At 40.1% G+C, this 63,206-nt stretch overlaps 2 protein-coding genes across 4 annotated transcripts; one reads left to right on the top strand and one right to left on the bottom strand.

Annotated features, from left to right (window-relative positions):
* Nucleotides 1-7,596: 7,596 nt before the first annotated feature.
* Nucleotides 7,597-12,764, bottom strand: SNX20 (sorting nexin 20). Its single transcript, XM_074158132.1, has 3 exons — nt 12,602-12,764; nt 10,820-10,971; nt 7,597-8,265 (listed from the first exon to the last, which is right to left on the bottom strand). The coding sequence occupies exons 1-3, from the start codon at nt 12,762-12,764 to the stop codon at nt 7,597-7,599; spliced, it is 984 nt and encodes a 327-aa protein (XP_074014233.1).
* Nucleotides 12,765-24,971: 12,207 nt separating this feature from the next.
* Nucleotides 24,972-48,336, top strand: CYLD (CYLD lysine 63 deubiquitinase). 3 transcript variants are annotated; one of them, XM_074157839.1, is made up of 16 exons: nt 24,972-25,632; nt 26,634-26,936; nt 27,823-27,928; nt 28,984-29,082; nt 30,203-30,319; nt 31,908-32,287; nt 33,777-33,942; nt 34,769-34,910; nt 35,424-35,546; nt 36,848-36,939; nt 38,049-38,115; nt 40,982-41,114; nt 41,593-41,701; nt 42,785-42,903; nt 43,533-43,749; nt 45,228-48,336. In XM_074157839.1, exons 1-16 carry the CDS (start codon nt 25,126-25,128, stop codon nt 45,410-45,412), a joined length of 2,865 nt encoding a protein of 954 aa, XP_074013940.1. In that variant the 5' UTR covers nt 24,972-25,125; the 3' UTR covers nt 45,413-48,336. The 3 variants fall into 3 exon arrangements, with proteins under 3 accessions (XP_074013940.1, XP_074013941.1, XP_074013939.1); XM_074157840.1 differs by having other exon boundaries at nt 25,126-25,632; nt 31,917-32,287; XM_074157838.1 differs by having other exon boundaries at nt 25,126-25,632; nt 27,823-27,937.
* Nucleotides 48,337-63,206: the final 14,870 nt, after the last annotated feature.

Below are 63,206 nucleotides of genomic sequence, written 5' to 3'. Positions count from 1 at the left end.
GCTGCTGGACTGCCCAGTTCCCTCATGCTGTTTCCCAAGCACATTTAAAAGCTGGCAGCCTCTGCAGAAACCTTTGGGGGGAAAAAAAAAAATCTTGATGCAGGGAGAGGCTGCTTGCAAGCTCTGGTCTGCAGCTGGCACTCAGTGGGGGGAGAAGCCAGCCTCCAAATCCAGGCCATCCCAGCAACTTGATAGAAATCATTAGCACAACTCAGGGAACTGTAGGGCCAGATCTGCCATGTTTTCCAGGGGCTGCTTCCAAAAACACTTCTGTGTTTTGTTACTGAAAGCACAGAAATGCTGAAAATACTGAAATGCCAGGAGATGACTGGCAACTACAGCCCAGGTTTAGTCATTGTGTCTTCCTCTTTGGTGTTATCACCAAATGTTCAAAATCAAATGCACGTATGTATAGTCTTTGGGGTATATTTATGCCTTTACATACTTAAATTAATGGAGCTTTAAAAATATTTTATAGTAGTTGGACTCAGAACAGGATCAGTTCTCATTTTCACACTTGGGAGTGCGACTATCTAAAATGAAGTCAATAACTTTCCCCGGTACCGTTCTGAAGGCATTATGGGTCCATTTATTTTTACTTCCCTCCCCCCATTATTTGATAGTTCTTTTAAGAGTTGTGAGTTTTACTTGGTTCCTTTTGATCAGAAGGAAAAGGTACTGTAGGAACTGAGACGCTGCAGTGGCTCTGGCTTTGAACTCACCAGGTCTAAAAGCCTGCAAGAACATTTTCTCTTCCAGCTTTCTAGCCTGCTTGTAGAGCTGGCTGATAAAGGGCTATGTTAAATTGTCCTGAAGGACAGCTAGAAAGCTAGGCGCTACAGTCTGAAGTCACAATGGAATTGATATATATATATATTTAGTTTAATAGTATTAAAATTTAAATGTTAGACTTTAGAGTAGATTTAAAAAAAATAATAATTTTCAAGTCATTAAATCCTTTTTGTTAGAAAACCAGAAAGTTTATTTTCCATTCACTTCAGTTTGCGGGGGTCCTGCGCTCCTGCAAATGCTGCAGCTCCATCTAGTGGCACTGCGACACTTCTCAGGGCAGAGGCAAATTTTTAGAAATGGTACTGAAGAAAATATTAGGATTTAAATTCTGTATTTTCAGTAAAATTTTTCAAGATTTCCTTTCGGTTATCTACTCTAGCGCTGTCTGAAATGAAGCAATATTTAAATTACACTAATTTAGGGAGATCAGTATATGAAAGTCCAGCCAGTCTATTTCTCTTCAGCATGATTCCTACCTGAGAAATCACAGCCCTACAGATGAATTCCTATTTCTAATAAAAGAAGGTAGTATATTTAAAACTATGCATGTATATATAACCATGTGGTACTTGTAAAAGTAGCTTTGATGTGAATTTCTTAAAAGACTTGGCAAACGTTTATTAAGCATCAAAACGTTCAAATTTGTTTGCTCTATCCACGCATCAATCCATCTGTCCCTCCTCCCATCCATTGTGAATAGAGGTTGTGTGTGTTTATATAGACAATAGGCCTTATTCTGCTCTCAATTACATTATAACTTAATTTATTTTGCTGTAGTTGCTCTCAACTCTCACTGGTCTGACATGAAAATTAGTGTCTTGTGTATCTGTATATAGAGCAAATATATACTCACAAAGTGTGATGAACATATGTTGTAATGTGATCTTAATGTAAATACGTTGGTTCTTTGGGGTTCTCACCTCATCCAGATGGGAATTGACATTCAGTATTTTACACCATTACAACTGTGTTTAGTTTTTCAACATATCTTGCTCCTGCCTTTGATCTAATCAGAAAATAAGCATTCTTGATTTGATTTGCTCAGCTGCTGTCTGAGCCACAAAACCTAGATTTCATCTTGTGTCCTGAACTGTGTCCCATGCTGCTTGTACAAATCTGTTGAATTCAATAAATGTATTTAGCCTTATTAAGATTCAGGAAAGCAAATATTATCCTCCAGTGATGCAGCAGATAACAGGAGTTAATAACAAGTATGTGATAAAGATCACAGGATTCCCTGTAAACAAGATGCTGCATTGCACAGAGAGTATCTTGTCTGCATATGTTTCATAAGTAACTAGGCATCCTCATGGGCTTCTTTAGTTATTTTAGAAAGTTGTGTAAACAGTATTATCTACTTAATGCCCCAAATGATATAATAATTGATATGGAAATGGGACAAAGCTCAATAGATCGTAATACAACTCTCCATGGACTCTTGGAGATGATCTGCCCAGATTTTATTTAAATTTTCTTCTAGCTTGTATGTATGCCGCCTGTGGTTGATAGACATGCTAGGCAGATGTTGATTGGATAGTATTTTCTTTTTCTGACCTTTTTTTCTGGAAAAACTTTAAATGTGAATTTATACGTGGATTGTTATCTGTTACAAGTATACTTCAGATGTGTCAATGACAATGTGAAGAGTAAGATCATGCCGAAAAGCTCTGATGCGTTGTGTGCAGTTGTTGAGAAAAGTGGGTAATAACAGATTGCTTGCATATATGGTACTCTCCAGTGGCTGCGTGATTCTTCTTGTTTAGACTACAAGAGCAGTGGAAAGAAATACCGGAATTCTAAGAAATGCTTAAAACTGGAAAAATGTATTTGAAAATATTTTTCTGTTCCTTCCTGTGGAAAATGATATTGAAGCCTTGAGATTTTTTTTTCTTATTCTAAAAATCTCTTACGCAAGACTTGCTGCTTTGTTATTTTTATAAAGTAGTGGTTAAAATATTTTCCCTATTCAACCACTTATTAGTTCTTCAAATATATTAATTAGTCAGACTTACTCAACTGTTTTCTCTTCCACAGACGTGGAATTCTTCACATGCAATTGTCTCAGGTGTACGGTATCAGGCAAAAAATGAGCTGTGTTGTGGTTGTCTGTGCAAGAGGAACTTCAGAAAATGCAGCTGTGACATGTCTCTGTTTTGCGAAGATGTGATGCCAGTGGTGCTCAACTATTTCTCCAGACAGTTAGTGTGGGCTCCAGACCACTGTAGTAGACTTTGGGAAAAATCACTTCTCTTATTTGTACCACAATTCCCCTAGCTGTAAAATGGGGAAAATGATACATTAGACTGTTCTGATAAAAATATAAGTAAAACATAGCTTTATAGAGGAGAGCAAAGCAATATTGCTATTCAAAAGAAAACTGAGATTTGATTAGACTTGGTGAAGGTCACTCAGTGGGCTTGTGAAGTTGCCAAGCGCAGAGCTTGGGTCTCCAGACATTCTGTCTGTTGACTCCAGCTGCCTTCCAGGTACAGAGTGGCTGATGAATGTTAATAATGCAAACAGGACAAATGCCAGCAACTGCTCATTTCCATTTATTTTGTTAAACCAAAGACATTTTTTGTAGAAAGCACACGTCGTTTTGGGAGACAGGAAATGGATGAAATGGATTTATTTATAAAACAGGCTTTTATCACTCAAATATTATACAGGGATGAAGAGTGAAAGTAAAATGGCTGTCTGGAAGCCAGAATCACCTGCTTGCTTAATTTATGTTCCGTTCTTGCATATGTGGTAGTGCCAGAGTTTTCTTCTTCCAAAGTAGCTTCGCTGATGCAGTGCTGTGCCCTTTTGCCGTCCCTGGAAAGGTGGGATGTGGGACCGCATGCAAACCCCAGGGAGAGTGCGCAAGGATTTTAGTCATCATTTCTCCAACGGCTTCTTGACAAGAGTTAGGGAAGGTCAATAGATAAGCAAGACAAGTAGGTGTGGATGAAAATGTTCACTATTTCCTTTTCGAGCCATTCTTAAAACATTGTTCAGAGAAAAAACAAGATGTGGTGGCAGGTGGAGAGCACCCATTTAATTTTTATACTTGTTATGAAAAAGCCAGGACCTATTCAATTCATGAATGAGGGCTTTGCAGCCCCTACTGTATCCCTGCACTGGGCAATGTTAGTGGGCAAAGAGACTGATCTTCTCCGATGCCCTGCAGGAAATCAGCCCTACCTGGCTACACATTTTAACTGTGAAAGATAAAGTTGCATGTACAGGCAGAGGAAACCGGTCCTTGCAGGCTGTCATTCCAAGTGGAACACAGTAAGGCCAGTATGGGAGTAGAAATGCCATCACCTCTTAGTTTAGTAGCATGTAACTGCTGAATACTCACTTTGCTGTAAAAATCAAGTGAAAGAGAATATACAGAAGTTGACTTTTGAAACGTGAGTAAATGAGAGCAGAATTCTTTTGGCAGGTCCAACCAGTCTCTGAGAGTACACAGTTAAGAAATCAGAACTGGCCGGTTGCCTATGGAGCTGATGGGCCAGCACAGTCTCGCTACAGTCCAGCACAATAAATAGATAATATTGCCATTTCTCTAGTGTATAAGGAAAGTAACACCTGATTCTAAAATAAGACTGCATTAGTAAGAAACTATGCAATCAACAATAAGCACACAGGTTTGGCAACTTACTGTCAACTTATAAGTTCTCTTCCATTTCAAGAAATAAAATAGGCTTGTACAAATCAAAATTGCCTCCATCCCAATGCATGGTTCTAAGCTAAATGTCAGAGTTAACATACTTGGTCAAGTTTCACAGCTTTTCTGTTCAGTAAGTACTGAAAACCTGAACGAGGAAACTTTACTGGAGAAGTACCGGTTGAGGAAATAGGGACACAGAGGTTAAGTTACTTGTGCAAAGTTCAGACCAAGTCTCTGGCAGAGCTCCAGGTGAAATCCAGGCCCCGTGGGTCCCCATTTATTGCCATCACCATACTAGCTTTCTCTTTCAAGGGACTTTCCATGTTATCTTTGAAGAGATTAATAAATCTGAAGGTCACAGGCTCTGCATTTGTAGGAAGGCAACATGTACGTGATTTGCTTGGGGGAGGTTGAATTGTTGGGAGAGATTTTAATTTTGTTGTATTGTAATAGTAATGAAATCACAAACTGCTTTTATGAATGCTACACTTGACCCTTTGTTAGGTCCTGGTCCGATTGTTGGTCTGGGAGGGGACCCTTTGATGACACATGCTATAGGCTCTGTGGATTCATACATGAAGTGGCTTGACTGGAAGTCTCAATGCAGCAGATATTGAAATCTGCCCTTTGAGTGAGGGAGATGATATGTTCTCCCCAGGTAGCTCTGAAGACATTGTGGATGACTGGGTGCCAGAGATGCCCTGCTGAAAAGGCTCTCTATCAAAGTAGTTCAGTGTAGGGGGAATTATCCAACATATTGTTCTTTCTTCACACCATTCCTGTATTTATTTAGTTCATTTCCCCCCATAATACAAGGAGACTGACCTCTGCCTTCTGGTGCACAGGGACAAAGTGACATATTCTAGGACTGTTTTGCTGACAAAACTCTGCTACTACATTATATGTAAAAGCATCCTCAGAAGAAGTTTGGCTTATACCAACAAAACAGTGGGGCATTTTGGCACTGTTTATTTTAGTGCCTTTTGAATTCTGTAAATTTTTCTTTTAGCCAAATAGCACCTCCTCATATTCCTGATGTGCACTGCCATGCCAACAAAGCTTTGGATCAGTTAATCCTTCAGAGATGGAAAGTTATAGTACTACCATGAGTAAAGGTTAAGTAAGATCTCTCCGGTGTGCTGCTTTCCTGGTACTTATCCTTGCTAGACAGCATGTACTTATGGACTCTCTAATCTTGTGGTCAGCTGTAGGTGTGGGTCTGCAGACATGATTAGCTACTCGCTTACAGTCCCACAGGAACCTGAGGAGAATCCAAGGCAGCTGAGCCTCGGATGCCGTACACAATGAGGGGAGGGAGCAAAAGGGGGAAAATTATTTTTCCCTATTCTGTTGGTCTTTCACCAAAAACTGCTGAGGAGATAGAGCAACATGATGGCCATGCTTCCTTTCTGCCTGAACTCCAAGTCACCCGAGTGTGGTGCAGACCTCAAACATGCTTTTTCCTTCACCCTTTTGTTACCGATTCAGACATGATCCTCTAAGTAGGTGTTACTTTTGATCCATTTTAACTGTCCTTCAGTATGGTATGTTGTGGGAAGATTAGTCCTTAGGTCTCTTAATTAATTACTCTTAATTCTCTTACTTCTGGTATAACTAGAAAAAATAGTAATTGTCAAGTAACAAATAATCCACAAATTTTGAGTTTAATTCCTAGCTGTTAATAGCTACTTACAATATTATCTTTCCACCATAGACACTCCCATTATCCTGTATTTTTTCTAAGCCATCCTGGTAACAACGCACAGCAATGTTTTTCAGGTTCAATGCACTTGCAATTATGTAATTCTTTTATGTGTCTGGGAGGTAAGTTAATACAGTTATTCCTAATTTATAGACAGTGTCATTGTGATGCATGTAGTATCCATGCCTGTAGTACAGGCCTGAAAGTACTCCATGGACTATGCTCAGCAGAGAATAATGACCCATGCTAGCATGACATGCTAATTACAAAATTTATGAGAATTAATTTACCAGATTATTAAAATAACTGTATGGGAGAGGTAATAGAGTTGAGGGAAGTTACAGAAGCAGGTAAATAGAGACTTCTTCAGCTTGTAGGAAGCTTTCATAGGAGTGTTAGGGCCAAGACAAGCTTAGTATTAGTATATGTGGGTTGGATCCCTGAAAAAATTAGCTGTAATATCTCAGTGCCACCAAGATGATATTTGCATGGTGTACCAGGCTGTAAAACTAAGGCAACGCCCAATTGACATAAACTTCTGAAAGGCAACAGGGAAGCACGTGCCTAACACAGACTGTCTGTTAACCATGTGTCTCCCAGCTTGATAATCAGAATTAAATGCTAGCATTATATTAGCCAGATGTTCTCTTCAGCAGCACTCTTCTGCGGTTCCTATTCATTATGTATATAGTGCACGTGGTATGAATTTTCTAGCCCGGTCAGAACTGTACTTAAAGATCACCCCAAACAAGAATGTGCCTTCAATGCAAGTCATAAAACTGTATCAGCTACAAAAGGGAAATGAAGCATATTCCCTCATCTCTGATGGAATGATCATTGCTTGTATTTTTTGCTCTTAACAAAGTTGATTGTAAACCTCCCCCCCAGGTCCTCCCACCCACAGCAGTTGACTTCAGTGAGAACAGGACCAATCCCATCATTCTCAGAAATGGCAAGTGTTGTTTGACCAGGTTTCAGCTGGAGAAGTGAAAAACTACATTCAGAGTCTGAAGGTGCATCCCTTAGATTGAACCGACAGAAGATATTTCTCTTCTTGAAAAGAAGTAGTTTCCATATGAGCAAGCAATGGCGCTGTTTCTGCAGGTTCATTACTGCTTTATCAATTGTATTTTCCTATTCTGACTTCTCACACAAAATAGGCTATTTTCAAAGTAAGCAAATCATAAATGATTTTTTGTTGCAAATTTCTTTCCAAAAGCCTTAATAAGCTTAGGTGCTCCTTATATCTGTAGCGTAGATATAGTATTTTCCAACATAAATGGTAATGTCCCTTTTGAACATGAAAGACACTTGATTTACTTTTTTCTATTAATGTAAAGTTATGTTAGCCAAACAGGTAATTTCCGGTTCTTACTGTTTCAAGAGTTTGTGTTCAGGAAAAGGAGCTTACAGCTTTGCTCTTTAATGAAACTGTTTCTTGTGTTCACTGTACATACTCCCGAACTGCAAGTTCTTTCAGGGTAAAAACCCGTATGGGATCTTTTTTTGCCTTCCACTCTTCCAGTTTTTCTTGCAAAGACAGAAAATCCTTGCCAAGTTCATATGCCAAAGTGATCATTGTTTCTAACAGTGGAATATAATACCTGTAGCTGGTATGCACATGAAGGCGTGACAGAGCTTTTTCTCCATATTCAAAGGCACTTGCTGGGTTTTCCAGGTCCTTGTGGCACACCACGATGGCGCAGAGAGTAGGGACGATTGCGACGGGGTTGCCTCTCGTTAGCCTTTCCTGCAGACCAATGACTTCTAAAAGGATTTCCAAAGCTTTGGTGTAATGGCCGCCCCGCAGGCAACCATATGCTTCCTGAAGCTCCCGTCTTGTTAAAAAGTCAATAAATTTTTTTGATCTTCGGATATATTTCATAGAGTATAGAAGTCTCAGGTAGTCCTTGAAGGCTAATTTTCTCTCATTGATTATTTCGTCTGTGAAGTTCCCTGTTAGAGTTTTTTTGGGAAAGGTCACATCTTCCATTTCTTCACTAAACTCCTCCAGCAAATTTCTGTGCAGTTTCTCAAAATCTGAATAACGCCGTTCAATCACAGACTTGTTGCTGTCAAAACTCCCTGTTTGCAAAATGATGATTTTATACATCTAAACACAATAAAACAGAAAAACAACTGTGAGAAGGACCATTATATCCCCAGTGCAGTCAGATTTTGTCTGTTATTTCTTTGAAAATACTTTGTCCTTGTATATTCCACCATCTGAAACCTTCCTGCACCAATTTTATGTGTGTAATCTTGTATACTCCTGTGGTTTATAGCAATGCTGCTAAATCAGTTGCTGCCTGAGATTATGGTGCATGGTCAGTGTAAGCCTGATCTTTGAAATCTGCAGCCATCAAATTAATAATTCCCACTGTTTCGGGACTTTTGTCACCAGACTTAGCCTTAGCATGTAAATAAATTGTAGACAAACGATACGCTAACAGATCCCATCCTGCGAGGTGCTGGGAATGGTCAACTAGCAGCAGACTGAAGCACGTAAAATCACTTCGAAAGCATTTCTATAGCTGTACTTTGTTTATAACAGCCATGGCTGCTGCAATCAATCATCTTCAGTGAACTGAATGATTTCCCAGACTTAATATTGAACGTAGTCTATTTTACATTGGTCGTAATGCTCAGAAATGTTGTTTGTATCAGACATTTCTAGGGATTTGGGGGTGTTATTAATGCTGTGAAAGAAGAGGGAGTATTTGGCAGTAATACTTGGTGTGTGCAAAAATAAGATGGAGGAACTCCAAACCCTTCTTTCCCCTCTAAATCATTGTCCTGTAATTCAAACTTACTTGGCATATAAATAATGCAAAAAATGTGACATTTCTACAAAAATCTGTTTGCTATCCAAAAATCCCTCACTAACAGCTAACAGCAACGCTGTTCCACATTAACAGTACTCAAGAGTATGTCTTCCTCAGCTCTTCACTAGCCTCAAAATGACTATAATAAATGTGATATTAGAAAAATAGCTGCAAAATAAAATTGTGTATTATGTGTTGTACAAATAGATTCTCTTCTGGTCCTGATCCAAGCATAGTGATGTTGAGGAAGGGCCAAATCCCTACTGTGCGTAAACCAGTGGAGCTCCACTGAGGCCAGCTTAACTGTGTCACTGTACACCAGCTAAGGACACGGACTGGTGACCTCGCTGGCTTTTGGATGATGACTGTGTTCACGTTCAACTTCACCCTGTTCCCATTGAATCATACAGGAAACAGAGCAATTCTACTAATGCCAGTTGTTTTATTTGCTGCTGTTGAAGGGTGCAAACCCGTACTAGCACTACTGTCTGTCTGATTATATTCTCTGTTTTTCCTTACAAAGAAATCCTCTCTTTTAATCTTTGTAAATGATCTTTACAGGCGCTCCTTGAAAGGTTTCTAAATTTGAGCTGACTTCTCTGATCTCTTATCATTTGTAAGCACGGTGACATTTTCCCATACTTTGTCCTGCTCCCTGCTGAAAAGCGTATATGTGCCTGCTGCATATCCAAAACAATCATAAGAGCAATTTTTTAAGCTATCATTTTATCAAGGGCAGCTAAGTGAATAATTTACGAGTACTTGGGGTTTTTTTTGTGGAGTGTGCATGAAAAAGGCAAGAAATACCATTTAATTATACTATCATTCAAATTGGCTCAATTTTGTTGTAATGTAAATCTTTTTGCCTAGGTGTGTAACTTATGACTAAGTTTAACTACCTGCACGTACACTGAATGATACTCGTGTTCTCATACAGTTATACTAAAATAATTTTTAACCATTAAACAAGCTGGATGCTATTGAGCGTATGCAAGAATGGCAGCATCTAAGTAGGTGTGTATAACATGCAACAGGATCTTAGGACAGTCTCCAGAACATTTACCTGCTTCAAATTCTGCTGCATCACCCAGTATCAGCAATACGAGTGTGATTCTTAGCATTTTTCACCTACAGATCTCAGAGGCTGTGGCAAACAAGGAATCTGAATTTCACAGGAGTACTGAAAGAGACTTGCTCTAGATCAGTCCTCCTGAAGGCCAGGAGCAGAATCACAAATAAAAACCAAATGTCAGTGAGTAAAGATACAAAAATCCAACCCATTCTGTTCTTCCTGTCCCTCGCACTTACGTTTCACCTTAAAAATATGACAGAAATATGCCATCTAATGGAGCTCTAAGTAGGGAAGGGGAACAGTCCCAAGCAATCTAGCTGGGGGATGTCTTAGACATGGTCAACGTCAGAGAATTTTGCACTTGTGCTAACCTAAATCTCTGATGGGGAAGTTATACAAATGCAATGCAGCTGCTACAGCAGGCTAGCTCAGTGGAAGTGTAACTGTATTTTTATACTTGTGTGGATTTCCTTAATTTCGACAAGCCTCTGGGTATTAAGGATACTCAAGGATACAATTTACTTCATATCATATATTTTCTACTGCTGGATATTTTGTGAATTGATTGTCCGAGGGATTTTTTTAGGGGCAGATTCCACCAGCTATGCCCATACAATCAGTGAGAACGGGTTCTACTCGATGTGATCATGTGTTGAAAAACTTGGCCCTCGGTCAGGCTTTCACGTAGTGAGGCATGCTGTGTGCTGTGCGGACCCCTGTAGAGTGAATAAAAATTAATGATCTTCTTACATATTCATTTCTTAGCTTACCACGTATTTAGATAAGTGGTGCTCTACAATTCTGGTTGATGGGATTTCAAAAAGGAGTTTGACTTGTCTGCACTGGCGCTTTTCGTTCCTCCAATATTCCTGAAGCTCCTTAGTGGTCATTGAAGAGTTGGGACTTAGGGATGCACTGGAATCTAAAAAAAATATATTTAATATTTCAGACTGTAATCTTTACATTTGGAAAGGAAACTCTTATGCATTTATTGTGAAAGGAGACCCTAGAATTTCTGTTGCTGTAACAGGAAGACCTAAAGACTAATAAAATAAGAAATAGCAATGCTAATAAAGAGAGGTACAGATTCTTTGAGAAAAGCTATTGTGGTCTGAAATTTTGAAAGACAAATCGGCTACAGAATACAAAGTTATAGAAATAAATACTGACAAGAAGTATTGTATGTCTAGGTTGTAACCTCAGGCACAGTTTGAGCAGGAGGTATGCTTCACCAACCCAAAAATAGCCCTGAGAAATGCGGACTCAGTCTTCTGAATCAGAAGCTGCTTTGTTGCTAAAATGAGGAGATAGTAAAATGCAGCTCCTAATTCAGACGTATATTCAAATACTGACCCTATTCAAATATTGGGTTTGTGCAGTAACAGGTGAAAGCTGAGAAAACATGAATATACTAACCTTAAAGGAGAAACTCAGATAACCAGCTCAGCTGAAGGAGGAATTCTCACATCCTCTTTTTCTTTTGTAGCTGAACTGTGGCATCAGTTCAGCTACAAAAATTTTATATACCTCCCTCCCTTCCTCTCTCTCTTCCCCCACACCCACACCAACATATATACATATGCATATATAAAAATGTAGGACAGCTGCTTGAAGAGTTTGCTTACAGGGGAATGATGCAGCTTTTCGAAAGGGTGATTTCTGTCTTTGAAATCTACTGACAACAGTTTTCATCAGGTGGCATATAGGCTAGCAAAGTGGATAAAAGAAATGGAATATTTGTATTTCAGTGGGCACACCAGTCCTAGTTTCCAATCAATAATGTCTCTGTCAATGCAGTCAGCTGAAATCAGTCCGCAATGTATCTAACATTCAGACAATGGAGGTGAATGACTGCAAATAAAGGGGAAGATAACGGCTTGAGGCAGAAATAGAATTGTAAAGACACCGTAGTACTCCTTCAGTGGCCCCACTTTTACATGTTCTTAATCATTTGGCCATACAGTTTCAATTATCAAGGCTTTTGGGGTTTGGCTCAATCTCTACAAAGCATGTATTTCCTAAGAGGGGTGGTGTTTATGACATCTTTGCAGGCTGAAAATCTTGATGAGATTATATATATTTTGGATTATGTATAACATTTTATTTAATAACAGATGACAGCAATCCTAGGCATAGTAAAAGTTCAATGTTGCCTCTTCATAAGGCATGTGAGAGACTACTGCTGGAGATTAGCTCCAGTCTTGGTGATACTGCCAAGAAGTTCAGATTTTGTCATGTACAGAAAAAGCACTCCTGAGACAGGCCATCTGATGATCGCTGTTTTGGTCCCCGGTGTGCCTAAAATGTATTCCAGATTTAATTTACACAAGGGATTTAAAAGGAAAACTCTCTGTGTGTAAATACATACAAGGATGTGCATCTGTTTCACTATTGCTATGTTATTACTACAAGTTTAATCAAGGCTTAATTTCACTGGAGTATAGCAGTGTAAATCTGGACTACTGCTGCAATAAATAAAGCAAAGTTTGTTATATAAAAGATAGACGGCATAAATAGCTACATGAAAAATAAAATTAAAGGATAGCATCTACCTTGCAGGTCATCTTTTTCTGAGTTTTCCTTTCTCTCTTGACGTGAAATTTCAGCTTTGGGTTGATTTTGTTCTCCATCAGAGGGGCTTGTAGAAAATGTAGTAATCCTGCTTACAGCTTCCAACAGTTCTCTTTCTGCTGTGCAGTGTGCGTCTTGGTCCATTGCAAGCTATCACTGAAAGATTACAAAAAATATGATATTTCTTAGTAGCGTGCCTCTAAAGCATCCAGTCTGGTAATCCTTTTTATTGACTTATTCATTGTTCTCTGTGAACTTGTATGAGGGCAACTGTAGTTTTATAAAAACTAAAGTAATAAACAGAAATATCTACATAGCTATCAGTGAAGAACCATTCCTATTACCGTTACCACTGAAAGTGTTTGGAGATCTTTTTGGCAGATTAAAATCAAACGTGAAAACTATAAGAAGTTATGTTGTATAAGATTAGGTGGGGACTCCATTCTCCATTCTTATCTACGAGAATTTTGTCATAAACTTCAGTGAGGGCAGATTTTTTTCTCCTTGTATTTTGCCCTCAAGCTTGCAAGTAAGAGTTCAGATAAACTAAAATCTTGGAGATAATTAGTATAACTAGCAGCCTGGCTCTCTTATACTGCTAGAATTTACTGTTCTTAAGACTCCAAAGCTTGCCATCTGTTTTTAATCGCAACCTGTAGGGCAAAATAGGACGATATCTAGAATAGTATAATACTTTTGGCATATTTCACAGTTTGAAATTCTCCCCAGAGACTTGTTTCTGTACTGTGAGAACAAAACAACTGAATCTGACAATGGCTAGGTGGGAGGAGAACCGAGTTTTCTAATTATTATAGAGAAGCATTCTCCTTTTACTTGTCTTTTTAACCTATATGCTCTGCTTGTAGTAGATCTGTTCTGCTAGGCCTACTATCTTACCACATACTGATAAAATGCCCAACACAGTATACTCCTGTTCCATAGACCAGATTGGCCATTCTGACGCATAAATGTCTCCCCAGGATGTTTTGTTTTTTTTTTTTTTTAAAAAAATCCCTTCCCATTAAACCATTGTGTTATACTAGCAGTTGAAAAAGTTCTAAGAGCTTCCTAACAACTTTGCCAGGGCGCTGTGTTCTGTCAGTTATCATGAGAGAAGTGTTGCTTACAATTCAGCCAACAGGTGAAAATCACAAAATGGAACCACCTACTTTTAAAAAAACCAAGTCTCCCTGCTACAAATGTAAAAATAACGCCCAAGCAGTGGTTCTTAAGTAATGAGAGGGTTTAGGAACAGGGATGTTACTACATATCATTTTGCCTCTGCTCCTCTACCAGGCAGTTACGCAATGCAGAGGTGAGGAAACTTCTTCAGCAGACCTGGTGATTTCTGGCAAACTGCAAGGCTATAAAAAGAAAAGCAATTACTTTCCCCACGGGAAATAATGGAAGCACAAACCAGTTTCCTCTAACAGAAACCCCTCCTTTGCCTGGCTTGGTTGAGCAAGTACACACGTGTTGTCATCCTCCTTTATAAGAGCATCAGGGAAGCCCTTGTTTTTGGACTTTGGACTAGGAGGTGAAAGTTCTCACTGTTCTTCTAGTCCTCCTTAAGTCATGAGTTGGTATAACCTTATAAACAAAAATGTATTTCTATTCCAAATATATATCTTTTTATATATAACTTTATATACATAAAATATGTATATATGTGTGTGTATATATAAAAATACTTCTTTAAAACATGACTTACCAGAGAAACACAACACTTATAAACAGAAGAATGCAGAAGTGAACATTATGATACACAAGTCTTCTGCCTTGAAAGCTATCTGTACTTCATCTAAAGTCTCATTTTCACAGCTAAAAATCATTGTAAGCTCTTTTAACTAAGCTACTGGGTTTTTTTACATATTAAAAAAATCCAAAACCATACAAAACTGCTGCAACAAATTACACAATTTTACTTCGAAGAGACACTCATCCTGTTCCGTTTCAGGGTAAATGCCACTCCAACTGCTTCACTGAGCTATAAGTGACACTAGAAACCAAAGTGCACAGAACACTCACCTGCAGACTCCTGAAGAGCTTTTAGTTGTGGTGCACGTGTAGTCTGGACGAAGTCGTGAAAAGCCTGCTTCGCATTTTCAAAACGCAGAGAAAGATGTCTGTGTTCTCTCCCAACAGCCACATTCTGTGTTTTACAAAAAGGAAGGAAGAAGCCTTGATTAAATCAGACTTCCTCATCCAATTGGCTCACTGGTTCAGTGCTGACTGATTACGCATGAAGTTTCCTATCTGCCTCCACCAGCCCTCGCGGTCTCTGCGGGCCAGGCACGGCCTGTGTCCGCCGAGCAGCTCCGCAAAGCCCAGCCTCAGGATTACACGTGCAAACACAAAGTCTGGCAGAGGAGAGGGTTAGACAATAAATACAATTACAAAACCAATGTAAACTTCTCTGCGTGGATTTCTGAAACCACACTTAGCCAAAGAGAGATTAGGAAAAAAGAGCCAAATATGTAAATGTACTTATGTGGAAAAATATGCCCTTTGGGACATCTTTAAAATACAGACTTACCATCCAGTTCAGGAAAGAAAATGCAGATGGTACCACAATAAATAGCATCACTCTATGTAAACTTGCACTTCTGACAGAAATCCCGATTCCGCACAGTGCTTAAACATATGATTGATTTCAAATATCTGCTTAATTAAAGTTCAAAAAGGAGCATTATCATATCTGACATGACTACTAGAGTTGAAATGGGCTTATATGTGTGCCTAAAATTAATCCTGTGCTTAAATTTTTTGTTGAACTGAGGACAAAATGAAGAAGAATGGTGCATTAATCCACATGTCCTTTGGCCCTGATGCTTCCCTTTTCAGTTCACTTCACTTTGGAAATTTGCTTTAAAGCATCAGGATAGCTGTTTCTGGGGTGAATAATATGGATGCTGTCTTTTTTTAGTAATGTAAGTTTCCCCATTGCCAAAGCTCACTCACTGAAAAACCAAGCGATTTTAATGCAGCACAAATGTGGGAGGCAAACATCCAAAGGACCACATGGATCCTGCCCCACACATTCCTTCAGAACAAACAATTTAAAATAATGTAAAACCAGGGCCATAAACTGGCAACGCTTCTCTTCTGCTTTCTTTGCAACATAAAACAATGCCAACTTTAACTTGGACTCAGTCTAAATGTGGAAGTTTTGCCAAAATAGCTGTCAGAATGATGAAAAATCACTCCCATGCAGCTACAGCCATCCTGGCAAAAGCCCTAGTGTAAATGCCATTATATTGGCAGAGTCCTTTAGGCAGTTTAGCATGTTCCATGCGGAAAGCGACTTAAGTTACACCAGAAAAGAAATCTGTGCTTGCCAATACAGCTGTAAGGTGTAGCTATACCAGCCAACCCTTTTAAGTGTAGACAAGGCATGGGTTTCTGGCTCAAGTCTCATTCCTTTAAAGTTAGATTTATGGGTTTGGTTACAATTGTGAGCAAAAACCAAGGGGGATTTCAGTGCTTTTCACTCACGCTGACAGTTCACAGATGTATCTAAGCTTTGAATTCTGAATCTGTTAATTTATGTGTTGCCAAAAGTTTGTGATGCTTAGTGCTATTGTCCTGCTCTTGATAAAGCTAAAAGAAAAGAGGAAAGTATATTTTTCAGCATATTAAGTATGACCTCTACTTTCAATTATTTCAGAATAAGTAGGTCCTAATCAAATTAACATGGATGATAAAAAAAAATTGAAATCTGTTATTATGAGCATGGCTGACTGATATGAAATAATTTATAAATCAGGGGTGTTCTGCAAGAACTCTGCCTGCCTCAGTAGATCCAGCTCTTATGGTCACAGCTGGTTCCTGAACGGGTTCCCCGTGCCCTGGAGCTGTGACACCCACAGCGGGTTTAGCAAGCTGCTCCTCCTCATCCCCCTCCCACGAGCTCGGGTTTGGTCCAGACAGCTCCTGGCCCTTCACTGGGACCCAGCATTGTTAGTCTGACAGCATTTCACTTTCCTAAATGTCTACTTGATTAGCACACTCAAAAAAAGTCTGGAGTATACGGTGGTGTTTGCTAGCAGAATGCATAACTAGTATCTTTCCATTCTCTGCTCCACTTCCAACAGTCAAATACTGCGTAAAGGGTTACACAGTGGAAAAGGGGAATTTTCCCTAATGGCAGCATACCTTTCTGAGAGATGCACAAGTGCACTTACACCATTGATTGATCTGACTATTCGTAAAACTGTGGTAAATTTTAATGGAAAAGGATGTTCTGTCATAGTGGTGGAAAAGGGATCCTCGTGCACTGGCTTCCTTGGAGTTTGCATTCTGTGAAAGCGCTGACTTTGTCTGGCATACATAAAGAGCACACTGTTAAAATGCATCTACCAAGGGATATGGAAAAAAGAGTGCTCTGCAATAACAGAGGAGCAAGGCAAGGTTAAAATCATAACACCGCAGTGCGTAAAAGTGGTTGTTGTAGGAGTTAAGTCCTCCATACCGACGTAAGATGAAAAGACTCATTTTAGGAAGACTAACCTGGAAGTTCATCTAAGACTTGGTAACCAAGATGAGCCAGCCTTGCGATGCCGTGGCAAGGATGCCTGTATGGAAAGACCGTGTTTGGGCTTTTGACAGTTAAAGGACCAAAGGGACTGCTGCAATAGTGTAAAACCTTGCTTTATCCCCTGATTTGGGCAGTTCACATTCTCCCAATCAGACAGATTACATAAACCCAGACAGACACAGTATTCAACCATAGAATACAAAGCAGGTATCAGCTTGAAAAATTGCGAGATAAACCAATGTTATATAGAAACTGCAGTTTACTGCCAGATTTTATTGGCACTTTATTATAGGCACAGCAAGGTCTTATTCTTGTTCAAGAATGTGGGCTGTAATATCCCTATTACAAAATACTCTTCAGCTTCTGCCCTAAGAAATACAGCTTCAGGCAACCTCATAGAGTCTGTGATGCTTTTCCCTCTCAGGCCCCAAACTATGTAACTAAACCTTATTTATTTTACCAAATCATTCATTAGAACTGTAGATAATGAGAAAAAACAAGAGGAGGCAGAAATACCTAACATATTTATCCAAGTCCCCTTTTATCACATAACTAATATTTAGAAAGTGCTGTAATGTTGTCTTTGATGCTTCTACAAGGACCTTTGCCCTCTTTTTGTAATGCAGCTGGATAAATACCTACCATTTCCATGTTTGAAGTAGCAGAAAAATCCAGCTGTTCTGCGTGAATATTCTGCACTTTTGGGGTGCTGCTGTGATAAATGAATACCATAACCCCATCCTGGCACAGCACAAAATTCTCTTCTATGCTATTTATACAATGTTTAATTGTATAGTGTTGTGTCATTTGAAAGTGGAATTTGTTTATCCTACTTTGTTATTAAAAAACACATCTCTTTTAAAGGGAGTGTAGTTTAAAGAAATAATTCGCCGTTTAATGGCAAAGATCTCGTGCTGGTGTTACTGACAGGGTTTTCAACATGGAAGAAACGTAACAGGCCCGTTGTACACTGCCAAAGCCCTGTTCCCACTCTACAACTCCTTTATACTTCTGAGGGAGTATGAAGGAGCTCTAGAGTAAACAAGAGCCCTGGCCCGCCTTTCATCTGCGGGCTGCCGGTGACACAGAGCCCTGCCGCCAGCCCAGCGGGTCGAGGGGGTGTTAACTTGGGTTGCGTTTCACAAGCACTATTCTGTCTGTAGAACGACAGGCTTTTAAGTGGTCCACGTCGGTCAGTTTTCCTGCTGAAATCGTAGAGGGTTAAGTACATAACTACATGGCATAGAGAAATATTTTAAAATATTTGGTGTTGAGTTATTAGGTGTACCCCATGTAGTCATTCTTATCAAGTATTTTGATATTTTATTCTTACAATGTGTCTGTCCCCTTTTCTCCTCAAATATAATTATGGTGTACTTAGGCTAATAGTTATAGTCACGTTCCACCTGTAATTTATTTATACTCAAAATGTAAACATAATGAAATTTGGGAGAACGGGATTTATAGCAAACAGGCTAATGCATTTTGTGGTAGCATAAAAGGCGGCTGTACAGCTGGAGGGAAACGCGGCCGCTGTGTATAGATAGCCACCTTGAGGATCAGCAGGGCATAGCCTGGGCTTGCCGTCACCCCCTCTGCAAAATGAAGGATGAATATGAAGCATAATGAAAATGAAGCATAAATCTTAATATCTTTTCCCTACTATTTATTCCTTAAAAATTAAATACGACTTTAAAATGCAATTTTGCTCATACGTGACTAAATACAATGATCAGTGGGAGCATTCATTCCATCGTAGATGGAATCTCATCGCTTCCTCAGGAGTTCCCAGTAAACTCCTGCAGGTTTCCGATGCTCAGACCGTCTCCTTCCCGCCTGGCACGTACCGGCACTAACAGAAGCCGTGTCGCACCTCCCCAGCCGCCCGCCACAAGCCGTGGTGGGGACCCACTTCACTGCAGAGCTCAGGAGCTGCTCTGGATCTGCCAACTGACTCTCTCTGGGTTCCGTAGACCTACAGGGAACAGCCTTGGCTTTAGCTAATGGTGAACTGCACGTGACAGATGACACAGAAACCTGTTAGAGGAGTGTTAAAGATGCTAAGAAACTAGGAAAGCGTTTATTTGTATGTCAGCTTTACTGTAACTACCTTAGGTACATGACCGTATGCTATTTTTTTTTTTTCAAAGATGCTTCTTTGTAGGGAGTCTATTTCTAGCAGTACCGAATTCCAGAGGTGTTTTTGAAACGCAATTTGGGGCACCAGTTTAGAAAACTACGCGATTTAAAACCCAAAAAAGTAAAAGTAGATGTCGCCTTCTGGAAACGCCGAATGCGTGAGCAGAGCCCGTAAACATAACCCTCCTGTTGAGCAGCCCTTCTATTCTGGAAGAGTTCTATTCTATTTTCTTTCATTATTTAAGGAGTTCAGTATATATAAACCACGCTGACGCTTGGTGGATAAATTGGAACCAGGCCGGAGTCGCGCTCAAAAGCGGGTCGGTTAAAGAGGAGCTTCATTTGGCTTTCATTAAATCAGCTGTTCGGTGGCGTCACTTACACTTCTGGAGAGTGGAAGCATTTCGGAACAGGCTATGGAAGCCAGACCAGGTCTGACTTCCACGAGCGCTCCCCAGGCGGCCCGATTCGTGGCGTCCCTGGGACTTGCCCCGGGGTCACAGCGCGCCGCCCCCCAGCACGGCGGGGCGCTGAACGCGGAGGCGTTTCACTGCCCGCCGGGATGCCGCCCGCCCGCCCGCGGTCCCCGAGCCTCAGCCGCGCTGCGGGCCCGGGGCCGGTCACCGTCCCGGCTCGGCCGGCGGGACCGCCGGGTCGCTCCTGACACCCCGCCCCGGGCGCGCCCCCGCCACACGGGCGCGGGGCCGCGCGTCGCCCAAGGCCCACGGGCGGGACTGCCGCCCACGGAGCCGGACGCAGGCCCGTGCCCTGTCCGGAGACTGCGGGAGCGGCCCCAGCCCGGCCCTGCCGGCTGGGCCCCCGGCGGGAGCGGCACCGGGGACGAGCCCAGCTCCCAAGGAGGAGGCTGGAGGCCCGCAAGCCCCGCCTCTGCCGCCAACGGGGGTATACGCACGCGCCGCCCAATCAGCCCCGCCGTAGCTCCCGACGTTCCGCCTTCATGCTCTGAACAGCCAATCAGCGCCCCCGAGGGAGAGCGTTCAGCCGCCCCGTTTTGACCTCTCCCCCCCTCCCCCCCGTACTCCCCCATTGCGGTTCATACAACCATGATGGAGTGGAAACCCCCCAATTACCTCGTCACCTGGCGGCGCTCTTCGCCAATAGCGCTACGGAGCGGTCGCGCCGGCGCGCTGTGATTGGCTGTGAGAGAGGCCGGGGGACGAGAGGGCGGGCTCGCCGGGGCAGCAGGGAGCGTTTCGCCGTCCGGAGCGTTGGGCTGTGAGGAGGATGGGGGAGCGGGCAGCGGGCCGGGCCGCCGCGTCGGGCGCCGCGGGGCCGTGAGGCGGCGCCGTGAGAGCCCCGCCGGCGGGCGGGGCGCCGAGGCCCGGGGATGAGGAGGTGAGCGGGGGGCCGGACGCTGCCGCGGGACGTTACTCGGCGCCGTCAGGTAGGGGCGAGGCGGCTGCGCGGCCCGGCCTGGCCTCGCCGCCCTAAGCCGCCCTCCCCGGCCGCTTCCACCGCCATCGGCCCCGCGGTGGAGGCGCGGTGGTCGGTGCGGGCCAGGCCGCCCCTGCGGCGGCGGGGCGAGGCCCAGCTGCGGGGCGGGGGGCGGGGGCCGTTGGCTGCCGTTGGGGCTGTGCCGGGGCGCCCAGCCTGGGCTGCGCTGTGCGTTTCCGATCGCTCAGCCTTAAGCCCCGGGAAGCCCCTTGCTCCGACTTAAAAAAAGTATTTCGGGGCTTTCCTTCCCTGTCCTGCGGATAACCGCCCTGAGAGTGGAGAAAATTCTCAAAACTGGTGGGGGGAAATTCTCCAGACCTTAGCCTGGCATCGAGCCTTGTGACTTGCAAGTGCATCATAGGTCACATCTTACCGCGCAGGTGACACACAGGTACAGCACCTGCCGTTAAACACCGATCTGCGCCTCTGCCTTTCGCTGTAGAGAGAGGACTTGTGTTCCGCGTTGACAGAAGGTTGTCTGCAGAGCAGGGATCGCGGTGCAGTGGTGTGTACTTGCCAGATCTCGTAATGTGTGCTGATAGTTGATAATGGGTTTTGTTCTTCCCCTAAAGTAGAATATTTGTATTAAATCTACAACACCCAAGAAAATTTAGTGGAGTTTTTCAGCTGCGTTTTCTTTTAGAAATCATGTTACCAATATGAGCTTATTTGTATCAGACAGTGTTTCAGCTGCTATTTTGAAGAAACGATTTATATTATTTCCACTCCTGGCTTACATTTCAGTCATGTAATTCTGTGTACATTGAGCTGCAAGTAAATTTACTTGCTCCTAGTTTTAACCTTTCCCTTGAAAATTATTTTTGGACGGCTGAAGAACATAACTTTGCATCTCAGCTGTTTAAAACTTGGTATTTAAAGTGAAAGTTCTGTAGGAAACTGTACAATTTATTTTGGCCTCTTCGTTTTACACTCTGAATTAGAGCTACAAACTTGTGTGTTCATGTTGAAACCTGATAGCTGATTCAAGCATCTCTGTATAGTTCATCTAAGTCTACTGCAGGGTAGAAACAAAGTTCTCGTATTTCAGAGCAAACTGTTTTTAGGATGAGATGTCTCTGTAATGACAATAGTGACTCAAGATGGGGAAAAATAGGAAGTTAGGGAAGCTCTGAAGTTAAGGTGTGTTATTATGGCCTACTTCTTAACATTTTTTAATTTTTTTTTTAAAGTATGTGTTGTTGCAGTCATAACTATGTCTTGCATGTTGTTTCCCAAAATCCTTTGACCGTGAAAATAATTCCAGTAGTAGGTGGAGTAGAACAACGCAGTTGAACAGGCTCTGACACTTAAATGTCCGTGGTGATGGTCAAGTACTCTGTGGTATGCACAATTTTATAGTTCCTGGTGTGTTGTGCAGCGTGATGATAAATTGTTGGTAGGCGTAATTTGTTTAGTTCCCAAGTTAATTTTTACTGAGGTCTAATAGTTTATTCTGGCCTTAGTCTGATATGTGTGTGCTGTTTGTTCAGCAAGTATACTTCACTCGCAGAATAATAAATTCCATGAAAAATGGCTGTAAAAAAAATAATCTTAACATCAGTGGTTTACGTACATATATTTCTGATTTATTGCCAGAACTTAATATGCTTTTTAGCAAGCTGTTAAAATACTAACTTACTATGATTATTCTAAAAGAAGGGGGTTTGTTTTTTAGAGCTGTGTATTTTCTTAGTTTCTTTGGTGGGGGACACTGGTGGGAGAGAAGTTTCTAGAGGAAGGCATTTTATATAGTGGTAGTGAACTTTTTTGTAATGGAAAAACTTTTTGGTACTTTATTTGGTGGCTTAATTTCTGTGGATGGTGAGAACTTTGAAAGACTGACCATGCACTATGTAAAGTTATCTTTATATAATCTAACTGCAGCTGTTAACATGTTTTCACACTGAATTCTTCCCTGCTAAACATGTGAAAATTCTGTAATACTGCAGCAACGGACCTGCAAGCGGGTTATAGTTATTAAAAAAATAGATATGATAAATAATTATTTTAATAAAAATTAGAAATTACCTTCATTTAAAGCTCTTGAACAGAGTTGTTAATTATTAATATATTGTTATTATATCTTGTTCATATATTGCTTTCGTACATATTTATTAAAATTAAAATGGATTACTTCTAAAAGTGAAAGAGGGAAAGGTCGTGATCCCTGTAATGTCAGAGATACTTATTTGCAGTGGGGGTTGATTAACTTTGTGGAATGGCTGGCAAAAAAGAAAGTTAAGTGAGCGCATCAGCCTTTGAAAGTTGAGAATGTAAAATGGAGCTATGAAGAACAAGACAGTATCTATTTTTTTCCCAGTGTGTGGAAAAAGTAAGGGGAGGAAACTAGACAGAACTTGGATGGAACTCTATTTTAGTATTGAGTAGACTTACGAAAACTAATGGTCATTTAATCATGTTTCATTTGTGAGGGGGAAGATCCTGTTGTGTTCTTCATCAGTTCCTGTATAAAACATTAATATTTCAACCTGATACTGATAGACTTTTTTGTTAATCATCAACAAACACTAAAGCCCATTTATGTGTATCAAATAAAAATGAAAAAAAAATTAAGTTTTTAACTTGAAAACAGATTGACAGTACAGACTTTATCTCAGTGAGGTCTGGAACTGTCCAGATTCTGTCCCTCAGATGTTAATTACTTTGCAGATGGAAACACTTTAAACCACGTAATTGCTGTGAGCTGCTGCTGCAGCCGTGTCAGAGTGTGATAATGGCGTTGACACCCACGTGTAACATCTGCGAGGACCAGACACGTGTTGTATCCTCTTTGAATGGCTGCGTGTATGAGAGCCTCAGTGGGAGGCTCAGCAAGTCAGCACAGGGATGTGCGAATTCCTCGTGACTGAAAGATGCTATTTTACCTAAATTTTGGGTCCTCTGGGGTTATTATTACTTTTCATTGGGGGAAAGAATTTTGTTGAATACTCTTTTTGTTTAAAAACAGATGATGAAAGTAATTACAGTACTACTGGATTCCATTGCTTTCTGATAGCTTCTGAAGCCGGGATCAATCTGAGTAGGAGAAATAGCAATAGATTTTGTGGTATTTGAATGCCATCAGAGACAAGATCTGGAGAAGGAGGGTAGCTAGGTGAGACACAAGGACAAAGAGTATTTGCTTATTACTTACTGAAGTCCATAAATAATCATTGAGATTCTCCTTTAACTGAGTACTTTAATGGTGGGTTCAGGGATTACTAATAGGAAAATTTGCATGACAATATATTCTTAACTTGTATTCTACCCCTTTCTGTTATGTTTAGAAGAACAAATCCCATTAAGGTACTGCAGAGCTTTCTTCATGTATCCAGTGTCATCCAAACTGTAAACATATATATGCGTATGGATTTTACCTTTGTATCTGCCACTGTGTGCAATGAAGTATTTTCAAACTGTTCTTGTTTAGTTCATTGATTGTGAATTATAATTCTTAGGATGATGTTTGCCACTAAGGTGTTTTCTTCCAGGGTATTTTAATAACTGAAAGTTATATTTTTTCCTACTTTGTTGAAGTGAATTATCTTTCTAAAATAATAAAAAGTCTCCAGGTTTTTCTTCAGAATTGCATGTTGCAATGCTGGCACAGTTTGTTTTTCATACATTGTTTATTGCTTACTGGAATTTTCCATTTCTATTATTTGAAGAAATGGCTGTTATAAATTACTAAGTTTTCCATTTTCTGTTGCTTTATTGCATTGACACAATTTTCTGCTTCACTAAATCAAAGTGTTATGTGGCATGACAGGTGCAGTACAGTTTGTGACAAATAAGTAGTCACTAAGCATGGGAAAAAAATCTTCATAGTGGAAAGCTTCCATGAAATACTGTTTGTGAACTTGAGCAGGCTATTTATTCCTGTTCACCTGAAATTAAGATTTCTTTTTCCTTTCACGTATGTGTGTGTTCTGCATTTCATTACACTTTTTCCATAGCCTCTTGCTTCAAGGAGCTAGAGGAGAGAAAATGCACAGTAGTAACAAGTAGAAATGGGTATGTCTGTGATCAGCAGTACTGTGGCTGCTACGAGACTATGTTTACTCTCTCGGATTTTGCTGAACTATTTTTACTCTGTAGGAGGAGTGGGGCTGGCCACAGTTCTAAATGATTTTCTGTTGTTTTACTTAAGACTAGCTATAGTTCCTCAACTTCATTTCTCCTTTTTTTTTCCCCCCTTTTTTTTTTTTTCTTCATTCTAGGCTTTCTGCTTTGGATTTGGTTCTTTGCAAAATGAATATTGCATTGTTTCACAAAGGTTGGACCCTCCAGTAGAATTCGTCAAGATCAGTGCACATAAATCAACAGCTTATTTTTCTTGAAGACTTCTGCACAGCTTTTAAAGTTTTCATCACAATGAATTCAGGCTTATGGAGTCAAGAAAAAGCAAGTTCATCCTATTGGGAAGAGCGGATCTTTTACTTGCTTCTCCAAGAATGCAGTGTCATAGACAAGCAGACTCAAAAGCTCTTGAAAGTCCCCAAAGGTAGCATTGGGCAGTTTTTTCAAGACCGTTCTTCTGTGGGACACTCCAGAAATATTCCTTGTAAAGGCAAGAAACTGCAGATTGGATTAAAGATTCTGGAACAACCTCATGCCATCCTGTTTGTGGATGAGAAGGATGTTATAGAAATAAATGAAAAACTAGCTGAGTTGCTGTTGGCCATTACTAACTGTGAGGAAAGATACAGTCTGTTTAAAAGCAAAAGCAGGTTAACTAAAGGCATCCAAATAGATATTGGCTCGCCTGTTAGAGTACAGCTGAGATCAGGAGATGATAAATTTCCTGGAGTTGTTCGCTTCAGAGGACCCTTATTGCAGGAAAGGTCCCTAACAGGGATATACTTTGGAGTAGAGTTGCTGGTAAGTTTCTTGCTAAGGGGGAGCACCATACATATTTTATAAGATGCGCTAAAAATCTTGTGTTTAAAGAGGCAGTCATAATAATTTTCTTTTTTGAAGCATTACCACCCCTAAAAATTCTGTAATCAGCAGTCTTTTCATAAGCATTGTTATTAAATACCTGTCGACACACCATATCACATTAGCCTTGTATTCTACATGTTCAGTGATGCTTGTTGAGGTGCATGGGCTGGGAACATACTCTGACTCTTCCAGCCTGGAAAAATTTAATTACTTACATCCCCATTGTGGCAAATATCTGACTCTCAGATTTCTGTGGAGTACTTTGTTTTTCTGTGCATGTGGCAGGATACAATCCACAAATGCAGGATTTTAGGGCTGCTGGTTTTGTAGAGCCCTAAAAGTCAAATGGCAACTAGTTACGATAGAGAATGTTGCTGTTGTGTGCTCCTAGTGAAATATTCTGCAAAATTAATGTCAACCATAAGTTTTTGAATGATTAGATTCAGGAGATTGCCACTCTTGTATTAGAAGTATATTTTTCAAAGTCCTCTTTAAACTTTTCCCAAATTCTTTGCAGTTCCCACTGAGAACCTCAGGGAATATTTGGGCCAAGTGCTTCTGAAAATCAGTTCTCTTTATTTGGCATCTGAGTGGAATTATTGAATGCTTAGCATTATGTCTAGTATGAAGTAGTCTTGTCTTGATCTGCCAAAAATTTGATGATGGAAGTAAGATTTACACCTGAAGAAAACATGCTTCTGTGAGTAAAAAGGCTTCTGCCTGCAGCTACTCTCTAATCTAATGATAACTTACTGTTTATTCCCCTAAGATAGAAAGTCTGTACATTTGCCATGAATTCTGGCAATAGAATTTTCCCAATATACCAAAGCACTGGATTACGTTACTGCTCTTGTAGTAATCTGCTTTTGCACAAAATACATTGCTGCTTTTTTTTTTCCTTTCTTTTTTTCCCCTCCACTTCCTTCTCTGACACTTAGGAAGAAGGTCGCGGTCAGGGCTTTACGGATGGACAGTACCAAGGCAAGCAGCTTTTCAGATGCGATGAGGATTGTGGGGTTTTTGTTGCTTTGGACAAACTGGAGCTGGTGGAAGATGATGACAATGAACTGGAAAGTGACTATGCAGCTCCAGTTGACGCAATGCAGGTAGAACTTCCTCCTCTGGAGATCAACTCCAGGGTTTCTCTGAAGATAGGAGAGAGTATAGAGTATGGGACAGTTATATTCTGTGATGTCTTACCAGGAAACGAAAGTTTAGGATACGTTGTTGGAGTGGACATGGTAAGAAAATAATCTGACTTTAATAACTTTTGCATGTGTGTTATCTAGTAAATGACATGCAATATAGAAGAAGAAACGTTATCCACAAGCTACTTCAGCGGAGGCTGACCTAAAATGGGAAATAAACACTTGTGTTCAAAGATGCCCCTTGGTGGGAATTGTTTTTTGGCATCAGGTAAATGGTATCCTATTTGATGCTAAACGCTTCAGGAGAAATACTCCGGTTACTCTGAGGAGCCTCCACTGAGCTACTTGCAATGTTAGATGTCAGTCTTGAAGTCATAGAGTTGAGTGTTTGTCTTGTGAGACCGGCTTCGTTCTGCCTTTAAAAAAAGTAGTCTGGATGCCTTTTTCTTTGTTAGCTATTTTCAAAAGCTTTTTTTTTTCATGTAACTTTGGTTTGTTTGACTTCATTCCACCTTAAAAATACTGAGTTTTAAGTATAAAAGTTGATCTTTCAAGAAAATGTGAAGCTTGTAATTAAAAATTATTTCTGGCAACTTGAATTTTTTTAAAATGAACAGCTGTTAAATTTTTGGTAGTTAAAGGGTGCTATGGTTTTGTAGGTCAGGTGCTTTCCATTTTCTTGATTGCAGTAGCCGTAGCCTAACAGTGCACTTGGAATTGTTCTAACTTGTTTGAAAACAATGGACTTCAGTAGAGGAATGCTTGTAAAAATAGAAAATATTTCTCAAAAGAACAGTTTAAATTTGTGTTTGTCTTTAAAGACTGTAATGTTTGACAGTTCTAAATGCAAAGCTTGTTACAGGAAAAAGTAGACGTCAAACCTTTCGTTTTCCTAATTTTTACGTTCCAACATATGTGTGTATTTTGTATGATGTAAATCTTCTCTTGGGATACATGTAATGTGGTTTTCTATTTTTAGGATAATCCTATTGGAAACTGGGATGGAAGATATAATGGAATCCAGCTGTGCAGTTTTGCAAGTGTTGAAAGTACACTTCTTTTGCATATCAATGATGTTATTCCAGGTATGCATGGCTTTCTTAACCAGAAGGCAGTCTTTGATAAACATCTCAACCTAGGCACAGTTATATGATTAAAACAATACTGTGGAATTAATATCCTAAATTCACTTGAATTAGTTTAACCTTCTGTGTTACAGTTCTCTTCACTTTCCTTCTCCTTTTGGTTATGGTCTCACTAACAGTAAAGGTTAAATATTGAACAAAATTAATGTCAAATTGTATAGTATTTGCAATACTATACAGTTAGTTCTTATGAATTTGTGGGTGTCTCTAGCGGGAATCTCTTTATTGAATGTTGTTCAGTTTACTCTAGGAGTTTAAATATCTTGGATCAGAAGGCTGTTCTTTCTGTGCTTGAAATGTATTGATAGTGGTATTTATGCATTCTGTGAGTAAATACTTGAAAGTTCATAGCAAGACTGTGGAAAAATTCACTATCCACAGTAATTCACTGAGTAGTATCAACTTGTAACCACTACAGTCCCAATTCCTTTTCTAACGTAGGATATTAATTCCTTTAATAATTAATTTAATAATTCCAACTTTTGGTTGTGCTCTGTCTGAAGACAGGTACTAACGAGTGTGCAGTCTTGTACAGCCTGTAGTCTGTAACCGTTGCCCTCTGTCTTCAAGTTGGCTGACTTTCCTTATGTTTACCTCCTTGTTGGTTTAGTTGAGATGCATGTTTTTGCATGAATTGTCCTCTCCTTTTCCTGGAAAATTAATGGGCACTTCCCCATTTTGGCGTAAAGAGCATTTGTTGTAGATGTGTTGGTAGAAAACAAAGTTTAGAATTTCATGCATCTGTTTCCCTTAATGGAAGCGTGGAGATACATTGAAGAACGTGAAGCCCATCTATTTGAAGTGTTTGAGAAGTAATGGTAGACTTCAGAGTAAAGTGGTTGCTTGCAAAATGTTGGTTCTGTGCCAAAAAAGGTTTTGCCCCACTCAGTTTTAAAACTTACGATGCTAGACCTCGGTTCGGTTATGTTTCAAGTTGAACATAATAAAAGCATTGAGAAGGGAAGCTAATACTCTTTTCATGTATCGCATCTTAGAGACTGTGTCACAGGACAGGAGACCTCCCAAGCTTGCCTATACCTCAAGAGGTGGTGGTGACAAGAGCTTGTTCAATCATAGTAAGCCAAAGGCTACAGGTACGTATGGGAACTGTGGTTTTCTTTACCTTCACAAATTTCTGTTGCTTGGGAAAAAGCGTTGCCTTGCATTTTCTGTCACTCCATTTATTATTGCAGTTACATATCAAGTTAAATTTCTCTGGAGTATTTGTATGGTTTTGTTTAATCATAATAAAGATGGTAGACAGTTTAAGCTAAGACTGCTCAAAATACTTTCACTTTCATGAAAAACAGTTTGACATTTAGCAAAAATTCAAGAGCGTGTTACCTATTTGTCCAGTATAACCAATTCAGGGCTGCGTTCTGTTTTTCTGAAAGTGTGCTGTGTGTTCGGGTTTTTTATATTTTTTTAATAAATACAGTTTGCTATTCTCTTCCTTCTGCAGGCCTAGAAACTACTGAATTTTTAGCCCAGGTACAGATCTACTTAAGAGTGAATATCTTAATTTTGCTATGATTGTAAACTAAAATTGTATTCCTAAAATATAAACTTCTTTTGACTCTGGTTTTGGCCAGCTCTGAAAATCCTCCCAGAGTAAACAAACTGGAAGGGAAATACTTTTTTTTTTTTTTTTTTTAAAAGGCAGAAATCAAAACTCAGTGTCTCTTGAGTTTACTAGTGGCTATTTTGGGTTGTAGAATACTGATGACAATATATTCTGTAAGCTTTCATTCTGCCTGGCGTTGGATGCGGGCAGAGATGGTTTCTTCACTGAAGTAACTGCAGTTACATGTTGGCACAAGTTACAGCTGTGTGGAATTGGATCAGTGATTTATTTGCCTACTCTGAATTTTTTTTGCTTTAAAAACAAAGTATACCTGCTGTACACTGCATCTCAAATACTTTCTTATATTCCTAATTTATAGCAATGAAAAAATTGCACTTGAGGGGTGCTTTCTGCCCCCTACTCAGGTTGGTGACTTCAAATTTCAGCTTGGAAGATGAGGTTGGTTTGGGATAAGCTGCTGCCTTGTTGCAAGCTTAGAACTGTCTTACCTTTGATGGGAGAGTTTGCTGCTTTGTGGAAAGGCAGTTAGGTCTTTTTGAAAGTATTTTAATTTATACTATGAGATCAGAGCGTAGCTATCCTTTTGCAAATAAAGACTAATCTCTTCAGTAAAATGTGTTGTTTTCCAGGATCTACCTCTGAACCTGGAAACAGAAACAGATCTGAAGTCTTCTACACATTAAATGGCTCATCAGTTGACTCTCAGCCTCAAACAAAAACAAAACCCCCATGGTATATTGATGAAGGTAAAGAGAGATGATAGTCTTTCATGTAGGCATACACTTTATTTAATAAACAAAAAAAACCTAGAATGTATTGTTGTTCTTCAAATAAAACAAGTATGAGTTTAAATTTAAAACAGTTGGAATATATTGTCTTAGCGAAAGACATATCATAAAAAGCATCTTGGAACCCCCATGAAAATACATTCTGTCTTAACTGACAGACCTGTTGTTTTATCCTGCATGTAGGAGATTACACTCTTGGCCACGAATGCGCAGCTCTGTGGGAATGCCTGTGTCTTGCAGGGAAAATAAAAGCTGAGGCTTGGAAGGAAGATATGAAGATATTCCTTGTAGCCAAATATCTAGAGTAATTTTATTTTTCCTGTCTTTTTGTAGCTAATGTTACAGATCTAAGGGAACCGTAATATTCTGCCACGCCAGCTAATCAGTCTGGAAGTAGGGGAGGAAAAAAATAATCTCACTAAACATACATGTTTTTTCAGTATTTTTTTAAAGTTACTTGTGTAAAACCTCTTCTGAATTCTTACAAGTATGGGTGCACATACCCAAAGGATCAGTATATCTTGCTTCCAGATCTAATTTTTTTATTTTTCCCTGGTTAAGTTTTCTGAAGTCTGGCTGGCTGGCTTAGTGACTGAAGGGGTAAATACTAAACTAACGTTAATTTAAATTGGTTCTTGGTTGCCTATCAGATATTGTTCCAACAGCTTGGAACTCTGTTTAAAAATTAATTTATTATAATATTTAAAATAAAAAAAGTAAATATTCTATCTACACAGGACTATGTAAGTAAAGGATTGAATCAATTTTTTTTTTTATTTTTGGACTTCATGTTCGGTTAATAAAAGAGCGTGGGGAGAAGAGGTGATGAAGAAGAGGCTTTTGCTCTGTGAATACCAATTTTTTATTAGAGACCGTGTAGAGAGATGAGAGAAGATACAGAACACTCGTGCCATTACATCTAGTTGTGATCTCATTTATCAAGCACTGCATTAGTCATGATTTATTTAAATCCTTTATTCTTTATAGACACTGATAGATTCCTTGTGTTAGAACCAAAGTATATTGTGATAGAGCCAGGGGAGTAAACACTTTTCCATTTGCAAATCATGTCTGCAAGTAATTACTCATCTCTGTATAAGCTGTGAACCAAATCCTTTCCTCGGTCATACTGACCAATGAGTTCTTCCTAGTTTTGCCCATTACAGTCATAGTCCTTGGGGCTGTTAACTTGTATTCAAAGAAAGATTCCAATGTGGGGGGAAAAAGTAAAAAAGTTCTCAGTTTATATCTTCCTGTAGTTTCTGGCTTAAGTCTCCTTTCTGTCTGCCGCTTGTTTCTGTTGGTGGTAGTAAGGGAGGCAGGGCTACAGCAGTGTCTCCTCGGACACTTCTGTCTCTCCAGTGTTGCCAAGTGACAAACATCTTCCTACATGTCCCCAGCTGTTAGTGCTTCCTGCACAGGACACCTCTTAAACCAGATGTGGTTGCAGATCCACTGCATTGGTTGGATGGCTAATGCTTTCCTTTTGTAAGATGGGAAAAATAAACCCCAACATTTACTGATGTTTTGGTTTTGTTTTTAACAGTTGCTGAAGATCCTGCAAAATCTCTTACTGACTCATCTTCTGGATTTGGGCATTCTTCACCACCACTGCAGCCACCTTTAACAAACTCTGTGTCTACAGAAAACAGATTTCACTCCCTCCCTTTTAGCTTGACAAAAGCGTCGACTACTAATGGTAGTATTGGACATAGTCCTCTCTCTTTATCCGTTCAGTCAGTCATTGGTGATGTCAATACTGCGCCTAGCCAGGAGAGTCCATCAGCAGCTGGCCCAGTCGGGAACTCGCATGGTCTCGAAGCAGGTTCCTTGGCTGAAGTTAAAGAAAATCCTCCCTTCTATGGAGTAATCCGCTGGATTGGCCAGCCCCCTGGAGTAAATGAAGTATTAGCTGGACTGGAACTGGTAAATATAAATTGTAGTTCATATCAATATTAATTATGTGTTACTAGTTTTGTTCCTGAGAGTTGGTGCCTGTATACTTTGCAAAAGCAGTCAGTCTGGAGGAATTTGTCCAGACAGGTTGCCGTGTGATCTCCCTGCAACATGGCTCAACTCTTAAATGAGCTCTGGCACCTGTGACTGCCCCAGACCTTACTCTGTTAATAGGCTCCCAGATGTCTTTGTGTCATGATGGGTAATTGAATTTCTAGGACTGGTCACTTTACAGGAGTGCCCTTTGCTTACCTTATGGCGATTTTAATTTAAAAAAAGCCGACCATAATTAAAGGTTCTTTGAAATGCAGATTTGTATAAAATGCCCTGGCTGTTAAGAGTTTTTATTGAATATCAATTTTTTGTTTGTTTTTTGCATACCCGCAAACAGGCAGTGTCAGAGCAATGACTGTCAGAGTCGTAACACTGGTTTTGATAATGGATGGTAATGGTGCTGTTGATTTGACAGTCATGTGCTTTAGGTGTTGCTGTGGACCCTTTGTAAATTCACAGTTGCTGCAAACACAAATTGCTTTTCTGTACAGATGTTTACTCTGTGGCAGCTGCGGCCAAGGTTGGGATTGGCTATCAGTTAAATTAATGGGTAAGCAATGAGGGAGAGGGGGTTCTTTATTTTGGGATAGTTCAATAAATTTCAGATAAAGCAGTGTACAATTACGTAAAACAACAAACATCTTCAGCAAAGTAGGTGAGAATATGACTGGAATTTCAACTGTTACAAAAAATTCTGATGCCTGTGGGGTTTCTGGGTGAAGCTCAAGCTCAGTTTGCCACAGGTGTTCTGAGACTGCATCTTAGGGTGCCTTGTGTTAAACTGGGGTCCTGGACTTGCCCGTCACGCATTTCTGCGCTGAAACCTAGTCATTGTTAGCAAGCAGACAATTGTGTTACCAAAGATAAATAATGATAACTTGTTATTTTTCATATAGTTTATGTTGACTTTCCTTGATGTACGTTTTAGGCGTTGTGAAGCAGGTATTTCTCTTGTGCAGGTCACAGTCACGCTGGAACTATTTGCATTACCTAACGCTCAGTGATTTTAATGGAGTTCTAAAAGGCGCTCGGTAGCGCATGTGTGCTCTTTCTAACTGCAGAAGGAATCTGGAGTGATTAGCTGGCTTAGCTAAGTTGACTAGCTTTAATTCTCGCTCTCCTCTCCCACCTCCCCCAAGATGCTTCTGATGGAATTTTTGTTTTACTTTGGATGGAGTGAAAGTTTAAGGATGAAGAAAAAAAGTGTGGCTCTTAATTTCCTCAGTATTAAATTTAGTTAAAGAACACCGCAGCTGAAGCTTTGTATACTAAAATGCAGGAACGTTGTATATCAAGCTTCAGAGTACCTGAAAGGTGACTTATTACAGATAGATATTTTATCAAATGTCTTACTGCAGAATTGTAGAAATAAGAAAAAAAAGTGAATTCTCACTTGAATTTTCAGGAAGATGAATGTGCAGGTTGTACAGATGGAACGTTTAAAGGAACTCGCTACTTCACTTGTGCTCCAAAGAAAGCTCTTTTTGTTAAACTCAAAAGCTGCAGGCCGGATTCCAGGTTTGCCTCACTACAGCCCGTTTCCAACCAGATAGAACGCTGCAACTCTCTAGGTACTGAGCTTCTGCTTATTACTTACTCATCGTCTGGGAACTGACCTGGGGTTTGCTTTCATTTATTCCTGCATTATGTTCTTTGCATGGAACGCTTGAACATCACAGGTATTTAATTAATACAGGTATTAATTAAATGAGATTAATGAATAGAAGATCAGCCTGTACAGAACATAACGCTTCTATGGATTACTTTCTTGATGCTTTAAAACACGAAAAGGTTCATATATTTAAAGAAATTTCATAAAATTAAGGGATTTTTTGTTACGCTGTACATTTTTTACTTTAGAAGTTGTAGAGTAATCTTGCTGAAAATGGTATTTGTAACTCTAGCTATGTGTGATTGCATTATCAGAAATACAGACAGTTATTTTTCTATAATCTAAATTAATTTTTTTCTAAGTATTAACATGTATTTTTATAGTGGGAGTTAGTGGTTAAAAACTTAATTTTTTTTCTAACTTCAAATATTTTAGATTTCTTGGGTTGTGTTGTATTGCCTGGGACAACAGCAAAGAAAAATGTGTGTGATACTTGTAAGATAGTGTGACCAGGGCATTTGTAATGAGAAGAGAACTTCATTCCTACTGGCTAAAATGAATTCAGTGCTGCAGGCTTTCTGGAGCACTCCGATGTGTCAGTGGAATGTAAGGCCTTGTTCACTCTCTGGAAGACAGTGAGTCCCAGCGATAATAAAATGCTATTCTGGTCCAGGGAAGGAATGCTTACACTAAGGCAGCAACTTAGCTATGAAACATTAATAGGAAAATCTCATGGGGGATAAAATTTGAGGCTTTAAAGTGTCTTTTGAAAAAAAAAATTTCAGCCTTTGGAGGTTACTTAAGTGAAGTGGTAGAAGAAAACACTCCTCCAAAAATGGAAAAAGAAGGTTTAGAGACAATGATTGGAAAGAAGAAAGGTATCCAGGGTCATTACAACTCCTGTTACTTAGACTCCACCTTATTCTGGTAAGTGCCTAATTTGTCTAGTGGCATCCCACGCTAGAAATGCGGAACACGTGATTGTTGTTGTAATGACTGTCTGTATCACTGTGCAGCTTAAAGGTCATGCCTTTGACTCTTCCAACTGGAACAAGCACTGCAGCATTCGCTGCATAACACGAAGTGCTGATCATGTCAGAACTGTACTGGCCCTTATGTATCTATAGTCCTTTTGACTGTAAAGGGTTGAAGGATGAAAGAGTACACAGGCTGGGGGGTGGAGGGAGGGTAATGTAACTTATTTGCAGAATCCTGCCTTAGCAAACAGTTTTTGTGCTCTGATGCAGAAAGATAACTGGGTTAGAGTGGACTTTTACTAATTAGTGTAGCTATGTTGTCCTCTGTCCATAATTCTCTCTTTTTGAGAGTGCTTTAATTCTTCCTGTGGCTTTGCTTGGTTTGTCTTATGTTGCTCAGGCATCTGAGTGGTTATATCTTCCAGCATCAAACCAACCTTCCTTCTCTTTTTTTCCTTTGTAGCCTGTTTTCTTTTAGCTCTGTTTTGGACACTGTGTTACTCAGACCTAAAGAAAAGAATGACGTAGAGTATTATAGTGAGACTCAAGAGCTGTTGCGGACAGAGATTGTGAATCCTCTGAGAATGTAAGTAGAGGTGTAAACTGGTCTCTGGTCTAATATAAATTTTACACTAGATCCTGCTGTATGTGCATTCTTATTGCAAACCTGAAAAGTTTGGCTACCTGCTGCTGCCAGTCTGTTCAGTTGTGGGGTTTTTGAGTATTTTTACTTGTTCTTCATGGTAAATTTAATCAGTGCTAACTGGAAATTTTTTGGCAATAAAATATTTTCACTAGTCTCTATTTGGAAATGCGATTAGCATAAAGCTATTGCAGAATTTGCATAGGTATAAACACAAAAGCATTGATAAAAATAAGCTATATTTGTTCACAGCATTCGTATTTATGTGTTTTTAATGCTGCTGTTCTTGACAAGAAAGTATTTGGGTTATCTTATGTGGAGTTTCACAATTTGATAGATTTGGTGGGGCTTTCAAAGTTTCGTTAATTTTTACATGGGGTCTGCAAGTGGTCAAAATGCATTTATTAACAGAACTTAATGTGAGCTTTGTAATTTCTTAGGCACAATGAACAAAGGAAATATGACAAAGTCTGCATGAAAAGTTATTTGTCTTAATTTTTTAAAAAACATGCAAATAATACTGTTGTAGTTCTGAAATTCTGTGGGCTGTCACTGAGCAATTTATCACAAAGCTTTACTTTTGATTCGTGATATAAGAGGATGGCTTCTGAACCCTTGCTCTTGTAAGGGTGTGTGTCCTTTGCCTGGTGTGTTCCAGGGCTCTGGGGTAGGACACACACCAACTAGCAGAAATCTGAACTGGCTGAGAAGACTCCAAGTCTTACTTCTCCTACCTTTCCACCAGGCTTAAAAGTTTCTTTGCATTTTTTGTAAAGCTTTAGAGGAAAAGATTGAATGCTCAAAACTTCAGCCTCTTACATCAGCAATACAGCTCTGTATCTTTTTCTCAAATCTTGAAATATTTTTTATTAACAACTCCCACAGTGCTGTTGTTACGTGACATTTTGAAAGTGATGTATTAAGCGGTATAAATTAGAGTGAAAACAAATCAAAAGTAGTTGACTGACAAATCAGAAAACAGTTATACTGGTAAGTTAATGTTTAAAAAGAGCTCTTAAAGGTAATGTAAGAACACTGAGCACTGCATAAATTTACACTGCATTTAAAAAAACCTGGAAATCAGATTGAATATGAGGAGTCAATACATAGTTTTGAAGAAATACTGTACACTGTTAAAGGAGGATCTGAGAGCCTGTATTTCAGCATTTAAGACTGGGGTCTTTTTCTGCTTCTCTGACTTGATCACAAACTAGCTAATAGCTTATTAAACCCATTTATCTTAGATATGGATATGTATGTGCTACAAAAATAATGAAACTGAGGAAAATACTTGAAAAAGTTGAGGCTGCATCAGGATTCACTTCAGAGGAAAAAGGTAACTGGGGATATCTTCCTTTCTTTGAGATTTGTAAGAATCATAATATGACGGAACTGAAATACCTTGCTATATAATCATACCAGAACACAGCACACGACTATTTCTGTGTAGCAGTAAAATCTCTGCCAGAGATTTCAGTGACCATTGGGTGGCAAAAAGGTCTTTTCCGCTTGTGCGGGTCTGTGAGGAGCCCTCACTGAACAGTTTCTGCCGTTAACAGTCTTTCACTGACTGGATTTCTTTTCTTGCCTTCCTGTGCCCATGTAACTCCCTTCGAGCAGTTAGGGGAGACCTAAGGCTCTTCCTTAGACGTTAAGACACCGATAAGGCTGGGGTCCTGTCCTCTTTCAAAATGCCACTTTGGTCCCTGAGGAATAATCTTTCCACTACAACATTTCATTGTCACAAAGATTATGTAGTATTTTAAGAAATAAAATGTGTAAATCATGTTATAAAAGTCAGTTCCCAACCTTTTGATCATTTGCTGTGTATAATGATTAATTAGCATTGCATTATGTAGCTGTTCTGTTTTTGTTTGGGAGAACACTACTTTCTTTGTAAATGCTAAATGCTGAAAACCGGTATTTATTGCAGTTAGTGGCAGGAGAGAAATACACCAGAAAACTCCTGGTGTTGGGGGAGAATAGATGTCTGTGAAGCCAGTGTTGGCTGCATTGTTGATTAGACAACTCGGTCTCTAGTTTAGATGAACTTTGTACTATTGTGTGGTTTTTATGTAAGTGTTACTGTCACTCTAGTGTTCTCTGCACTTTCACTGTTTTCTTTTGAAAGCTTTTATTTCTCCTGGAAAAGTTGTGTGGTGCCAAATGATTCCTCTGAAATACAGAGCATCTTTTTGATCTTTACTGGAAAGCTTAGTTACCCTGTTGAGCCTATGTCTTTTGCTAGGGCCATTTGATACCAAAAGAGTAAATAGAGCTGTGTGTCATGAAAATACTCGTGGCTAGTCATAATCTCACTGTGTTAATAAAGCTGTAAAAATGAACCTTTACTGTTTTCCTATTAAAATTCTGAAAACTTACATCAGACTGATTTTGAATGAATCTCTTTTTGCATACTAACGACTTTTTTCCTCCGTCCCCTAGATCCAGAAGAATTTTTGAACATTTTATTTCACCATATTCTAAGAGTCGAGCCACTGTTGAAAATAAGGTGAATCTTTTTTCTTTGTTGAACTCATCTATTTGTGGAGGCTGATGAGGAGAGACTGTCTGCTGCCTTTCAAATTGCTGTAGGTCTTTGACTAGATGACCTTTGACTTTAGATTTGTTATTTCTAATAAGATTCAATATATAATGACAAATTTGACACTATTTCCTACCTTTTCTGGTAGTGGGTTTTGCCTCGCTGGTCTCTTGTTGCAAGGGCTCATGGATATAGTTTCATGCGACCTGGACAAAGCTCCCCTGTCCTGGTGCTGTCTGCTTGAAGCCTTCCTGCCTTCCTGTTAGTTACGCTGCAGAAGGGCTGCTGTAAGAGGACCCTCCAGCACTTCTTCATGTGTCCTAGAGCTTAGAGCTCGTTATTTCTGGGACAAGCTGCAGAGATTGCTGAACTGGCGTTTAAGCCGTGGAAACCGATTTGCATTTCTTCTTTAAGGCTAATGAAAATATTTCAATGGTTTGGCTTGATCAAGTTTGGCTTCTCTTACTTTATCAAAATAAGAGATGGTGGCATTTATGTATGCCTTCATTCCTGACTGTAGCACTACAAGGATTCAGCTGTCGTAACCGAGTCTAACAGAGGTAGGGGTTGTTGACCACGGCTGTCGTTCTGCTGGCTGGCCCCTGATACTCCAGGGTTCCTTGCTGCGTTCTGTGGCAGCAGCAGTGCTGCAAGGCATTTCATATATGTTTTTTCATTCCTTTCCTCATCACAGGAATTGTATTAGTTTATCTGCTGCTTTAGCTCAGTCGTGTGTGAGGTGTGTGTAAGTGCTACGACACTGTAACTAGAGTATCTGCGTGTGGTGTGCTGTAGTTCACTGTGTAGGTGCTGTTTGAGTGTCTTCTGTGAGGCTGTCTTCTGTCGGGAAATCTAGAAGTTTGCAGGGCATATCATGAATTTGAAACTGTGTTCCTGTTTCTGGCTAGGCAAAGGTTTATGTGATCTACTGTTAGGTTAAAAAAAAAAACAACCAAGAAACCAAAGTACGATAACTAGTAACTTCAACACGCGTTGGGTCTATATAGGAAAATGTTTAGAGAATCGCTTGCCATCGTAAGACCCTCATAGTGGTTGTTACTGCCTTGCTTCAATTCTATGAAATACAACCTGCTGAGAAACCCCTGTGGCTAATGTATTATTCTGGTGAAACAGCTGGGGTACAATACTGTAATTATAATAGTAGTATTTATTATTATAATTAGAATAATAGATTTTTGCGTGAGAATGTATTTTTAGTTTTTGGTAGTTACCAGGTGTGCTGCTGTGGCAGAAATCACAGCTGAAAGGAGTGAAGTAAAAAGCAAGAGAAGATGCCCCTTACTCGTATGATGTTTCTGCACTGTCTTCCATATTCCTTTAATCCCTCTTTTGGCCATCAAGGTTTTTGTCACGTCTGTGCTATACAGAGGAGAACAGAATTTACATTCCACCATTCAGCTTTTAGCACTGAAGTTCATGTGTTTTGTGCACCTACCTTAACTCTTCTAAGAGTAATCCAGAGGTCTCTCTTCTTAGAAAGAAGGCTTAAAAATAACAGTAATAACTTTGTGCATCATACTCTTAGAATCCTGTCAACACTGGAGTACTCTAAAACGCAGTGTTGTCTAAAACACTGGCTGGGGTGGGAGGAGTTTATCGTTTATAGCAAATTTGATGAAAGTTCCTGGGAATTTCATTCCAGGAACTTTGACACTAGGATGAAACAGCTCCTACCTAACTTCTTCTGCTATTGGAGGCCAGTTACCCCTACATGCTTTTTCTCCATGATAGCAAAATCCATTTCTGCAATGTGAGCAGAGTCTTCTAGATCCTTTCTTATGTCCTTCCAGAGTAGATTCAATTCCTAATCTGAATTCTCTTCCCAAATATGTCAGTTATGTTTATGTAACAGAAGTACTACCTGAAAACATCAGTACTTAACTTTGACTTTGTTTTGAAACATCTGACCTCAAAACCTACTTAAATAGTTAGCTTAAGCCTTTGTCCCTCTCCCTAATCCATATAAAATTGTGTTGTGGTTTTGTGGTTCTTATTTTTTGTGTGTTTTTTTTTCTGGGGGGTTGAGGGGAGGCTGGTTGGTTTGTGGTGTGTGTTTGTTTTAGTGGTGTGTTTTTGTGGTGTTTTTTTCTTTTTTTTTCCTTTTTTGTGAGGATGAAGATGTTTATCCAGACTGCTTACTATGGCTAGCATTGGCAATTAATGTAGTGGCCGGCTGCCTTAATGTCTGCCCAGGTGTGGGAGGCTTCTTAACAATTAGAGCTGAACAGCTCTTCAATCTGGATTATCCTTTTCAAGAGTTCTCTGTTAACTATATAGCAAGTCTAGCAACACTGGCCATCTACGTGAGACTTCCACGGCAGGAAGCAGTGTAAATATCTCTCTGATTAAAAGGAAATGTTTCATTAAACCCAGTCATTTTTTTTAAGTTCTTATTGGGAATGTCATACTGAAGAGAATTATTGTTGTTCCTTTTGATGCTTTGTTAGTGACACTCTTACTTACCTTTCCAATGAAGGCTGCTTTAGTGTGTTGCGGTTTTTGATGCACGTGCTCAGGAAGTATTTCTCGGTTGGTAGTTCAGTAATGCATAGGCAGATGTTTTTAAAAGATACTCTGAAACCTATACTGCTTTTATTTCTTAAATAAGTTTTTCTACAATCAATTCACTCTTAATACTCGATTTCCTATCATCTAAGGCACTTTGTTGCTGGCTTTTTTTTTTTTAAACAATGTATTTCAATGCAGAGAGGGTGTTGTATAGATTATTTTCTGGTAGATGTTATTTTCCTAGTAAAATGCAGTCATTGGTACAGTAGAGCTTCAGAATCTGTTTTTTTAAATCTGTTTTTAGATCAGCAGGTCAGAAAGTACAAGACTGTTACTTCTATCAAATTTTTATGGACAAAAATGAGAAAGTTGGAGTCCCGACAATTCAGCAGTTACTGGAGTGGTCATTCATCAACAGCAACTTGAAGTTTGCAGAGGTTGGTGACAGCTGTTGCTCTGTTAGAAGGGATGATTCCTAGATATTTGCCTGTTCAGCAGTGGGACAAAAGTAGGACTTGGTGTGGAAAATGCAGACGTGTTGGAAACGGGAGCACTAGGTCAGTAGTACAGGTTGCCTACATTACAGAAATATTTCAGGGTTGACTTCATGACATGAACAGACCGAATTACTAGAACTGCCGCCGGGGAAGCACAGTCCAGTATATTTAGTATCATACTTGTGCGGGACTGGGACTTAAAACATTTGACTGATTTTGATGCCACTTTACTGGGTTTTTTAGACGTACTTTCTCTCAAAGACTTCATTTTGGTTTGCTGACCGTCTTGTTAAGTTTGGAGTCAATAGATTGCAAGTTTAAATAACAGGAATATGTTTATTGTATTAGAAGTATGTCTCTAAATTTAGATAATTATCTATCTCAAGCTCATTACATTATATTCTGGCATTTTATCTAGGCACCCTCTTGCCTGATTATCCAGATGCCACGGTTTGGAAAAGACTTCAAAATGTTCAACAAAATTTTTCCATCCTTGGAATTAAACATAACAGACTTACTTGAAGATAGTAAGTATGTAACATTGTGGTGTGTCATAAAAGAGAGTTGTTGAGCGTGACTAACAGTGAAAGTAAGTACTCCTGGTAGTTCTGAGGTTTTGGTTTTTGTTTTTATTTAATAAATTCAACAAGCTAGTGTGGAATGTCCAGGCTGAGGAAAAAGGAAAGTTTACTGACTACGATGCTTTTTTTTTTTTTTTTCCTTCTCATATCAATTAAAAGCTGTAATTCAAAAGGATGTAGAGAATATAACTTGCTTGATTATTTAATTCTTGAGTACCTCTACAACTAAACTTCTTATTTCAAGATGGTGGTGTTAAAATTGAGTTATTAGCAGCAAAACAATTCATTAACATGGCAGGCAGAAAATCCTAAGAATTAAGTGTAGCACCGAGATTGGTTAACAGGACAATGATGATTAAGTTTCATTAGTCTTCGTCAGTTTGTGCTGCTTGTTTCTAAGCTTTTTGTCATTAGTTAATCAAACTAGAAGAGAACCTGAGATGAGCACGTAAACCTACAGCATGTAGTGCATTTTTCAACTCTAAACCTGTGACTTGCTTAGGACCTAAATTTCTGATACTTGTCATTCACTGACATTTTTTATTGCATTACCTAAAAAAAGACACATGGTTTTAAATTATCTGCTAAAATTTATTAGGATAATAATTGCTGAAACTGTCATGACCTTTTCTTTCATTGTCTTGGCCATCAGCTTAGGCTGTTGGGTTTTTTTCTGGTGTTGACAGACACAGGGGCTAAGCTGGCTGTACCAATACCAATAGAGAGAATGAACTCGATTTAAAAGCCTGTTTTTACTTGTGCATGCAGTTCATAAAACTTAATTTTTATCATCTTCTGTTTTTCAACTTACCACTCTAACCCTTTTTCTCTTATTTCATATTATGTTAAGAGGAAGAAGTTAAATACAGTGGTACGCTTCTGCTTTGATTGACAACCTGGTTTTAGCTTTTTTTAACAAAGTGTTTTTCTCTATTTAAAGTAGTAATCCTCCCTCCTTTCCATACCCCCGTCTTAAAAAACAAAAAAGCCTCCCCAGATTGGAGACTAATATCTTCCTTAAAAATGCAGCTCCCAGGCAGTGCCGTATATGTGGAGGCCTTGCTATGTATGAGTGCAGAGAATGTTACGAAGACACTGATATTTCTGCTGGGAAAATCAAGCAGTTCTGCAAAACGTGCAATACGCAAGTAAGTTGTTGTCTTTGTTATTCTGTGTGGGTTTAACCCAAATGGTACATGCTGTAGTAAGAAGAACGTAGTGAGACTTTCACCAGGAGTAGTGTAACTGTGCCCACCAAGTGTTGCCTTTGGTGACAAACTAGGAACTCGCTTTGCCCTGCGATGTATTCATCAACAGTTTCTTACTGAAAACACGGCAACTGCCAAATCCAGGACTGAATACAGTGAAGTAGTAATCGTGGGCAGCTTGGAATCTGTTTCCTGTCGCCTGTTTTAAATCCTAATTTTACGTACATGCTACCTTGCTTGACTCTCTAAGTTCATGACGTAGAACCATTTAATTTTGAGAGCTGTTTGGTAACTTGCAGGGAGCTGCCATAGTCATGGCTTGTTTTCAAGTCTGAGCACAGTACAAAGTTGTTGCATTAAATCTGACCTTCCCTCTAACCTTAGATTTGCATTTTCTGGGCAATACTGAACTACACTGGTGGGGAAAAATAAATGATATGTTTAGTCTGCTACTGTTACTGCATTTCCTCCTCTGTTCAGCAGTAATGTTGTTCTTAGCTTCGTTTGGCACTGAAAGAAATAATTTTATGGGGTGTTTTTTCTATTCTGATACATCACTTCAATCGTAGGTTCATCTTCATCCCAAGAGACAGAGTCATAAATTCAATCCATTGTCACTACCTAAAGACCTTCCAGACTGGGACTGGCGACACGGCTGCATCCCGTACCAGAAGATGGAGTTGTTTGCTGTTCTCTGCATAGAAACAAGCCACTATGTAGCTTTTGTTAAATATGGGAGGGATGACTCCGCCTGGCTTTTCTTTGACAGCATGGCAGATCGGGATGGTAGGAGATCTCTTATTTATTCTTGTTAATTTTGACTTAATTTTTTTACATATATTACTATTGTAAATTTCAGTGCCTATTTCTTAATGTTTTGGAGATATTAATTATCATTTAACTTGATGTACCCGATGCTGGGACACTAATCTCGACTCAGCCTTACCTCAGTGGATTGATTTCATAGCAGCCACGGATTTGCACAATCTGAATTTCACCTAAATTGGGCACCTTAATAAGCAGATGGTAGAGAAGTAACTGCAGAAGTTTTCTAGTGGGACTCCTTATACATTTTTCTATACTTTGCAAGTTTGGCAGAGAGAATTAATTTTAAATAATCAGTTGCAGGAATACGTTCTTTCAGTCTATATCTAAGTGGATGTACACAATCATCAGATAGTATGAAAGTATTTTTATTGGCTTTTGCTTAACCTACTCAATGTAGGCGTCTTAGAATAAAAAATAGTCACACGTTACACCATTCGTGCAGTTCCTTTGAACCTCTTTAGAGTTCTCAATGGAAAACTGTTACCTGTAATAACGCAGATGTCAGTAAAACAAGTGTTCTCTTAGGTGTTGCTGCATTGAACAGAGTGTGCTTATTTAAACACGGTTTCGTTCTGGTGCCTGAGAAAAACAGCAATAGATGCAAGTGTCAGACTCACAGGAACAGGTCTTTGCATGAAGACTTCTTGAGCCCCTCTGTTACAGTGTGATTTTGGGAGTGGGAGGAGAAGAATCTCGCCTCCTGTTGAAAATGAAACTGCTGCAGGATTAAAGTCTCTTTCTTGCAACAACCCCAGAAGGCAACCCCGCTTTGTTTTGGAGCGCTTGAAATGTGCATGACTCAAGTCTGTAAAGAACCACGTCGTTTCAGGAACATACATCACACGAGATAATCGCTAGATGTATCTCCTGCTGATCTTTGGGGCTTTTGTATCACAAATATTTTTCTTCAGCCAGTGCTGTAACTGAAAAATGTCTGCTGGGGAAGTGTGTCATGGAAGTCCATACTTCTCTTGTTTGAATTTGCTCATTTCTATGTGGAAAATGGCAGCAGCAAACACTGCCTTAGTCTTCCAAGTCAGGTACAGACACCTTTTAGAAATTCATAACTGTTACCAGTTGTCATGTTACTAACAGATTCGGTAGCACTTGAGGTGGAGTGTGTATTCAGGTCCCTCTCCCAAAGTCATACAGAATTTTTAGTGTTAATGGAAACCCAAATTTCTCGGTTTTGTTTGGTGTTGGTGTTTGCTTGTTAGTAAACACTACAAGATACTCTGACACCAAATGTGATTTTTCTTAATGATACACTTCTCATGTACGTTTACCCTGCAGTAGTCCAGAATGGCATATTTAGGTTTTTTTAGAAGGCATTTTCAAGAACTGATGATGCCCTCATAATTGAAGTACGTTATAAAGAGTAAATATATGTAGATGCTATCCTAATCTGTTTCTCCTTCTTTCCTTATGGTTAAAAGGAGGTCAGAATGGCTTTAACATTCCACAAGTTACCCCATGTCCAGAAGTTGGTGAATACCTGAAGATGTCTCTAGAAGAATTACACTCACTGGATTCCAGAAAAATCCAAGGTTGCGCGCGAAGACTACTTTGTGATGCTTACATGTGCATGTACCAGAGTCCAACGATGAGTTTATACAAATGAACAATGTCCTCTGGAAAACTGAAGAAACAGGATAGAGTTATTGACTATTGCATTTGCTGCGTTTTTTGGTTAGTTTTAATGCAACCGTTGCTGGCAATGGATGCGATGAGGAGGAGGAAGTTGACTCAGAGCGAAAGGATTATGTTCCAAAAAATACACGTGGAGTTCTGTAATTGAAGTATTTAAGCATTTTGCACTCTAGGAAGTGTGCTTGTGTGTGTTTGTTTTATAAACAAAGTCAAAGTGAAGTTACTAAAACTTAAAGCTTTAAGTGCATTGATTATACACAGGCTTTTTTAAAATGTCAAAGGTGGAATTATATCAGGAGAAACCTCTTTAGTCCATTGAGAACGTAAAGATTTGGAGTGTTCTTGCTCAGTGTATTTCTATGGACCAAGGATGATGATTCTCTGGTGTTTCTCTACCCTCCCCTCCCAACACTTCTCCCCACCCTTTATCTTTTTAGCATCATAGATTCTCTCTCTCGAGAACAACCTGTTTCGGTAAGATAAATTTTAGACTGTTCATTGCATATTAATTCTGTTCTGTTATCTGTCTACTACATTGTTTTCAGTTCACACATTTGCATCTTCAAAAATTAATGTTCATTTAAAGATCTGAATTCCTGTCTTGTGAAAATCAAGCACACAGATTTGCTATCTGTTAACTTGCAATTTTTGGAGGGGAAAAAGAGGAGAAGAGGGTATTAAGGGGAAGCATAATTGCTGAAATATAAAATTAGCAATGAAAGTTAACAGATGTCTTTTTCTAAGTGTCTATTTTTAAAGAAACAAAGCAGTCTGGAACAGAACAGCAACTATATACAAATGATTCGAGGACAAAACAATAAAAGAGTGGATTGCCTCAGGGAATGGTACTGAAGTGGATTCTAGTCCTTGGTAAAACAAAACTGACTTTTCTGCAGTGTGTTAAGCTACTACCTGGGAATCTGTTGTACATCTGACTCTTCGTTTCAGGATTACTAATGAATATTAAAAATCTCTGCCTGGAAAGAGGAAACTATAAATAAAAGTAGATCAGAGTTTTACTGTATACCAAGTACCTAATGAAACCTGACTTGAAAAGCTGCAAAACCTGTGTTGATGTAAAATACTATACTTTGAAGTCTGTTGGCTCCTGTTTGCAATGAAATACTGTTGTTTTAGTTGCTTTTTAGCTACTTCTGTCTACACCGACTAGCAAACATGCAACTATATATACAGTAAAATCTGGTTGTACAAATTGCATATATGTGAGCTGTACATTTTCAACTCTAAGATGCTTTATATGGAAAACTTCCTTTTTGGGATTAAGTCTATAGAAGGAGAGGTCACAAAATACAACACAGGAAAAGCCACTTTGAAAAAGCCAGTGTTCTAAAGATAACGGAGGCTGATCCCATAGTGTAGAAAATGTGGTTACTTTGTTCTTCTGGGAAGACCTGAAATGTTTCTTTGGGACACACTCTGCCACAGAACAGTACGAGAGAAATTTGAAAATTATTCTCAAAGGACTAATCTGTGTAAAGTGAGGGGTGCTGAGAGTTATCTGCTCCATTAGCTGCTGCATGAAGTGTGCTCTATTTTTTCACACTCAAGAGCGAGGATGTTATTAAAAGCGTCACTGTTGCTTTTACCTGATAGTCTCCTGGCTTCCGTGTTCCCTTGCCTTATTTATCTAGTCTGTGCTCCTTGGCAAAACTATTGCTTTGAATAGCTTCAGTTCTACTACAACCTTTTTTAAAGACCCTCTCTTTCATTTCATTATTACTGAGCTCTTGAATTCTTTCTCTCTGGAAAAATTCCAGTGAGGCTTTAGGTGATGGATTCTATAACCACGTGCCAGTGGAAGGGTTATCGTCCGTTGGCTCTTCCCTGGTTACGCACCATCCCGCTCTGGGACGGCACCTGCGGGTGCTTGGAGGTGGCATCAAAGATGCCACAGAAGCATCTTGTAGGCAGTAGTACCAGGTACAGAGTAGCCCTAGGGCTTGGCTGGGCAGCTGGTACTTATTCCAATGGGCTCGAGAACACTTAGATCCTCTGAGCAGAAAGTGTGATAACCTACCCGTGGCTGCATATTGAAGAGGAAGTCCAGCCCCAGCCTCCAGGTACCTCGAGTGATGTTAAAGGAAGAGGGGGCTTGGGAAAAAAAAAAGAAAAAAGGCAATAATAATACAACAGGCTCTCAACTAGCTCTCAACAAAGTGTGGTACCTTGTTTGATACCTTCACTCCCCTGGCCCCATCGTGACTCTGGGCATGGAAGTAGTTACAGGCATTCCCCCTTATGACCACGGAGCAATAAAGGCTTTACAAAATGAACAAGCACAAACCTATGTACCAATGAGACCAATTTGAATGTCTGGATTTTTTTCTCGTCCACATCCCTAGATTTATTTTGTAGTTTTTCCCAATGCGTTAACTTTCATACATCTTCCACTTGTGTCATCTTTCTCCCTCCCTCTCCCCGTCAGAGGTCTTGCATCGTACCTAAAGTTAGTGTTACCTCTTCCTGCCTGACCGCAGAGAACAGCCGTGGAACTGCTAGTGCCAGATGTGGCCTTGGTCACCATCTTAAAAGTTTTTTAGATGAAAAATCTTGTAGCGAAATATCCACTCTTTCACAACTGCAACTATCCAAGAATCCCTTTTTTTCAGGATACATATTCTAAAATAGATGGGTGTAAACACGCTGCTTGGCTTTCTGCCCCCAGTCTTCTGGCCTTTGACTGCAAATGGAAAAGAAGTTTTGTAAACTCTTCCGGTGGCACATGGAGAGAACGTACAGAAAAGCAGAGTGTAAATGCATTACTGTGGCTGCTTCTTGGTGACAAATGCTGTGTTTTGAAATGCCGGCAGTACTTGACCGCCTGCATTTTGTACTACTTTATATTATCGCAAAACAGTAAATAGTTTTACAAGCTGTCTATGTGACTAGTTGTTCCTTACCAGTTAAGAGGGAGAGATATCTTCTATGGCACACCCGAAAAAAAAGAAAAAAAAAAAGTTGGTTTTTGACAATTGAGTCTTCTTTTAAGCCAAAGAGTATTGGTTTATGATGTACTGCATCGGATTGGAGGTAATCTGGCAATGTAAATGAAACATTATGGAAACTAACCTCAATTTTTATTTCCTTTCTCAGAAGGGAGCATACAGACAGAAAAGCGGTTCACTGTGAAAGGAAAAATCATAAAATGACTTGTATACAAGCGTAAGAAACTAGTTTTAGCCTTCAGCATGTATCATAGGGGAACTGAATAAGCTATTTCAAAGAAACAGCCTGCATTTTAAAGCAATGTTAAATGTAACGCCCGAAGATTCCTGTGACTAAGCACCAACTTTTATTTGTTTAATGCATTTGGGAACCTCCCAGTCAGTTCTCTCTTTTTTATAAGGTGAATGTGTCCATAAATTAATAGCACTTAGATGATTGCTTCATGGTTCAGCTCTTAAGTATTGCTAATAATGGCCTTAGCCTGGGAGTAGGAAAACAGGAAGAAAATACGGTTCCTGACAGCCTGTAAAATGTAAAGTTGCATAATACATAAACTTTCATAGTTGGGGAGAAAAATGGAACCCTCAGCCCCCTACTCTGCTCATCACTTTTAGAAATAGGGGCTAAAATCAGTAGAATATAGAACAAATCACTGTGCCACTAAAGGCTTGCTTATTTTGAATATAGAGGGTAAAGACAAAAAAGATTAGTTAAAAGTGATGCCTTACATTAATAAAACAAAAACCCAAAGAAAGACACCCACCCCCACCCCCCAGACCCAAAGTAAGCTATGTCAGAATGCTTGTCTTTTGGATTGGGCGATAACTGGAGGATAAAATACAAAAATATGTGTGTTCAGTAAAGGTCTTTCTAATATCTGTGATCCTGATCCCGTGCTCTTGCCAATGTAGTTGTGTGTTTGTACTACGCAGCCTGTGAGAGTTCCGTTTTAAGCAAGTGCTGTGTGTAACAGGAATTACTCCTATTCAGAAATGGCTCACTGCAATGCACTTATTTTTCTTGTGCACTTCATACTCCACTGAACAGCTGAACTTGGTCACCACGATCCCCAACAACAGCCTGTTTAATACAATACTAAGGCACAACGTGCTGCAAACTGGAATGTTACGGTTTCAGAACTGAGTGGGTGTAAAAAAACGGCTTGAAAGCTTTGTGTATTTTTACCACTGTAACAAAGCATGTTTTTCTCTGTTCTTGATGTTTTGCTAAATAAACATCCCATGTTTTGTGCACAAATAGTCCTTAAACTTACAAAGGCTTTCTCTGAGAACGAGTTAGGGAAAGAAACTGTTGTATCAGGCTGCCCTCAACTAGCCTTAACTACACCCCGCCCCCCGGTGGTAGGGCGGCATTAGCTGCTGCTGGAAAGGAATGTACCATGTGGTCTCTCTAATAATAATTAATACTCATTAAAAATATTATTCTTATGGCTCTATTCACTTCTTTGGGGGCTTGGAGTTTTGGGAGTGTCATGAACAATAACGATTAGAGTGTGGAATTAGCTTGTTCTGCGTGCTCACAGAGGGAATTCTTTTCCCGTATCTTTGACAGTCTCTCAATTTCAACATTTCGAGGGAACAGGAATTGCTGTATCAAATCGGGTCTCAGTGTACTGCCTCTGTCTTACCAGGTAGCAGGAAAAGCTGTTACAGCTAACAGTACTTCGCCTGAAGGGAAAAACTACCTTACTGACCTTGAGTGATCAGCTCCTCCTGGGATCCTGCTGGAGCTTGTGGGGCTTCCATAGCTACCACTTAGAAGACCTGCACACCACGTCTGCGTGGGTTCTCTAGCTAGAAGAACACTGCTACCTACTGTTTCTATGGGTAATTTCTTTTAATTTCCTGACTCTTGTACTAATAATAATAATAATGAAGAAAAAGTCTTACCTGGGACTCTAAAATGAATGCTGTCAATTTAAGTCTTTTTAAAAATCTTAATCTTATTGCAAATACTTAACCACTTTATAAAAATACTTGCCAAAGAGATTTTTTTTTACTGAGATGTGTTACCACTTCTGCAGTCTAAAGGGTTGGGTTTATTTTCTTAAACTGAGTTTTTCATTTGCAATAAGATATTATTTGACTTTTTAAAAGCTAAAGCCGAGCCCTCCTGTGGATCACTGTGGGGAAAAAGAAAAAAAAAAAAAAAAAAAAAAAGCTCAGAAAGTCTCGCTCAACCTTTTTATTCCATCGGGGTTTATGTTCGGTAGAGCCGCGCCGGGCCGAGCAGCTCCAGCGGGAGGTTTGCCTGTAGTTCGGGTATCCAGTCACAAGAGGGCAGTGCCTGTTCCAGCTGGAAACTTCTTGCCTGTTCCTAACCCACGGCTTCTAAAAATGAAGACTTATATTCACATGTGGCTGTATAGCCCGCCCCCCCCCCCCTTTTTTTTTTAGTGCTGCTCTTAAAACTACTTTTGGGCTGATGTAATTAGGTACATATACACCCTTCCCAGGTTTATAAATTTCAAACATACACCAAAGCAGACGCAGTGTGTCTTTAGCTCAGCATTGCAGTAGGTGCAGTTCCCATGGGCCCGGCACAGAGGTGGGTGACAAACAACGTGGGGTGAGTCCTGCGGGAGCCCCCGGGGCCCTGCAGCTCCATTTGTTTGTTGCGGTTGACACTGTCTTACCGTGAAGCCACAGATTCCCACCCCCGCAGTTTGCTGCTGTTGCAGTGGGTGAGCTACAGCCTCTCTAACGCTGCGATGGGATGGGGCTGGGCCTCCCACCCACGCCACCCTTCTGGGCTCTGCTCAGGGGGTGGTGACACGCAATGTCTCACCTAGGGCCCAGAACATGTTTCGGTACACCCCCCGATACCCCCCCCCAACCAAAGCTGGGCACCACCTGCCCACCTCCCTTGTGGCAACACTTAGCTCAAACGGAGTCATAGAATCACAAAATCATAGAATTGTTTAGGTTGGAAGGGACCTTTAAGATCATCTAGTCCAACCATCAACCTAACTCTGATAAAAAAACATCACTAAACCACGTCACTCAGCACTGTGTCAACCCGTCTTTTAAATACCTCCAGGGCTGGTGCCTCAACCACTTCCCTGGGCAGCCCATTCCAAGGCTTCATAACCATTTCAGTGTAAAATTTTTCCTAATATCCAATCTGAACCTCCCCTGGAACAACTTGAGGCCATTTCCTCTTGTCACATCACCTGTGACTTGGGAGAAGAAACTGACCCCCGACCCGCCCCCAGCTACACCCTCCTTTCAGGGAGTTGTAGAGAGGGATAAGGTCTCCCCTCAGCCTCCTTTTCTCCAGGCTGAACACCCCCAGCTCCCTCAGCCTCTCCTCACAAGACTTGTGCTCCAGACCCCTCACCAGCTCCGTTGCCCTTCTCTGGACCCGCTCCAGCCCCCCAATGTCTTTTTTTGTGATAAGGGGCCCAAAACTGGACATGGAGTCAGCTTATGACGTGACACGAAAGGAACACATTAAGGGATTTTTGGATAGCAAATAAGGTAGTTTGGGTGTATTTCCCCCCTTCCCACTAATGTCCACTTAAGCCCTGGTTTAGGCAACTAGGTACTTTGTGGGAGGGGTAGTGGTGGGAAACGCCATGAGTCCTCTTGAACGGTGCCGCTTTGTGTTCAGCCCGGCTCTGGGAAGGGCACCGTCTCCACTGCCGCGCAGCCCTGGGCTCTCTTTGCCAGGCAGGGGCAACATAAATACAGCTCCTGTACGCGTGACACCCGCACCGCCAGGACGGCAGCCCCAGCTTAACCGAATGCTGCGCAAACATCCCACCTTTAGGTTTCCGGTTCTTCAGGAGTCTTCCCATCCTATTTATCCTTCATTTTCAGCAGATTCCCTCTTCCATGAAGAAAAGAGACATCCGGAAATGTAAAGATAATTGCATATGTTACATAGTGATTCCTTTTTAAACAGTCTATAAATTGGCTGGATTCACTTTCACTTTCGAAGGAGAGCGGTGTGTATATGCTAGTGCTCACGTTAAGCTGCTACTCACTAAGCAGCAGCTCCCATTCCACACCGCCTGTTGGGTTTTGTTTAACCACGCAAATCTCCCACCTACCAAAGTAATTTGCAAAGGTAATTTTGTTTCTACTCATCTATTACAATAAATCAATGAATAAATAAATGATAATGCAGCAATTAAATGTATAATGAGATGGGCAACAACTATTAATAAATGCAGAGCTAGTTGCCCAAAGGTGAACAGACTTCCCCTCTCTTCTTACCAGCCAGGTAATGATCTGTCTACGATGGAGAAACAAGCAGTTGCTAAACATGTAAATGAAACCAAGAGATATGAGTTCACACTGTAATGCTGTTCTTCAGCCTCATTATTACTGTCCCATTATTGGTTCTTCTGTGACTTTTCCTCTGAATATTTAAAGACAGAGAGGGGATATGCAACTATTTTTAAACATCCTTCTGCCAAATGACTGTCTGAACGAACCCACCGGTGCTGCTGAGGTGTTGGCTCCCTTCAGTAACCAAACTGGTGCAGCACAACTGAGTTTTATCCCAGCGGAACTACTACACAACCAGTGTTGAGCTGCAGGAAAAGCCAAAAGGAAATGCTGAAATTCCATAAGGAATGAAAACCTCTTTAAAAAAAAAAAACCACCCCCCACACACTTCCATCCCTCCCCCCCAAAAAGTAATTCAGCATTATTAAATATCAAATCTAAACACAGCAATACAGGCAAGGTATAAACTCGTATGTGTGAGTATGTGTATATGTATATATATATATATATATATTTGTATCTCACTACCGCTCTCAGTAGTTTGACATTGCCATAAGGAAAAAGCAGAATGATCTTAATACCTTTTTGCTGCTAAGCCTTCCTGCTGCAGTTGGCATGCTCTGGGATGCTTCACATTTCTTCAGTTCCTGTCTATCTTCAATATTTTTCCTATTCAAAATTAATTGCCAGAGTTAGGATTTCATAGGAACATGCTTCTTTCCTTCTTCAGTAGCCACAACAGGGGATCCCGTGTCATTTTACTGCTACTCTTCCCCGAAAGTGCACATCTCTCTCTGTGTCCCACCCCCTCCATGTTTGTGTTTACCCACATGAACGCTCCACCATCTGAGATCACATTATTCCAAAAAAAAGTTGTTTTTAAAGGAACGGTTGATGCATTTACTGGTTCTGTCCCAGGCTGAGCTGACTCTGGCAAGAATGATCCATTAACACGGGGCTGAGGAGATACAACATTGCCCAGAACATCAAATTGTTTATCCAAAACTTTCCTGTATTTAGAAGAATAAGGGTTTTCTCACCTCCCTTCCCCGTCGCTCCCCGCCCCCTTGCATACCGTTTGAGAATATCAAGGGCAGCTCATTAGTTAGCAGAGCCTTCCATGAAGCTACAGTGGTTGATTTATTGTAATAGATGGCAGGAAACAGAATTATCTTAGCAAATGAGTTTGGCTGATAGGAAAGCTGGCCAGCAGATAAGCCGCAGTGCTGACGTCTGACCCGACCTGCACACACTTCTGATGGAGTTACGCTGATTCACAGTTGAGGAGGAGTCGCTACACTTAATAGAAAGTGCTCAGAAGAGCAAACAAGCCAGCCGTGGCTGTGGCCGGGAACTGCTTGCTACCTGGAAGTGCTGTCCTTGAGACTGTCCGGCTGCTCTGCAGTTTCTGGCTAAGGTGGGAAGTATTAGCTGACCCATTCACAGTTTTTATACAATTCAAACACTCAGCAGGAGGCTGTTTCACAGAGGAAGCTGGACAAGTTTTTTTCAACTCACATACTGCAGTCACAGAAGTTCAACTGTATTTATCAGCCCTAATGAAGCAGTTTCTTTGGCTTTCCATTGCCGCACCTGTCTGGGTCTTGAAAACCCAGCAGCAGCTGGCATGAGGGGACCTACGGCAGTCAGTTGATCTATGGAGCTTTCACTAAAGACACATAGTCTTATATGGGTTCTTTCATGTAGATAAAAAACAAAATCACCTAACTCTTTGGCAATGCTTGACTAACTGACTACTACCGCTTTTCCTCTTTAGACAGGAGAAAAGAAATCCCAAAGCCTTTAATAAGTTCACAGTATGTGTTATTCAGCATTGAATGCGGCTGTCTCTGGAGTAGCGTGCAGAAGCTGTTTAAAACCCAGCAGAAAAAAAGATACACGTAGACATAAAAAGCTTATACCTGAGAGGAATTTACTTTGGGAACTGTCATAAACTGCATGTGTGTGTGAGGGCACAGCAGTGATAAAATGAAGCAAGACCTTGCCTGCCATACTTCATCTTGCCGTCGCTCCCTAGAGAACCATGGCCAGGGTGAGGACTGCAGGACAAAAGCCTTCAGGTGACATTATTGGTGCTGAGAAGACATTAAATGAATATAACATTTTCTAAACAGGTATTAGCTGTGCCTCCATCTTTATGTTTGGCTGCTGAGGATGGCATGAAGAATTTTTCAGCACTAACTCTAACTTTGCCAGCAGGCCCCAAAGGATTCCGCTCTGGGCAACTGACGCTTTTAATGTATTTCATCCTTTAGAAGCAATTACTCCCAAGTCCTGGGACACACTCAGTTTGGTCAGGGATCCTGACTGACCCCACAGACAAAAATTCTGGAGCTTAGTGGAGCAACTGATTCTACACACTAAGTCAAGTCCCCATAGGCTCAAAGCCACAGAGTTGTCATCATAAGAGATGGCTGAGAAATGTACGTGGAAGTCCCAAACCCCAAAGATAACGGGTGGTCAGTGGGTGGTCAAAGCCTTGCTGCTTGTGGGACACAGGGATTGATGTATTTATCAAGAGTGTGTAGAAATGAGTGAATAACAGGAGTTTTGCACTGTGGTTAGTATCATTCATCCTGTCTTCGCAGAGGCTGAGAGACCTGCTAGACCTTCTACAGCCAATGGCCACCTCTTTTAGGTCTTACAAGTGTGGGGAAATTAAATGATAAACATGGAGAGAAATACTATGATAAACATGGGGGGGGGGGGGCAGGGGGCAGAAATGAACCCTTTCTACAAGGTAAGAACTCAGTGATAAATAGATCTGTGCATATTTCCCAGCCTCATTCCTCACTTGCCAAGTCTGATGCTATTTTCATTAGGTCATGTTACCATACATGTCATTTTATACAAAGGTGCAGTATATCACAACTGGAGGTTGAGGTGCTTGTAGTGAACACAAATGAGCTTGTAATGGTCCATCTGCTTTGATTTTATTTAGTGATCCCTCAAGGGCTGGGAGCTAGAGTGAGAATAACAATGCTTCAACCCATCTGCTATTGTAGTACCAGCTCCAGTTGAATTATCACATGTTCTGAGTGGCTGGCATATGCTGTGACATAAAGCTACAAGAAAGTGTTGCTCTCCAGCTGTTGTGTTGACAAATACTTTTCAGCCAGTCATTAAGTTCAGCTCAATAACCAGGGGGAAACTGCAGCTAAAAGTTGATTATTATTTTATTTTATTTTAAGCATTAGAAATCACTAGTACAATATATTTTATTTAAAAATGTGTCACTAAGGGCACACATTATATACGAGCTCTAACAATAAAAATTTCTCTGTGATGCCCATAAATTTTTGTGTTATAGGATTGGATGGGCATCTCTGTAACTGACAGTGTAAATCTTAGTAATGAAACTATGGCTAACCTGGTTTAAGCAGCAGCACATCTGAAGCTGTGTATGTACAAACTTGCTGGCTTGGTGGAGCTATGGGCCATGAGCATGCCTGACCACAGAAGGAACGACTTAGAGATTATGATCTGATTAGAAAGAGACTGTGATGACTGCCACATGCAATGATGGATAACTAGATTGACTTGAAATTGAGGAGGAAAGCCAGTAGAGACCCATGTAGAGACATTTACCTGGTGGATGCAACACGTTTGGATGGCTCATCTGGCATTGCATCTCATCTGGCATTGCATCTCATCTGGACTGCAAACTGTGATTGCTAAAAGTGGCCACTAATTTCGCCTTTACTACCTCTTCCACTGTTGGTGGCCTGCTGAAGAGCTCAGGACACTCTGGAGGCACCCTAATATATGCCCACATGGGACACTTGCTTCAGAGCAAGTCTTGGAAGACTGTGGAGCTCTGCTGAGAACGGTCAGGTTATCCCCTTCCTCTCCCCACCCTGTCCTCTTGGAGCTGCTGTGGGTATGCAATCCACAACTGTGTCTAGGAACAAAATAAAAGGAATCTCCCACAGGTTCAAAGGCCAGATGTATGTAGGAAATGTGAGGTCCCCTGCACAGTCTAACGTTCCTCTCTTTCTGTGGCTAACATACCCAGAGAGGGCACAGGCCTTTTGGGCACTACCCACCACTCAGCAGACGCAGGTTCAGTGAGAACAGAGCAAATGAAATCTGTTCTTGATAGTCAAAAGCACTCTCCAGAATTCTCATCCCTAATGTGAGACAGCCCTGCTGCGGGTGGGGAAGGGATTGGTGAGGGGTTACAACCAGAAGATACCAAACGGTGGTACCAAACCCTCAGTTCTGCCGCCACCCCAGGAAGGCAGGGCGGGCTCTCTGGAGCATTAGGGATTCAGTTCTTAAATAGGAGTTACGCTTGTATTTTGTCCCAGAAAAACAATAGGCACTGTTCATACTGAAGCATTTCAGTTCTAGAGGTTTGTATTTCCTATTGTATCCAAAGACCTGTGGGTGCCAGCTGTCACTGGTGCTACCGTTGTATTATGATCCCCTGGCTAGTGCAGGAATTGTTGATTACGTTGCCTTTTGAATCAGTTGATTACCATGAATAATAGGCCAAAAAGGCTGTCAGCATTTTGACTTTAACTATAACTGTTACAATTAATTATGGGTTTAATTAGCATATATGACTAGCAGTAGAGAATATAATACTTCATGGGTAACAGATGATCCTGCAGCTGTAACATAAAGTGTGATACAGGTTGGGATACAGATAGTTATTAATAAATGGCTTCTATTGTTTGAGGTCCTTATTTATACAAATTAGCAGGCACGACATAATCAACCCAAACTGTATAATTTATAATAATTGATTTCATTTTGACTGACCACCAGTCGGCCTACTACATGCCCTCAGAAGAAAAATAGCCCTATTAGGATAAGTTTAATCCTAAACATAGCTAATGAATCCTATTACTTTAAGGTCATATTTGAAGCTTTTGTTAATTGTCAGAACCATTTTAAATTGATTAGAGTTAAATTAAATCAATGTAATGTTTAGAAAAACAATATTTCTAATGGATGAGGCCAAGCTGACCTCGAATAAACATATTTATCAACCGATTTCAGTGAATGAGAAGGCTAGCAGCTGGGCTCATAATTCACGATTGTCTATAATATGGGAAATGTCACTATCTAGGCAATTAATTATGTCAGGTAATAAATCTGTTGCTCACAGTTGAGCATTTGCCAGTTGGGGTGACAATCTCCTCAGCAAGATTATGATGTTTAGAGACTCTCTCCTTCCCCAAACCCACACTTTACAGTAGCTGAACAACTACACACAACTTTAGGAAGAATGAATGTGGTGTTTTCGTAACTGCCAATTACCTGATGACATGCCAGACTGCGATAACTTAGTATGGAATAATTTCTCTACCAGGTCATTTCAAATAACAAAGATTTTCTATGAGGAAAAAGTTTTCCCAAACTATATAAGAACATTTCCCAGGCTGGAGAGGTCAGAAGCTACGAATAGCTCCTTACAGACCACTATTAAGTGATTGGTTTGTGGTAAATATATTGAGTAGCAAAATGTATTACGATCCAGGAATAATTTTTGCGCAAGCTTGAGACTGTGAGAAATTCAGAATGGGTTAACATGAACTAGGTTACATGATATTTCACAGGTAATGACGGGTACAGTTTAATACAACAGGACACAGGAAAAATGATACACAGAAGTAGGATCAGTTTAAGGTTAATCATGCATTCAGCAGCTTTGGAAAACGTCTGGCATTATTGCAGACAAATGACACAAAACATCTGTTCTCTGTTCAATATTTTTTCAAAAAAAAAGAGCAAAGGTAAACTAAATTTTCATAAAGAAAGGGGGAGGAAATGGTATAAAAACAGCACAGGTGTTGAACAGCTCACAGAAGAAAAGACTGAGTATAAGTAAAGAAATACAATATTTCTATTGAAAAAAGAGTAGGATAAGTGAGGAAAAGTTCACTAAATTAAAAAGAATCTGGAGCAGTTCAAAAAGATGCCTACCATTTTTGGGGGTGCTTTACTTATTCTCTAGAACCAGACTTTCCATTTTGCACATCGATACAAGATGCTGTGTTCTGGTCAGCATGGTGAAGCAGCACTGTGTTTACAATGAGTGTTTACAATGAGTTTACAATTACACAGTATTTACACTGTGTTTACAATGAGTTTACAATTATCCTCTTACTGCAGCCATAAGCTTCAACACTGAATTTGACCATTAGCCCTCAACTGTACTAATAAATGGTCATATCCTGACACTGATAATGAAGAGTTAATACAGCCCATGCACTCTAGATTTTGCACACGGAAGGTACAATGCACCAGCAGGTACGCACTGCACTTGCGCATACATGATCAGCATTTTGGAACCAAAGTGTTGGCTTCATACATCAGATACATGTCTCCAGTGAACCACATCAAACGGTTCCTAGCAGCCACAAGTATGTTGTGAACTGGGTTTTTTTTTTGGCCTGAAGTGTATCATATGAACACATATGAAGTGTATGTTCATAATACGTACATTATGAACAACAGATACATAAAAGGCCTTTCATTCATAATATAAAAATAGCCTCCTATGAGAAGAAGAAAATACAGATGATTTCTAGGTGCCCAAACAAGGCAGAGCATGTTCACTAAAAGGTCCTGCCAGGGGATTTTTTTCATCGTTCCATGGACAGATGCTTACATCTTTGGAAATAAGAAAAAAGAAACATAACTAGAGGTCATCTCGAAGGATTAGATCCTTCATATAAAGCACCCAGAACTCCACCCCATGGACAGGGTGCCTTGATCCCTGCTGCTCCTCTTATAGAGCAAGCCCCACTCCCACGTTCACTCTCCCATGATGGGAAATGCCATGAGTTTGCTTTGAGGGCTGGCCTGCCTGTTTATGCTGTGAAAAGCAGCTGCTCAGCCACCACTTCTGATCTGGTTGGGCACGACTCACCACAGTGGGTAAAATCCAGCTTTGCTTTCTATTTGGGCTAGACACTTAGATTAAGCTATTTGTGTTACTGAGAATAAGACAAGCCATAGTGAAAGAGAAATTTCCCCAACACACACAGACTTCATTTACAGTGGGCTGAAGCTGCCACTTGACTTCAAATCTCTGGCAGATACTTTGCAGATACTACTTGCAATTAAGCATTTAAATAGAAATTGGTTACATTTGTATATAACTCATCAGCAGGTTTTGAAGAACATGAGAAAATCAAACCATTAGATGTGAAACACTATACTGGAGAGCTGCTTTAGGATATTAAGACAATTAGTGTGTGTGCATGTGTGAGAATGAGAGACTGTGTTTGTATGTGTGTATATAATTACTATTTCATTTCTGGGGTAAAAGTCCCTCCCCCCTTCTTCTGCCTCCCCCCCTACTCCCCTTTCTTTTATGGCGAGGAAAATTGCTCTTCTAACCTGTCTTCAAAACGTAATAACTTTACTTGCAACCAACCACTGTAGACCCTGACTGGACTCTGAATTATTACTGTGAGATGAAACATTTCTTTAACAAAACTGAGTCCTTTAATATCCCCCACCTCTGTTATTAGATGGACAAATGAATTTTACTTTGAACATAACATGTGGCATTGTCTGAAAATTGCCGGTATGAACTGAAGTTGGCAGGTATTTTCTTGCTCTCCTCGTCAGTGATTGCCATTTATTATATGTTGCACCTTTATCTGTCAAATACTGCAGAGCGCTATATTGATTTGTGTCTGCCGCAAAGCAAAGGTCACTTTGATCAACATACTACAAAACCAGAAAAAGTAGGGTTCTGACATTTCATTACCTGGGAAAAAAAGGACTAAAATAAATAAGAATATGTTTGAGAACAGAGCACTTCAATATCACAGTGTGCAGTAACTGTAATTAACAAAAGAACTGCTCTATTGAGGTTAAAGAGAAAAAAGAGAAGGCAGGTTTTCTTGCAGGGACTATTCTTTACATGACTGGTTCTGTAACATTACAGCTGTGATCTTACTGAAGGGTTACATTCATTACAAATCAAATACATTGGCTTCTGAGATTCAGACTTTTAATGAGCAATGAAACTCAGGAACTCTTTAGGAATTTGGGAAGATTTTATAAAACTTCTAATATTGTCTAAAAAGCCTTAATGAGACTGGGACTTTCTGCGCTATGCCCAGATGAAGAGATGGTCCCTACCTTAGGAACGGACAGTCTGAAGAGTTAAAACAAAGCACGGGAGAAAGAACTGGACCCACTGCTACGAGTGGCTTGCCCAAGGTACACGAGGAGTGAAAGGCAGAGCCAAAAAATGAAGCCCAGATCTCCATTTTCCAATTCTAGTTCCCAACAGCTTGGTTGTCTTTCAGAACCAGCACACGATTTAAAGATTCATTAGGAAAGTGGTGTCCCAGGTGACCTAGTCTTGTTTTTCTTTACGCCCAGTGTCTTTCAGGCATCCCCCACATACTGCTTCACTAGGATCAGCAGACACTCTTCGTCTTGTGGAAATAAAATAGGCCAAACATTTCTGTGGAAATTTTTCATTCTTGCAGAAACTTTTTTACATTTTGGGAATTTGCTTTTAAAATCAGTGTAATTCCTCCTCCCTTTCCTTGTAGTTTTTTCCTTGTTTCTGCAAGAAAACCTGGTATTTTTTCATAAAGCATCTATTTTTGCTAGTAAACATAATCATTTTGTGGGTGCTTTTTTCCCATGTGGCACCCAGATGCCTTCATTCAGGAGCTGAGTTGCTAGACTGGGCTATTGCTGGTGCTGGACCTGGTAATTCACACCCCTGGTCTTTCCACACAGAAAAAATGAATCTCTGGATCTTACAAGTATTACTTGTATATATCGCTCTACCTGAACACAGGCAACGAAGTGGCCAAACTGCTTTCCCATCATTACTCCTGTGCAGTTATCTTTTTTTTCTGGTTTTATAAATAGTATTTAGTTCTTCACCTGAAGTCACATCTGTATTGAAATACAGCAAGCAGTTACACCTCGGATCTTTTGTTACACCTACGATCACTAGGGCGCGTATCACAGCTTGCACGGCATATGGCAGTGCTTATCACGTCAATAACAAAGTCCGAATAATGTAATTCTTGGTTGTAATTATCTTTTATTATTATCAAGGGTCATTCCTGGGCTCTTCATCCTTTCATCTCATGTGGAATTTTGGGCTTCCTTATTAATTAAATAGCCAGTGTGATTGAATTAGCCAATTAGCTCTGCCTGCAGGGATGAGCATTGATCCAAACAAAGGACCTGATTCCACAAACTTGTTGCTGCGAGGGACAGTCTCGCAGGGAGCTGGCTGGCAAGAGCGGCTACTTGGCAAACTATTGTTTGTCTATCCCAGTTAAGTTGCAATTATTGGACCAGATAAAAAAAATTTATTTGAATACTTTCCTACTGGGAAAGTACTGCTTATCAAACATGAAACCTTCTATGGGGATGTTTGATACTAATAAAACTAATTTGTTTGGAAAAAAAAATCAGATGTTGCTATATAGTGTTCTGACGTTACATTTTTTTTCTCAGAGTGACTTTAAATATTCATATTGTAATTTAAAATTTGCAAAGTTTAAACTGAAAATGGGAACAAAGCCTTTTAACATTAGGAGAGGAGTCCTGGCTGCCCCTAGATATTGGAACAGTTTTGCTGTAAAATTCTGTATCACAGAAAACGTCCCACTAATCAAAAAACGAGACTCTGTCTTCAACAGTTACTTCAACAAGACGATGTATGTTCCCTAATCCTAAAGCACAGATTAAAATCCCACATGGCACCAGGGCTACGCACCCCTTAAGTATCTGTGCCTAAAAGACACATTGGTTATGTATGCAAACGCAGCTCATCTTTCTCATGCTCCACCATTCTCACTCCCTTTTTTTCTCCCTTTATCTTGACATGTTTACTATTTCTCCTACACTGTGCTTCACTGAATAGCAGATCAAACTTCAAAGCAACTTTTAGTTTGAAATTTGTTTCCAAGCTCCTAAGCTATTCTTTTTCTGACAGCAGTGGATAAGAAATTGTCACTACCACTGGTGACATGTCATCGGGAGATACAGGAATAACAGATGGGCAGCGGTGAGATAGCAGGAAGTAACTTCTTTAAAAGACTGTGTTGATATCACCAACTGCGAGAGCAGAGGTAGAATGACCCCCAGAAGGGAATCCAATCTGCTGCGCTCTTTCCGACTCGCAGGTGTTTTGTCTTATTTATTTTTGTACATAGATCATATTTGATTTGTTTGAAGTTTTAAAACCGCTATGTTAGAATTAATGGAAACTATTAATAAGAATTAAGAAAAGGACAAATGGATTTAGCCGCTATCCTCAGTGTTTTAAACGATACCACTAAAATGATAACTAGGATTGCTGATATAACTAGTGTAGCTGAATGCCATTAATAAGAGTCAAGAATCCTTGATTGCAATGTGAGATCAATGGGTTATGACATTTTGATGTCAGGCTGATAGATCTGACTTTCTCAATGAAGAATGATTGATTATGGCTCTTCAAAAGTATGGCTCATTATCAGCAAATCTAGGCAACTCTTGACACCAACCATACATAACACCCATTATGGTATGTCA

The sequence above is a fragment of the Numenius arquata genome, chromosome 13 (assembly GCF_964106895.1).
Source record: "Numenius arquata chromosome 13, bNumArq3.hap1.1, whole genome shotgun sequence".
Lineage (NCBI taxonomy): Eukaryota > Metazoa > Chordata > Aves > Charadriiformes > Scolopacidae > Numenius > Numenius arquata.
The sequence above is the reverse complement of the archived record's forward strand: the minus strand, read 5'-3'. Positions and strand labels throughout refer to the sequence as shown.

What these genes read in the sequence shown, in the direction of transcription:
- CYLD (XM_074157838.1), top strand. Translation starts at nt 25,126, where the DNA reads ATGAATTCAGGCTTATGGAGTCAAGAAAAAGCAAGTTCATCCTATTGG. An exon ending in TAGTAAGCCAAAGGCTACAG is followed by an intron (nt 29,083 to 30,202) that starts GTACGTATGGGA and finishes GTTGTTTTCCAG; the next exon opens with GATCTACCTCTGAACCTGGA. An exon ending in GAGCCACTGTTGAAAATAAG is followed by an intron (nt 38,116 to 40,981) that starts GTGAATCTTTTT and finishes ATCTGTTTTTAG; the next exon opens with ATCAGCAGGTCAGAAAGTAC.
- SNX20 (XM_074158132.1), bottom strand. Translation starts at nt 12,764, where the DNA reads ATGGACCAAGACGCACACTGCACAGCAGAAAGAGAACTGTTGGAAGCT. An exon ending in AGAAAAAGATGACCTGCAAG is followed by an intron (nt 10,972 to 12,601) that starts GTAGATGCTATC and finishes TATTTTTTTTAG; the next exon opens with ATTCCAGTGCATCCCTAAGT. An exon ending in ACCACTTATCTAAATACGTG is followed by an intron (nt 8,266 to 10,819) that starts GTAAGCTAAGAA and finishes TATTGTGTTTAG; the next exon opens with ATGTATAAAATCATCATTTT.